The 60,948-nt window shown below is 41.5% G+C and overlaps 2 protein-coding genes across 6 annotated transcripts; one reads left to right on the top strand and one right to left on the bottom strand.

Annotated features, from left to right (window-relative positions):
* Window positions 1-371: 371 nt before the first annotated feature.
* LOC129730110 (DNA-dependent protein kinase catalytic subunit-like) lies at window positions 372-30,502 on the top strand. 5 transcript variants are annotated; one of them, XR_008728791.1, is made up of 8 exons: window positions 372-640; window positions 707-1,360; window positions 1,413-2,644; window positions 2,740-3,563; window positions 3,633-10,615; window positions 10,688-10,872; window positions 22,145-22,256; window positions 22,313-23,048. XR_008728791.1 is itself a non-coding variant. In XM_055689167.1 (8 exons), the coding sequence occupies exons 1-8, from the start codon at window positions 502-504 to the stop codon at window positions 30,439-30,441; spliced, it is 12,054 nt and encodes a 4,017-aa protein (XP_055545142.1). In that variant the 5' UTR covers window positions 372-501; the 3' UTR covers window positions 30,442-30,502. The 5 variants fall into 5 exon arrangements, 3 of the variants coding, with proteins under 3 accessions (XP_055545142.1, XP_055545144.1, XP_055545143.1); XR_008728790.1 differs by having other exon boundaries at window positions 22,139-22,256; XM_055689167.1 differs by lacking the exons at window positions 22,145-22,256; window positions 22,313-23,048 and adding exons at window positions 28,347-29,621; window positions 29,680-30,502.
* Window positions 30,464-31,761, bottom strand: LOC129730118 (tRNA (adenine(58)-N(1))-methyltransferase catalytic subunit TRMT61A). Its single transcript, XM_055689180.1, has 4 exons — window positions 31,457-31,761; window positions 31,095-31,394; window positions 30,708-31,007; window positions 30,464-30,652 (listed from the first exon to the last, which is right to left on the bottom strand). Exons 1-4 carry the CDS (start codon window positions 31,652-31,654, stop codon window positions 30,518-30,520), a joined length of 933 nt encoding a protein of 310 aa, XP_055545155.1. The 5' UTR covers window positions 31,655-31,761; the 3' UTR covers window positions 30,464-30,517.
* Between the last annotated feature and the right edge of the window lie 29,187 nt (window positions 31,762-60,948).

Below are 60,948 nucleotides of genomic sequence, written 5' to 3'. Positions count from 1 at the left end.
CCTTGAGAGCAAGAAATCTATATGAACGGTGGGGCCGAGCAACATTTATGTGTATATTTGCCGTGCGAAAAAAGAATAGGGAAGGATATTCGAGAGTTACTCAGATTTGCTCTTTATTTTTCAGGTTTACTCAGAAAAACTTGGAAAACCTCAAATTTACTCACTGTCCTGTCTTACCCCTCGTAATATACAGAAGGTCGAGTTCTGAATCGGAATGTAGCACCAAGGCTTTGCTTTGCTTTCTAATGGCCAAAAGCAATGTGTGACGCCTACCCGTCACTGACAGCTACTGGCGGACTCTAGCTGTCTCGGTCCGATAAACAAAACTTCAACAACAAGAACAACAAAAACATTTGTTTACATTAATTCAGTTTTATTTTTGTTTAATGCCGGTAGCAGTTTTCCAAACGTTACTCACCTCACCTATTCGTGATTTTTCATGTAATAAAAATAAGTGGTTGACTTCGTTTGTGAATAAAGAATTGTTTCCTCTCATAAGACATGTCGACCGATTTAGAAAAATATCTTTCGCTTCTTAAGGGATGCCTTGATAGCCAGCGCAGTGCTAAGGCAAAAGAGTTTGTCATTAGCATAGCGGATTCAGTTGCTGGTGGTGAAACACAAACCACTGCTGAAGCCGGTAAGAGCATAATCAATTACATTTTGATTGGTAGTCGATCTGTACCGGCTCATTTATTACATACAGAGTATTCGCTGGACACAATTTTCAATTCCACCAATGGTGTAATATTCTTTCTTCAACGTTCCATCAAATCCTCCAGTCGGTTCCAGAAAGCAAATGAAGAAATATTCGATCTCTTTCGTAAGCTGGTACAGAAGCAGAACCGACTGGTTCGTAAATCCGTTCCTGAGATCGTTCGGGAATGTGTTCGCTTCATGCAATCGTCGTCGGTTAGTGCGAGGGAACATGAATTGGCAACTGCTGTTCTGCAAGATTTACTGTTGTACAAATGTTTGGACGAGAGCCATTATGACATGGGTCAACTGTTGGTGGATGTGTTGGCCATTTTTGACCAGCGCAAACTGACAAACCGGTTTCAGCAGAGCTTGCTTGAGCTGATTGGATTGTTAACAAAAGAGCACCCGGAAGCTGTATCGGAAGAGCAACAGCGAAGAATTTTAGATATTATTATGGCAGTGGCCGAGGGACAGTTGTTGGAAGCGAGTTACCCTTCGCTTGTTTCGCTAGCCGGTGCCTTGCATGGATTGAACAACTTTTTGATTAATTTCGCCCCCGAAGAAAATGATGGCGATTCTGGCTGGTACCGACGTATTTATGTGCTAGTTAAAAAATTGTCCGATTGGGATCAGGCCGTGCGAGAGCGGCAAGCATTTAGAAGTAAGTATTCTGTTTAATATTAGTTTGCGAACAAAACTTTCTTTCGTTGCAGATGCGTTGCGCCTGGTCGAAAATCATGGTTCCTTATTTTCGTATTATCTTTACAATGATTATCACTATTGGCAAACGATTCTTACCACAAAGTGGATTCACTCGACGGTGGAGGATCGCAAAGTCGCCATTTATGCCCTTCACTCGTTTCATCGCGAAATTTCACGAGAATTACTGCGTCGAGAAGATCACAACGTCTCCGACGAGAGTGGTTCAACCACTTCCGCTAACGATCGAGAAGCACGTGTTGGTGTGCTGAACTATTTCATGAAATATTTCAAAAGTGTGCTGGTAGCATCGGAATCGAAGCCCTTCGAGGTGCGTATCGCGATTCGAGGATTTGGTTCGATGGCGGAACCATGCGGTAAACTTATGTCGGATGAATATATGAACGAGCTGTTGTTGTTGGTAATGCAGAGAACCGAATCAGTATATATGGTAGATGATAAATCGAGAGATTCGCTCGAGCATTTACCCGATTTCGTGCAGGCACTATCCGACATAATGGGCTACGTCCGTGAGCTGTCCGGCATTCAGTTAGCCTCATTGCAGAACATAGTTATCGGTTTGATAAGAGACTTCCATTATTTGAGCACATCCCACCATGAACTGATTATCAATTCTCTAATGAAAACCTTTGACAATCTGAGTAAACTTGGAGGTATGGTTTTGGAAACTTTGCTTGATAAAGTAGTTCTGCGGGGCGTAATTTGGAGCTGTTCGCACATGCTGGTGGTTGATGCCGATCAGAACAGATCAGCGGAAGATAAGCCCGATTGGAAAGATTCTATCACCTACAAGCACTACGTTCCGCTGTGGAAGGGTTTGCTTACGCAAGGCACTAGCCTGCTTGTGGATAAAGGGCCCCTCATAAAAGTGGTCTATACGCACCTGATGAAGAAGTTATTTTTAATTTTGGACAAACTGGATTTGAGCACAAGAAAGCGAACCGTAAAGGATGATACCGGGGAATTGCAGGAATTGTTCTTCTGTGATCCCAATATTGATCTGGTTCCAGTGAAACCGAAGGATTTTCATATATTCTTTAACCTTGTTGATCTTTATCAAGATCTGTTGCGGTACAATACACAAGTCAACGAGCTCTTCGAAGATTGGATACCGGTTTATTTTGATTACATGGTGAAAAAGTCCATTAAACATCCTTTGGTTAGTGGTTTTGTGAAGTTGATTGATTTGGGTTTGCTGCTAGCTGACGGTCTGCAGTACTTTCAGGTAAGAATATGGGCAAAAAGTTTCAAAAGTTAATTTGATGCAGGCGTGAAAATAGAAATCATGATGGTAGAAAATCTGAATAATTTATTTTGCAGAGCAACTACTCATTCAGCAAAGCTGCCACGACCAATCTTCTGGTGTACTATCTTGAACTACAAATCGCTAAAGCACGACATTCGACTGGCGAGCTGCAGCTAACTTGTCTACGGTTTGTGTTAGCTGCTCCGATTGACATACTAGAATGTTTTCTCGAAGATACCAACGAACTGATCGAGGTTTTACAAATTTCGCTCAAGCTTGGCAAGGGAATGCTCGCCTTGGCTAACGCTGCACTATCCTGCACGAGGCGTATTGTCGCACATGATTCTCCCATTTCGAAGGACGGCCGCGAGAAGGTGATTGAACGAGTTCTTCCCTTGCTGGATAGCTTCCTGCAAACACGCGATGCTTTTCAGCATGCAGAAATCGTCAACAGCCGGCTGGCGAAGTTTCAGAAGAAACGAAGTGTCAACTTAACTAGCAGCAAAATCGAAAAAATCAAACTACAGCACGCACTGAACAGTTCTGAAACTGAATTAGTGAAATTTCAGCGTCGCGTTTTGTTGTTTCTCGGCGAGTTGGAACCTAATATGTGCACAAAAATGATACAGCAAGATTTAGAAGATGAGAGCTGTAGAGAAGAATCCGATAGACCATTGGTACTGTGGGACCTGGATTCGAACTGTAATATTTCTTTGCAATTGCTCAGCAGGGTTGGGATTCGACCAATCATAAAATTGGACACAATCATAGCGCGTGTGTGTACGCTGGCTGTTAGCTCTAGCGATAGGAGAACGAAGATGGCAGCTTGTGAGCTGCTTCATGCATTGATTCTGTACGTGATTGGAATACAGCATCATGATAGAATGATCAAGTTATGGTAAGTTTTATACTAGGGTAGCTTAACAAGAGTCTAGTTCCGCAATGGAATTTTCTCATTGATTCGCAGGACTGAGCTATGCTCACATATGTTGCAGCTAAGTACCGATTCGGACCTAGCCGTCTGCCAAATGTTTGAACCACTGATATTTCAAGTTATACACTACCTAACGCAGCCATCGAAAATCAATCTAAAAGGAACGGAAGTGCTGGCGAATCGTCTAATGGAATCCATTTCGCATCCAACGGATACCAGCGTACGCGATCTGGCAGCTCGCTGTATTCGTGAGTTTCTCCTCTGGACAATCAAACAGACCCCGGCGGGTCAGCAGAGTAGTGTCTCTAAATCGGCCGCCATCAATTTGAAAGTTATACTGGAAAAACTGAGAACGTACAGCTTGGATTCGAACCCAAACCGGCGCCAGGGAGCAGCCCTTGCATTTAACAATATCTACCGTATTCTGCGCGAAGAGGATGGTCATATTGATCGGAGCTGGTTTGAGCTGTTCTATGTATTTTGTGTTAATTTTATGATGACCGAAGATTTTGACAACTCGGCTACTAATTTGGAGCAGGTGTCAGCAAGCATCGATCATTTGGTGCGAGTGCTCATCGTGAGGAAAGATCTTTTCAATAAGTCGAGCACCGAAAGAACGATTCCTGGGGCTTTTCGTGGTGGCTTACTGAAGGACTTGGTGAGCTGGTTGCTGGGGCAGTGTAGCTCGCGTGAGATGAACTACCGACACAAATGTATGGAGATTTTCCTGAAACTAGCGCCTGCTGTTGATGGTTGCCAGTCGGGCGCGGATTTTGTTGGAAAGTTTTTCGGAGATGAAGAGGTTTTAGACATATGTGACCACGTAGGTGTCATGCATGGTATACGAGAAGCACCCAATTTGCAGTTTATTGTTGAGAAACATTTGCCATTGATCAGTAACATCTACTTTTGGCTGGAATATTTGGGATCGACGCTGGATATGTATTACTGGCTGTTGAAGAATTCTTTGCTGCAAAACGCCGAGCTGTTTCTAGCCAAATCTAATCTCTTTGCTACGGTGAAGTTTTTCCTGGCGACTGTAATGAACGCGACGATGTTCGATTTGATGACGATGCTTCGGCCGGAAATTATCGATGAGAGTAATGCGAGCATCGAATTTCGCGTCAGCACCGATAAGATAATCAAGTATAATCTGCAAAAGTGTACTTTAACGGTTAGAATTATCGACTTGCTCATTTTGGCACTTCCCCAGCAGTACTGTCGAAGCATCCCGGCGACATTTTGGGATTCAAATGAGTTGCTGATCTTCATTGTAGACCTAATTTTTGCACCCCAAAAACTCGGGTTTGATTTTAAATCATGCCAAGAGACGATCGTAAAGTTTCCTAGGAAAGTGGAGGAGCTACTGGAGAAGATTGAGCGATTTGAACGGGTGCAGTTTACGGAGAAGTTTCATCAGAATGTTTCGCAAAAGTTAGCTAACACAATCAAGAATATTTCCGACCGTGTAGGTGATTTTATGAAACTGGAAACCGTCGGATTGGAAGACAGTAATTTGGTCAAGGGTGCTTCCATGATCGCAAAGCGATATTGTTGGTATAAACAACATTTTAGCACCCTGACCAATAAGTTTTTAGCTGCTGCAGCGGAAAAAATACTGCTCACTCTGTTCGATGGCTTGAAGGAAGTCCGGTCTGGGGAGCTTTTTCAGGCAACACTCACACCTTCCGTTAAAAGGTTCTGTGCATCTTTATTGCGTGTTGTGTTAAGTTTGGAATCAACGGAGGGAATGAATAACCTGATAGAATTGATGTCCAGCAAAAGCAGGTTGAAATTGTTCAGTCAGAGCGAAAAATCCACAATACTACATGGCGACCATTTTGGACATACTTTTGCAGAGGTGATTTACGATTTCATTGTAAGCCAATTACCCGACAGCTTGGAAAAAATATTGCGCATTTTGGGAGCTGACAACTTTTCGACAATAATTCGAATGTTGTGCAATTTTCTCGAATACCTTTATGAAAAGAAGCGATCAGACATTACTACTATGAAGGTTGTCACCGAGCTGATCTTGGCGGCCTGGCAGACTGTTACTGCAACAGTTTCGAAAGTGGAAAACAAGTTCGCTTCTATTGATTTACAACTAATTGAGTTGATGTCGAACGTGGCAATGAATAGTCCGATTCCCCTCAGCCAAATTGCAGGCAAAGCTGCAGGCTTTCAGCAATGGCTGTTTGCTTTGCTTGAGAACACTCAGAGTCCTTTGGATCTAAAATCGAAAGCATTGTTTCTCATCCCGACCGTCATCGGAGAAATGGATTTTGATTCGCCAACCGTATTAGATGCGCTGCGGAAGTTGCAGGACCAACACTTCCCACTGCGTTCGTCGGAGTTCTTGCCAGGAAGCGTTGAAAGGATAAGTTTTGAATGTTGCATCGCGGCACTGTTGGACGCAATGGTGGTTTCACGATCCCCGGTAATCTTGAAAGTTGTCATCAACGCTACGGCTGCTGACGCGAAGCATATTGCGGAGCATAAAACTCGTACAGCGGTTGAACAATATATGAAGATTCAAAACAGTCATCAGCAGTGCTATAATTTAAAACAGATCTTTACTAAATTTTGTGAGGAGTCATTCGAGCCAAACATTCGTATTACCATATTTAGACGCTTTTTGGTAACGGCACTGAGAGTTTGTAGCACCGAAACCATATTAGTCTTCTATAAGCAGAATATCAAAAAGATCAACGAAATGCTCCGTAGTAATTATGGACAGTTTGGTTCCGGGTGGGAAGCGGAACAAGCACTGGTGAATCGGTTCGGTGGTTTTCTGCTGATCGAACTGTACGTGGCAATACTGCCCCGCGAACTGGTGATGACTGACGATTGTCCAGTTGCGAAATCTTTGTACGGAGAAAGTGGCAAGACGCCAGGAAACAAAATGATAACCGATTTTACGAAGAAAGCGTACGCCTCGCGGTCGGAAGTATTTTTAACGCCTGACTCCCTGACTGCCGAGCTGTTTCGAAAGTACCAATGCGCGGCCTACCGAGCATTGGCCTCCATAATCAGTAACACAAAAGACGATCTGCAACTGTATAACGTTTTGCTGTTCCGTGAAAACCACGAAAAGAACGAGTTTATTTGGAGAAAACTAATCAACTGTTCTGACGATATGCTGTACAACAGTGGTAGCCAAGAGTTGGAGGATTATCCTAAAATTAAAGACAAAATTGTATCAATTCGAAGGCTTACCTCTACCTCCGGGAGATCAGTCAACCGCTTTAAGTACATTCAAACGACAAACGTATTCGAATCTTCGTTAAGTCAAGATATCACCAAGTTGGATTTAAACTTCTCAGTGGTAAGAACGACCCAGGAAGTGGCGGCTCGAGAAGTCGATGAACTGAGTCAGTTACAGTTGCAAAAACAAACAACCGTTGCACTCGAACAGTCGGACATAAATGATCACGAAGTGATGGCCACAATTTGTGCCGTTATACAGCATATGCATGAAAACAAGATCACCCCAACCGAGGGCACACGAATTGCGCCGCCTCCGTGGATTAAATTTCTGGCTAGTTCTCTGCGTGATCAACAGCAACACAAAAATGTACGGATATTTTTGGTAAAAACTATTGACAACTGTCGTCAGTGGTTGAAACCGTACGCGTCAACGCTGATACCATCGCTGATGCAGGTGATCGTAGATGAGTGCATTGCATCGGAACTTAACACCTTTTTGACGGATCTGACAGCACTTATACTAGAGTGGAGCGATGTTTACGAACCAAGCAGCTTGGATGAGATCAGTCTAGCGTCGGGGTTGGTGAAATTCCTAATGAGAAATTGCTTCCACACAAGAAGGGAAGTTTTTCGGCTGAATTTGGAGTTGGTGAAACATTTGATGGAACGCTGGAAATCCGTGGTCAGTGTCCCAGTCCAACTACTTTACGATATGATTGGTCCAACGCAGGATCCGGAATCTATGCAGAACCTGTGCGGTCTACAGTTGAATGCGATTGTTATGGCAAACGGACTTGTTCCTTGGACAGACACATTGAAGTTCGATTTCGTTAGAGCGATTTTTCGCTGTCTAGATTCGGAAAAAACTGCAGTTTACCGGCCGGCTTCGGAGCTGCTTGGTATGTGTTTGAGCATCCTCTATCCTTCTGGGGAACAAACCGAGGATGAAAGGTATCAGAACGAATTCCTAGCAAAACTAACAGCTATGCGAAAAAAAGAAGACAAAAAATTCACAGATGTGATCTACGGAATCCACAAAGCCTTTCCATCGATTGTTGACTCATTTCTGATAGTTATTTCGCATGCTATTCCGAGTGCAACCGGTGCTCCGAAGAAAATTTTTCTGGAAATGTTACTCTCACGTGTTGAAGCATTCCGAGAACAAGTGTATCGTGAGTTGGTTTCTCTAGATTTGAAAGGAATGTTGAAAGACCGCCACTATCAGCTGCTGGCTCTGCATCTAATAAACAAATCTCTACCTTTGATGACAACTCAACACGTAGAGGATATGCTTGATTCAGTTGTGGCCTTGAACAGCAGCGATCATTCCGATGTTCGCGAAATCGTCTACGAGATTCTAATTTTTATCCACGAAAACTGTCGCCAAGGATTGTCAACAAATTGCCTGCATAAGCTCCGGCAAGCTCTTCTAGTGGGCATGAACGATGTAGATAATGTAATTCAAAACCGCATGTTCGAATTTTGGACCGATGAGTCGCGCTTCCCGGTGGAGATTGACGCCCGCTTCCAGCAGATACTTGCCAGTCTTTATGACACATCTCAGGAGGCAAACTATCTAGGCTACGCAACACAAATCCTCATTGATTCAGCTGTGAAAAATCCGGAATCCAAACGGCGCATATTTCAGCACGAATATGAAACCGACGTGAAATTGAAGGAGTACTCCATCGACACACGTTGGCGCCAGCGAAATTCATTTGCGACAGCGCCCCTATTTGTTGAGTCACAACAGCGATACTTCACATCGGCCGATGGCTCCCAGATGGAGCGACTAATCAAAGCAACACAGTTCGGTGCCGAAGGCAATGTGTTCGAACCGACCGTAGATCCTTCACTCATGAGTCAGTCGGCAACCAGTTTCACCATTCCCACTCAAAATTCGCTACTTTTTGAAGTAAGCCCGCAGGTTCTCGATCGCAGATCCCGTCGGGCGGCAGCCCCAGTGACCACCAGCAGCTCCAAATCCTATCATAATCTGCGTAGACGTATTCTCAAAGACAGGGATCGCACTGCGCGCGATCAAGCCTTACAAGCCATCGAGCGTCATAGTTATGAAACTGTCCGCAAAGCGGAAAGTCACAAAATGAAACAAGGCGAAGTTGTTCTTTATCGTCGTTATAGAATCGGAGATTTCCCCGATTTGTTAATTAACAGTCTGGCCTTACTGCTTCCGTTGCAAGCCCTATGTCGACGTGACGCAGTTCTTGCACGACAGGTATTTGTTGCAATCTTTTCCGGTATCCTAGACGAGTGGGAACAGAACGAACTTCCGATCAATGAACCGATTCAGGCTATAAGTGAATCAATACAGAAAATTCTTTCGGAAACTAAGAGCTGTGATCCTAACTTATTCGGGGCACTGATCGAGGTGGCAATGAAACGACCAAAAATGTTTGATCTCGCCGCGGATAGTGTGACTGCCGTTGCCTGCGGAGCGAACATGATGACCATGGGTGTACTTTACTTGGAGAATAAATTGCACGAGTATGATTTTCCGGATCGGCCTTTCGAAAAGCGCTCCCCGTCCATTCCATCAGAGGAGCTGCACTGGATCAAGCTAGCTGAGTTGTGCTATGTGTTGAACGAATATGACGTATTAGCGGATATTTTCTCGGACAAAATGGGCAGCGATACACGGCTGAAGAAATCCATCGAACTGGAAAGTAATGGGAACTTTTATAAAGCGCGCGAATTGTACCTCCAAATGATACGTGATAATGAAAGTCGCATAGCGGAACGAAATTTTTGTTACCAGTCCTACTTCAACTGCTACGCGCAGATGGGTATGTGGGAGGATCTTATTGTCGTTCTGGAACAGCAGATAGAAGGAAATGCAGAAGAACTGTGGACGGACGAATGGAATATGGAGAATATTTTACCAAAGTACTTCCATGCCAATACGCGACTGAATTTAAACGGTGATGAGAAAGGTCGAGACTTCATCTTGCTCTTGGAAACTTGGATGCGCAACTCGGAGCGAGCAGATCATATTAAATTCAATTTTGGCGAGGACATAACCATGCTGCAGCTCGCCAGTGGTAAGCATTCCCGCGCTAAACTATATTCCGATCAAGTACTGCGCCATTATCTACAAGAATGGAGCTATCTGGATGTTCTATCCGACAAACTCAGAAAGCGGAAACTGCTTGACATACACAAATTATCGGAGATCCATGCATTCAGCGATTTACTGGGAAATACACTACAAGATGTGAGTTTGAAAAAATTGGTGGCTAACTGGCAAAACTCTATGCCTTCCGGTTCCGACGATCTAATCGTTTGGGATGCGCTTCTTGCATATCGGAAATTCATACTGGTCCAAATAGAAACCAGGCTGGAAACAACGGCCGACGATAGGTTGCTGAGGACCGATTTCGTAAAACAGCTCACGGGGGCAATTTTCAACACGGAACTTCGTTTGTTGGATGCTTCGTTCGAGCAGAATAACTTCCGTTTTTCCAGAAAGATCATTAAACGACTGGAGATGCTGGCGGATGAGCAGAATGAAACCGGATACCGTTGGAGGATTGCTTTTCATAAAATGAAAAGAATATGTGATTCCGAATTGGGAGATGATTTGAAAGCAACAGCACAAAAACTGGTGAAAAATTGGGAACGCCTCCGAGCTGTTATAGAAGACGGTGGTTTGTCGCAGTACCGCGATGTAAAAATAGAAGGCCTGCGAGAACTGTACTGTATGTCGGAGGCGATGAAGGGTATTTTGCGCGAAGATCCCGGGGTAGAAGATGACCGCATCAGGAGATCAATACCGCTTGCAGGACAAGGTATTATTATTATTTAAGATAAAAATGATTCAATTTAATTAATTATTGATTTTACTTTTTTTTTTGTTTCAGGGCCACTAGAAGAAAAACTAAATAAATATTCGTTGGAATGTCTTCAAAATGCGGTTAGTGTGGCAAATGACGCTGAATTGGACAGCAGCTCTGTTGAGTTTAAGCAAAATGTAGTTTTGGCGGACTGTTATTTCAAACTTGCGCAGTATTGCTATGATGGACTTGAGCATGAACCGCTTGGAGAGGTAAGTGTTTGGGTTCAATGTTGTACACTGAACTAGTGTTAAGCCAGTGTTGTAATCTAGGGTGGTCACAACGCTGACCAACTTCTACTCTAAAAAAATTGTATCTTGGCGAACAAATGAAATGTAGAAGTCGCAAGTACTTACTTTACTTTGTTAGCCGACGGACCGTTAACCAGTCTAACGCCAAACAAACGGCTTCTTCTGTCTTGGGCAGCCGTTCTCCAGTCACCTCGTATACCAGCAGATCGTGCATCTCCTTCCACCGCGCATATTCACTGAGTGCAAGGCCTGCCACGGAAATGACGGCCTCTTCCTAGTTCTCTTCTGAGTATAGAATATAGATTACAACTCGTGATTCATGCGTCTGCGCTACACTCCACCGCTAAGTATCGATCGCAGAGTTTTACGCTAAAAACTCCGAGCACTCGACGATCAACTCCCTTCAGTGTCCATGCTTTATGTCCATAAAGGGCAAACGGAAGGATCAGTATGCTATACAGCGCTAGTTTTGTGCGAATTTGCAAACTACGGGTTGTTAGTTGGTTACGTAGTCCGTAGAAGAACCTGTTAGCAGCGGCAACTCGTTGTTTCACTTCGCGGCTCATATCGTTGTCACATGTCACAAGCGTACCAAGATAAACGAACTTTTCAACCACTTAAAATCGTTGTCCATCAATCTCCCCTTCAGCACCAGTGAGATTTCGTGATGATCTGTTTCTTTGCACGTTTCTCTTCGTATTTAACCTAGGGCAATGTTGAATAGTAAGTTGGAAAGCGCATCCCCTGCCTCAGTCCATCTAACGTTACGAACGCGACTGGTATCTCGCCAGCTATCCGCACGCAGGATTTCGATCCCTCCAGCGTCATACGACTCAGCCTGATTAGTTTCGTTGGGAAACCTTGTTCCAGCGTTATCTGCCACAGCTGGTTTCATTTCACTCGCTCGTATCCCGCCTCATAATCCACAGACAGATGGTAAATCAGCAATTTATACTCCCGGAACTCATCGAGGATTTGTCGCAGGGTGAAAATTTGATCCGTCATGGAACCCCTCTGTCGAAAACCAGCCTGGTATTCTTCGACGAAGGAAGCTGCTCGCTTCCCGCTTTTGGAAGTTCGCGCGGGATACTCCTTCCCAGCGGCTCATAATCCTCATCCTGCTCATGTTTTGCTCATCTTGCTCCTCATCGTTTAATAGAAGCTCCGCACGTCGTTTCTAGCAAAGTTGTCTTCTACACTGGTGAGCACCTGTTCCTCATGCTCGCGCTTCTTCCGACGGTGGACTCTATTCGGCAGCTCTGGCCTACCTGTATCTGTCCTGACGCGTAGCCACAGTGAGCATGCGGTTTCTGGTACAGGTTTTCTCGTCCGTCGTTCTCTGGTACTCAACATCAAACCAGCCGTTACAGTGTCTTTCACGCGTCGTACCTACCGCCTCTCTCGCAGTCGTTTCAATGGCACCGTGAATACTACTCAGCAGCCCATTTATGACTTTCACTCATTTCTCTTGGTGTTCTGCGATCGGTTGATCCAGTTCTGTGCGATATTCGGATTTTCGATGATTTGTTTATCCTTTGATGTTATCATTTTATATTTTGTAGATGCTGACAGGCTGTTATTAGCCCACGTGCATGGGGTAATCTTTTTCTGCCTCCTTCTTTTTGGTTCCATCGACCGCTCCTTATTGCGATCGACGGGCGTGATGATTTGTGGATGCTGGGGACTCCTAGATCCCACCTATTCGTATTGCTGGAAGGGTTGCTACTGGTTCGTATTGCTGATGGGGCTCCTTGTTGCCTCCAACTGTCCTCGCCAACGTTCGAAAGCGGAATGAGTATGAAAGCTCAATCGCTGTCGTATTTATAGCTGGTAGTGTTAGGCCCCTTGCACAGCGACAACATCATAGACGTAAAGACAACATCATCGACGTAAAGATATTGAAAACAAACTGTCATCCTTTTATATTTCCGGTTTCTTGGTTTCTACTAAAACCATGTGCTCTGGTTTCCTTCCGCGATCCTTGCGATAATTTGTCCATTGCGACTATTCCGACAGGTTATGTGTTCCAGTCATTTTTTTTCTCGTAAGGATAAGTTTTGCGAAGTGAAATAAACAGGTTTTTTGCTTCGGGCGTTGTTTTAAGCGGGACGTTTTTCGTAAGTCGTGTGTGAAAAACAGTTGATTTTTTTTCTCTGGACTTTGCGAAAATGGATTGGGCGAGAGTTATGAAGCTGAATAACTCCAACTACCCGGCATGGTCTTTCTCTGTCACAGCATTGCTCCGGCGAGAGCAGCTATGGAAATTCGTTGATCCTGGCGTAGCACCGAACCCGGTAACGGATCCTTGGAGAGAGGGTGATGAAAAGACATTGGCCACAATCCAGCTACTAGTGGATGAAAGCCAATACAGTCTTATTCGCGACAAAACAACGGCAAAAGCGACGTGGGATGCTCTCAAGCAGCATCACAACAAAACGTCTCTCGGGCAGAAGGTGACATTGCTGAAGCAAATTACCAACCAAAATTATAAGGTAGGCGATAATATGGAATCCTATCTGGCCGGCATAGAGAAGTATTATGCCCGGCTCGAGAGTTCAGGTTTAGAAATGAGTGAATGCCTGAAAGTAGCATTGATTCTTCGTGGTCTGCCGGATACGTTCAACCCGTTGACGTCTGCATTAGAAGAGAGGGATGAATCTCAGCTCACACTGGAAATGATTCGAGAAAAATTAACTGATGAGGCAGAGAAGCAGAAAAAGCAGAAGGGTGAAATGGATAAACAAGCATTGAGAGTTTCATCTAGTCAACATCAGCAGCAACAAAAATCTGTAACGTGCTTCTTTTGCGGAAAGCTAGGCCACCGTAAACGCAACTGCAAGGCGTTTTTGGCGGAGCGAAACAGCGATGAGAGGAATAAAAATAAGAAACCAAAGGAAAAAGCCAAAACAGTACGCGAAAATGATCACGAATCATTTACGTTCATGGTGCGGTCGAATGCTTTTAGAACGGGTGCGTGGTTAGTTGATTCCGGTGCGACGTCGCACTTGGCTAACGACGAAAACGTGTTCGTTCGGTTAGATAAAAGCGTGCATCCCGTTATTTCGGCAGCGGACGGTAAGGTGCTCCGTACAGAGGGCATAGGTGACTGTAGAATTCGGTGCAGGAATGAGTGCGATGAAATAATTTCGGTAACGTTGACGGACGTGTTTTTCGCTCGAAACTAATCTCGTGTCAGTGGCGAAATTGTCAAATGAAGGCGTGCGCGTGGAATTCGACGGAAAAATATGCAAATTGGTATACGGTACGAGAGTTGTCGCGGTGGCTGATAAAGTTGGTGAACTATATCGATTGAACTTAGTTGGTGAACATTCGATGCTGGTGGATAGCGGGCGGCACACTAAGGATTGTCAGCATACGTGGCACCGCAGACTTGGCCATCGGAATCCGGATGATTTGAAGGAAATGGAGCGTAAAAAGCTGGTATCTGGCATATTTATCCGTGACTGTGGAATCAGGACAACGTGTGAGTGCTGTATGAAGGCGAAAATGGCGAGACCGTCGTTCCCGCAAGCAGCTGAGAAAACGTCGAAAGAAGTCCTTGATATAGTGCACAGCTATGTGTGCGGTCCTTTGGCTGAGACTCCGGGGGGTCGTAGATATTATATGACCATGACGGATGACCACAGTAGATACACTGTGGTATATTTTTTAAAAGAGAATTAGGAAGTCGACGCCAAAATCCGCGAATTCGTCCGATTTGCTCAAAACCAGCTAGGTAAGAAGCCGAAGGTCATACGCTCGGACAGAGGCGGTGAGTACAGTAGCACAAGTCTTCGTAAGTTTTATGCTGAGGAGGGAATCAAACCTGAATTTACCGCTGGGTATGCACCCCAGCAGAATGGGGTGTCGGAGCGGAAAAACAGAACGCTCAACGAGATGGGGTTGTGCATGTTACTAGATGCAGGTTTGCCACGACGTTATTGGGCGGAGGCAGTGAATACTGCTGCTTACGTACAAAACAGATTACCCTCTAGATCAGTTGACAAAACCCCTTTTGAGCTGTGGTTCGATCGAAAGCCGGATTTAAAGGGTATGAAGATTTTCGGATGCGCTGCTTTTGCATGGATTCCCCCTCAGAAAAGAAAAAAGTTCGATGTTAGAGCCGAAAAACTTATTTTCGTCGGTTATTCAATGGAACATTAAGCGTACCGTCTGTTAGACGTGCGTACGGGAAGGATCGTGATAAGTCGAGATGTGCGATGTATGGAACTGGATGAAAAGGTAACGCAAGATACAGATGCCCCCACCCGTGAAACGGTTGAACAAAATACTAACCAAGAAGTGATTGTTCGTTCAGGGAATCAACCGAAACGATCAGATGAAGATCTTGATTCGGATGATGAATATTTTGGATCCGATGACGGGTCGGAGTTTGCAGGATTTGAAACCGTGTCAGTTCAGAATAACGCGGAAGTTGACCGAATTCATTCGGAGCTTGCAAATGTACCGGTAGAATTGCGTCGATCCACTCGGTCGAACATCGGAGTCCCACCAGGAAGATTCCGTGAGACGATAGGACTTGCTGCGGAAGTGGCATGTGAACCGAGAAGCTATGCAGAAGCCATACAATGTTCTGAGAGCGTCAATTGGAAAGCGGCAATGGAGGAGAAAATAGCATCCTTGCGTGATAATAACACCTGGGATCTAGTCAAACTAACTTCGGGAAAGCGAGCGATTGGGTCAAAATGGGTTTATAAAAGGAAAGAGGATAGCACTGGAAACGTTGTGCGTTTTAAAGCCAGGCTCGTTGCCCAAGGCTATTGTCAGAAGTATGGGAGCGAGTACGAGTAAGGCAAACCACATTTCGAACGGTTTTGACGTTGGCGGCTAGCCGCAATATGATTATAAGGCACGTTGATATTAAGACGGCGTATCTTTACGGTGAATTGCAGGAGGAGATATGGATGAAACAGCCTCCTGGTACGAGATCGAGGACCATACTGTCGTATGCCATCTTAAACGGAGCCTATACGGGCTAAAACAGTCTGCAGAAAGCAGATCTTTGTCTCTATTCAAAGCAAATTAATAACAGTTCCGTGTACGTGCTGTTGTATGTAGACGATTTTATCGTCGCTTGCAATAATGAACAAGAATATCAAGCTCTGCTTGGCGTTTTAAAAAAGGAGTTTAAAATAACTGAACTAGGTAACCTCTCTTATTTCTTAGGGATTCAAGTGCGCAAGATTGAAGGTGGTTACGTACCAGAATGCATATATAACGAAAATTCTAGTACGATTCGGTATGGAGAAAGCTAACTCATCGCGGGTTCCAATGTCGGTTGGCTATTTACAACAACAGCAGGAGGAGAGTGCTGAGCTTTTCGAGAAAGAACAGTATCAAAGCTTGATTGGTGCGTTATTGTAAATCGCCATAAACAGCCGACCGGACATTGCGATTACCACCTCTGTTCTCGGACGACGTGTATCACGGCCAACGCAGGCCGACTGGATTGAAGCCAAGAAGGTACTTCGTTACCTTAAAGGAACAATCAACGATGGGCTGTATCTAGGCGCTGACGAACGAAAGCCGTTAGAATGTTTCGTTGACGCTGATTGGGCAGGTGAAATTTCGGATCGAAAATCTAATACGGGATTCTTGTTCAAGTTTGGTGGTGGCCCTATTGAATGGTGCTGCAGAAAGCAAACGAGCGTGGCGTTGTCGAGTACTGAAACCGAGTATATAGCCCTAGCAGAGTGTCTACAGGAGTTGCAGTGGCTGCGCAAGCTGATGGCTGACCAGGAACTTCGGGCGGCTATCGGAGTAAAGTCGACTGAAGTTGAGGAGGAGTGTTGAGCCCCTTGCACAGCGACAACATCATAGACGTAAAGACAACATCATCGACGTAAAGATATTGAAAACAAACTGTCATCCTTTTATATTTCCGGTTTCTTGAATAAAATCATTCTTGTATATTCTTTCATACTAAAACCATGTGCTCTGGTTTCCTTCCGCGATCCTTGCGATAATTTGTCCATTGCGACTATTCCGACAGGTAGGGCGCCTTATTGCCACTAGTCCGTATTGCTGATGAGGCTCCTTGTTGCCACCAATTGTCCTCGCCAACGTTCGATAGCGGAATAAGTATTAAAGCTCAATCGCTGTCGTATTTATAGCTGGTAGGGCGCCTTGTTGCCACTAGTCCGTATTGCTGATGGGGCTCCTTGTTGCCACCAACTGTCCTCGCTAACGTTCGAAAGCGGAATGAGTATGAAAGCTCAATCGCTGTCGTATTTATAGCTGGCAGGGCGCCTTGTCCGTATTGCTGATGGGATTCCTTGTTACCACCAACTGTCCTCGCTAACGTTCGAAAGCGGAATGAGTATGAAAGCTCAATCGCTGTCGTATTTATAGCTGGTAGGGCGCCTTGTTGCCACTAGTCCGTATTGCTGATGGGGCTCCTTGTTGCCACCAACTGTCCTCGCTAACGTTCGAAAGCGGAATGAGTATGAAAGCTCAATCGCTGTCGTATTTATAGCTGGCAGGGCGCCTTGTCCGTATTGCTGATGGGATTCCTTGTTGCCACCAACTGTCCTCACCAACGTCCGAAAGCAGAATGAGTATGAAATGAAAGCTCAATCGCTGTCGTTTTTACAGCTGGTGGGGCTCCTTGTTGCCACTAGTCCGTATTGCTGATGGGGCTCCTTGTTGCCACTAACTGTCTCGCCAACGTTCGAAACCGGAATGAATTCACAGCTCAATCGATGTCGTATTTATACCAGAGAATTTATATTTGCAACCATTTGCTCTTCCTTTCTGATGTTCGTGTTAGGGAAATAACTCTTCAATACAAAAGAAAGTGTAAAAAGCAAAGCCTTGGTGCTACATTCCGTATCGGAACTCGACCTTCTGTTGATTATACACAGACTTCGCAGCCAACTGTTGAGTGTACAGGACAATTGCGGGGCTAGTGCTACGATCCTACTGACACTAAAAGTCTCTCCCGAGCCGAGACTCGAACCTACGACGACTGGCTTGTTAGACCAGCATCGTACCTCGAGACCAGCTGAAGAGGTTTACAAAAGAAAGTGTTCGAATATCAATTTTATTTGGGGAATCGTCTTTATTACCACACAGGCTTCTTCATTTAAATGCCTCTAGGTGTATTTCGGAATATTCAAACGTGCAAAATAGGAGCTACATTCCTCTGGCCCAAGTACCCAAATTCCAATCGGTTACTGTTTTCGGTTTTCATGTCGTAGCCTAGGTCTTTGCCCGATTGTTCCTTTACGTATTTCTAATCTCGTTGGTCGTGTTTAGGAGAGACTTCGGTACAATTGATATAAATTACTAAAATTCATCTGACAAAGTAAGACACACACACTGAATTACTAAAACAATGTCAATAAATTATCACAGAAAGACTACTTAACTTGACATAGACACCATACAACGGAGCAGAATTCTAAGATAGACCGCATAAGAGAGAAACGCAGCGCTCTGAGACAAAACGGATCATAGAACTCGTTGGCTATTTTAAATATGAATCCGAGTTGTCGATTAGCTTAAGCGATGATCTCATTGTAGTGCAGTTTAAAAGCAAGCGCAGTATTCAAAATAACTACCAGATCTCGACTTTGTGTCACTCTAGATAGAAGTTGACCCGACATAGTATAGTCAAATAAATTGCAGAGTAAAACTAAAAACGATGCTTCTTGTTTGAAGGTTGACAAAGGAATGAAAATTTATTTCAAATCACTTGGGTAACTAATAGTATTCAGGTAACTAATAATCATGGGTTACTATACATCACTCCTTCCTAATCCATGATTCCTATAAAGGAACAAAACTTCTGTTGGTTCTGTGTTGTCATCGGTTTGGTAAACCCATCTGCCGGTTGATTTTAAGTAGATGTGTAACTGAGTTTAACCACTTCATTCTCCAAACTCTCATGAACGAAATGATAACTTATACTAATATGCTTCGTGCGAGGGTTGTAGGATCCATTGTTTGCGATGCTGATTGCTGACTGGTTGTCACAGAATATTGGAACCGGCCCCACGTTGGTGAATTCTGATCGAAGGTTGCTCCACCACATGGCTTCTTGAATGCTTCTTGACAGTGCCATATACTCCGCCTCACAAGATGAAAGAGCCACTGTTGATTGCCTTTTCACGTTCCAGGCTATGGCTGCTCCCTGCATCGTAAAAACATATCCAGTGGTCGATCTTCGATTATCGGGATCTCCTCCCCAATCGGCATCGCTATATCCTGCCAATTGACCTGCTTCGTCTTTCGTGAATTGTAACTTCTTTGTCGCTGTACCCTTGAGATATCGGATTATTCTCTTAACAGCTTCCCAATGCTGTTTGCCAGGAATTGAAGAAAATTGACTTACAGTATTTACAGCAAACATTATATCGGGTCGAGTTGTTTGTGCAACAAACGATAAACATCCCACTGCTTCCTTATATGGTACATTTTTCGTTTCTATCTTTTCTTGTTCAGTTTTAGGTGCCATTGATGTTCCTAGTTTTAAACTTGAATCAGCTGGAGTAGTGACTGGATTTGCATTAACCATTCCAAAACGTCGAACGATTTCTTCGATGTATTGTTGCTGGTCTAATGAAAGCTTGCCACCGTGTCGGTTCCTCTTGATGCGAATACCAAGACAATGCGTGGCCTCACCTAAATCTTTCATGTTGAATTTCTTTATCAGAAATCTTTTCAAATTTCCTTTTAATTTACAATCGTTGGTGAATATAAGCAGATCATCAACATATATTGTCACGAAAATCATCTTCTTTCCATCCAGCATCCAATATAAGCAGGTATCTACTTGCGATCGTTGCAAACCAAATTCTTCCAGTACTTTATTTAGCTTCGCATTCCACACACGGCTTGATTATTTTAATCCATATAAAGCTTTCTTAAGCAAGCAAACCTTTCCATTTGCGACTGTAAATCCCTCAGGTTGTTCCATGAATATTTGTTCATCGCCCAGTTCACCTTGTAGGAATGCAGTAACCACGTCCATCTGGTCCACATCCATGTAGAACTTTGTCGCAAGCGCCATTAAATAACGAATGGTTGAATATCTCACCACAGGTGCATAAACTTCCTCATAGTCAACTCCTGGCTTCTGTGAACAGCCCTTAACAACAAGTCGCGCCTTGTATCGCTGCAAACTTTCATCAGGTTTCCGCTTGATTGCAAAAACCCACTTGTTTCGTATGGCTTTGCGGCCCTCAGGTAGATCAGTTGTTATCCATGTCTGGTTTTCATATAATGATGCCATTTCTTCCTTCATTGCTTTTATCCATTGCTCACTATCAGCTCGCCGTATGGCCTCGTCGTAGCTCTGTGGAACATTACTCTCAAGATTTCCAATCGTTGATGAAGCAGGCATCTGGGAGGAAATTACATCGCCAGGAAAAGAACTATAACTCACAAAATCATCATACTTGCCTGGATACGTGCGGTCCCGACCGCTGCGCCTCAACTCTTGTTGACTTATTTCAACTGGTCTTGTTTGTTGCGGTGGGAACGCGTGGTCGCTACAGGCATCTTCAAAATTTTCAGTAGATGTATTATCACTAGATTCTTCATCATCAGAGTTGATCACGTCATTTGGGTATTCTGTCGGCATTCTGATTTCTTCTGTCAACAGTTCCATGAATTCCACTGGTAGGACATTCTGAACATTTTCTGAATTATACTTTCGCTCATTTTCGTTGATTACCACCAAGTCGCGACTAATTTCGAACTTGTTGCTTTCCGGGTAATATACCCTGTATCCTTTGGTGTCCTCGCAGTAGCCTACGAACACACCTTTTACAGCCTTTGGATCGAACTTTCGACGCTTAACTTTTGGTACATGAACCATTACACTGGAACCGAAAACTTTAAGATGACGTAAATCGGGTCTTTTTCCGCTCCAAATTTCTTCAGGCGTCTTGCCTTTAATGGATCGTGTAGGTGATCGATTTACCAAGTAAGCTGCTGTGGATACCGCCTCAGCCCAGAACGATTTCCGCATGCAAGCATCATTCAACAAGCACCGAGCCTTTTCCACTAGTGTACGGTTCATTCTCTCCGCCGTGCCATTCTGCTGGGGAGTGTACGGGCAAGTTTTCTGATGGCGAATGCCATCTTTTCTAAATTCGTCACAAACATATTCTCTGCCATTGTCTGTCCTCAGAATTTTTAACTTTTTACCTGTCTGCCGTTCTGCCTTTGCTTGGAACAATTTAAACGCGGCCAACACTTCGTTTTTGGCCTTCAGAAAGTAAACTGCCACTCTTTTACTAGCGTCATCTACGAACGTGACAAATTATTTATTGCCACCCAAAGAAGGAATCTCTACTGGTCCGCAGAGATCAGAATGCACCAACTCCAACAGCTCTGATGTTTCGGAGTCGCTCTTCGGAAATGGTTTTCTAGCTTGTTTTCCTTCCAGACATGCTATGCAGTTCATGCCCTTTTCATTTTGGAAATCTATACCATCAGACACGTGCTTAAGCTGCTTTAAACTTGTTTCATTTAGATGACCCATTCTTCTATGCCATAATTGCATTTCACATGCTTGGAAGATCCTTTCTGGCTGATTCACTCGGTATAGACCATTTTCTTCCTTACCAGAAATAACCAGCTCTCCTTGTGCATTCAATACCTCACATTTGTCCGCAGTAAAAATCATTGTATGACCTCTTTTACAAATCGTACTCACTGACAAGAGATTAGTTTCTAAATCAGGAATCTTCAGTACCTTGTATACATTGATCTTGCCGTCTAAAATCTGTAAATCAACCGTTCCTCTGGCTAAAGCCTTCATGCTGCCATTGTTCGCGGTGCCTACCGCGTGCTGCATTGTTGTTTCATCAATGAAGTTTTGGTTCGGTCTAGCCATATGGCACGTCGCTCCCGAATCAAAATACCATGCTTCAGTTTGAACGTTACCGATCGCAAATCTGCTACATAACCCACTCGCTTTTGCTTTAAGTGCACCTTTGCTTGGACATTCAGCAGCAAAATGACCTGGTTTCCCGCAATCGAAGCACACCCCAACTATCTTCACGGATCAGAATCATCCGCATCACAAATGCCCAAGTGGAGTAATTTTCACGCCCTTTCAACTTTTCTATGGCCGGCACAGCAACCGATCCTGTCGTAACTCGAATACTGCCTGATTCATTTCGGATTCCGTTTTCGCCGCCTTGTTGAGCTCCAGAGTTTCTTGCATTGGTGGACATTTTATTCTTTCTTCCAGTTACAGGCTGGGCCCATAACCAATTGCAGAGTAAAACCAAAAACGATGCTTCTTGTTTGAAGGTTGACAAAGGAATGAAAATTTATTTCAAATAACTTGGGTAACTAATAGTATTTAGCTAACTAATAATCATGGGTTACTATACATCAAAATAAGATTGTTTTTTTTTGTCAGATAGGAGGAGATGACACTACATTTTTGGGCACTTACGGAAAGGTTTCTAGAACACCATTATCCACTAGTTGCGGAAGCTCAACACAGTCCGCAGAATTTCTCACAATTTTAAAGCGTTTAACGTCATCGACGTACAATTTACGGTAACCTTCCGGGAGCAGTAAAGAAATGTCATTGATGAATAACATGTAACATGGAGAGTAGCGGTCCTAGGTTGCTACCTTGCGAGACATTCGTGAACTGCGCAGAAACCTTAATTCCCTAGTTCCTATATTCACACAGAGTGTTCGATTCATCAAATAGAAACCGATCCATTGCACGAGAGCAAACTGATGATGGAGATGAAACTTCGAGTTTTCCAAGTTTAGTTAAACGTTTGCTGTGGTCTACTCGATCGAATGCCGCTTCCAATTACTCATGTTTCGCAAACAATTCGACGAGAAGCCGACTAAAACAGTTGTTATCGATCGTTTCGGGTAAAAACCATGTTGATCCGACCCGATGTATCATTTGCAGCTTACGGAAAGGGCGTCATTAAGAACTATTTCCATCACCTTAAAGCATGCGCAGAGAGATGCGAGGCCTCTATAGTTTTGCATATCATGTCTATCGTCTTTCTTGTGCACGGGAGGTAATAAAAAATTTCCAACTGAAGGGAAATACGCATTACCAAAGAGATAAATTGAACAACAGGCATAACGGATGAATAAGCGCGGTTTACAGGCATCATTTACAGGTAGAGAGGATTCCAAGATTTGCCAACCGTTGTGAGAAAAATCCGGATAAAGGGGTTGACAGCATGTGGGTCCCCGGAACTGGCTACACAGGGATGAAAGGTGTATTTAAGCGATCCAATCCAAACGTTTTTTGAGTCGTCTTCAAATTAACAGAAAAATATTCCTTTCGGCCAGGTATCAGAGCGCAGCGCGATGTCGTTGAAGGTTGGATCCATCCATATTGTGTAAAAGATGAGGCTCAATCTGCTAGTATCTACTTCTTTTTTCACCAACGGTACAACTTTTGCAGGGTCAGGACCTTTTATACCATTTTCTAACTGATTTCGGTTTGACACTGGGTCGAACACGTTAGAGGTACAACCGAGAAATCAGCGGGCTCCGAAACGGTCAGAATCTCAGTTAAAACATTATCATCGTTTGCCACTCTGGTCTCCGCACAATGAGAACAAGCAGTCGGCATACTAAAACAATTCGCAGGGATTCTGCAGCGCGATGTATTGAATTCAAAGCTTAGACCCTTTCGAGAGTTATAACGAGAGTCCCGAAATTATGCTAGTGCAACTCGTTTTTACAACACTAAAATATCACAGTAGACAGTAGATAGTGAACTTCTTACTTACTTTACTTTTATGGCGACAGATCGTTGAGATCCTATGCCGAATCCAGGATACGTTTCCACAAAACTCGGTCTTGGGCTGATATTCTTCCCTTACAGCCGCTGATCTGGCAAACATCCAGCGCGTGCGAGGTCTGCCTCGAAGTCGTCGGCCTCTATCCGGTTCCCTGCTAAATATTATCTTTGCCGGTCGCTCATCCGCCATCCGTGCTACGTGGCCAGCCCACTATAACCTGCCGTGTTTCATCAGCTTGACAATATCAGCGTGTTTGTATACTTCGTACAGCTCGTACTTCATGCGCCTGCGCCACACCCCATTCTCTAGTTTGCCTCCGAGTATTGATCGCATGATTCTACGTTCGAAGACCCCAAGCGCTCGTCGATCGGCCTCCTTCCACGTCCACGATTCATGTCCGTAGAGTCCTATAGAGCGCAAATTTCGTATCTGTAGGCTACGGGACCAAAACTGGCTACGCAATCCACACACCTCTTTGTCACATGTAACGAGAGTACCAAGATAAACAAATTCGTAGAACATTTCGAAAGTATCCCTATCCATCTCCACCGCAGCACCAACACCCGCAGAACTACCACGCTCTCTGCCAGCCAGCATGTACTTCGTTTTGGCAGTGTTTATGGTGAGTCCAATTCTCGCAGCTTCCCTTTTGAGAGCCGTAAGGGCCTCCTCAACTGCTCTACGGTTAACACCAATTATATCAATGTCGTCCGCAAAGCCCAGAAGCATGTGAGACTTAGTGATGATGGTGCCGCTCCTCTGCACACCTGCCCTTCGTATTGCACCTTCCAAAGCTATGTTGAACAGCAAGTTCGAGAGCCCGTCACCTTGCTTCAGACCATCTAACGTCACAAACGCGTCCGAAAATTCGCCCGCTGTTTTGACGCATGATGTGAAACCGTCAAGCGTCGCACGTAACAGTTTAACTAGTTTTGTTAGGAAGCCATGTTCTAGCATTATTTGCCAAAGCTCGTTGCGTTTCACTGTGTCGTCAAAACAATATCGCACGCTAGCCTGGGGGGCTAATGCGGTCTCGATCAACTATATTAGTTGAGAGAATTCGTTATCGATATTGTTTTCGGCACATTTTGCATGCTGTAGGATAAGTACAACGATACACCGTGCCCCAGTGCTGAGTCGAGAAAATTTCCAGCTCGAAAAGATCCTCGACCTGATCGGGAATCGAACCCGATATCACAACCGTGTGGGAGAGCTAGCCGACCGACATCGCTAACCACAGAACCACGAGGACCACAAAACTGTGTCGTACGCCGCCTTAAAGTCAACAAACAGATGATGCGTCTGCAAGTTGTGTTCTCGAAACTTGTCGGTATTCTGTCTCAAGGTAAACATCTGGTCCGTAGTAGATCGCCCCAATCGAAAACCGCATTGGTATTCTCCAACAAAGGCTTCCTGCAACGGCCTCAGTCGCTGGAACAGGATACGGGAGAGAATTTTGTAAGCGGAATTGAGGAGAGTTATGCCTCAATAATTACTACAGTCGAGCCTATGTCCCTTCTTGTAGATAGGGCATATGAGTCCTTCCAACCAGTCCGTAGGTAGTTGTTCCTCAGACCATACCCTTAGGATAATCTGGTGAATTGCACTACACAGCCGCTCGCTCCCGACTTTTAAAAGTTCGGCCGGTAAGCCGTTCTTCCCAGCGGCTTTGCGGTTCTTTAGCTCTTTGCAAACATTCTCCACCTCATCCAATGTTGGTGTGTCCACAGCTTGTCCGTCCTCCCCTTTTTATATCCTGTTCCCCTCGACGATTGTCCTACCTTTCTAACCGTTCTAACACCACTTCAAAATGTTGCTTACAACGCCTGGCCACCTGCGATTTATCGGTTATTAGGTTTCCCTCCCTGTCATGGCACATGGTAGGTACTGGCAAGGTCCGGTTCCTGATTCCGTTGATCGTTCTATAAAAACTCCTCGTGTCGTGCCTGGTGAAGCAATTCTCCGCCTCCGCGAGGGCGCGTAGTGCTCACGTTTCTTACGGCGATGAAGCCTCTTTTCGGCAGCTTTTGCCTCCCGGTATTTCTTCCGCATGTGACGCATTACACGATTAGCTGCTACTAACGTGTTGGCGTAGACTCGGTTCATCTCCTCCGTCACCTCTAGACACTCAGCATCGACCCAACCACTATGCGTGGTTCCCGTTGTCATGCCTATCACTTCTCGCACTGTTTCGCTGACCGCATCATGGATGTGCTTTCACTTCTCGTTCAGGTCCACTCCAGCTGGTCCACCGATCCGTCTAACTTTCCGAGCATACTCTGCAGCAACTCCTTCCGCTGATAACCTCTAGATGTCCAGACGTATCTTCCTCGCCGATCTCGATTTAAATACGTTGGACAACCGGGCGCGAATCTTGCCTACCACGAGATAGTGATCCGAGTCGATGTTTGGCCCTCAAAAGGACCGCACATCTATGACGTCTGAAAAGTGCCGACCGTCGATCAGCATGTGGTCGATCTGGGAGCAGGCCTCTCCATTGGGGTGTCTCCAAGTGTGCTTCCGAATGTTAAGACGTGAAAAATGGGTACTACAGATGGCCATTCCCCTGGCCGCGGCGAAGTTCACTAACCTCAAGCCGTTGTCGTTGGTGGTAGAGTGAAGGCTTTCCCTACCAATAACGGGACGAAAGAACTCCTCTCGTCCGTCTTATGTGTTCGTATCTCCGATGACAATCTTTATATCGTGTTATGGGCACTCTCCATACGTTTTCTCAAGGAGCTCATAGAACTCCTCCTTTACGTTATCGGTTTTATCGTTTGTCGGCGCCTACACGTTGATGAGGCTCTAATTTAAGAATCTGCCCTTGATCCTCAATACGCATAGACGGTCATTAATAGGCCTCCACCTAATAACACGCTTCATTTGGTTTCCAAGTAACACGAAACCGACGCCCTGTTCCGCTCTGTCGCCGCCACTGTAATAGATGTGATACTTGAAAGAAGTGCCCGCGGTTGGATCAACCGCCCGGAATTCACGTTCTCCGGTTTTAGGCCAACGCACCTCTTGTACGGCTGCTACCTCCACTTTTGCCTTCTGTAGCTCTCTGGTCAAGATGCCCGCGCGTGCCGGTTCGCGCAGAGTCCTAACATTAGAAGTGCCAAGTTCCAATCGTTGTCCTTTTTCGTTTGCCTAGGTCTTTACTGATTGTTCCGATTCGTATCATTCTCTGGATTGTTCGTAGTATGTTTATTTCAGCATGCTGTCTTACTAGGGCTGCGATGCCTAGTCTCGCGACGGGGCTGCCGTATTGGGTGTAGCTGGCGAGACACCGCATTTCATAGTTCAGCCGTCCGCTCCGGATCAGTCGCTGATTGAGCCGCCCCTAACCTGGGGAACAGACACTCAGGCAAGCTGCTCTCCAAGGAGAACAGCTCCCCCTTCCCTGTAAGCATACGACCAAGTTCCTACCAGTTCACCGATCTTTCCTTGGTTGCTGCTATTCCAGTCGGTACCACGTGGAGGTAGGGATAGGATTTGCTGGGCATTATGCTATGGACCACACTGGGATCTATTTTATGCCAATCAGTACGGGTGTACTGCTGGTACCCATTGCCCAGCCGTTTACCAACCTTAGTAAACTGCACTATCTTTAAATAGCCGGCACTCAGATACTTCACTTGGGCATGAAATGAACAGAAAAATAACAATCGGCGTAATGTTAATTAAAATATATATAGCTGAGACACAGCGATGTAAACAAATTGAAGCTACACGGAGAAATTTTCACATGATGGGGCTGCCATCTTAGGTATAGCTGGTGGGATACAGCATTTCATGATTTAGCCTGCTCCGGGTCAGACGCTGTTGTACGCCGCCCCTAACATGGGGTTACAGCCGTGTACGATCCCTACGATTGGTTCAACCACCTAGCTCGTTGCGCACTTCTACGTTTTGTACTAGCGGAATTCGATATGGACACCAATTTGCGGGGTTGTTCTTACATGTCCCGGTCATTGTACCCGTCTAGCTTTAGCTCGCCGTAAAGTTGCGCTAGTTCGTGTAGTCAAAAGTCTGAACTCCGTCGAGCCTTCCGACAGGGTCCATGTCGTTAGCGAAGCAGATGGACTGGCTGGATTTATTGAAGATCGTTCCACGCATATTAAAGGTCGCACGTTTGATAACACCTTCAACAACAACTAGGATGAACAGGTAGCAGGAAAGGCCGTCGCCTTGTCGAAGTCCCTTGCGTGTTTCAAACGGGTTCGATAACGCACCTGAAATCTTCACAACAGCACTGTACACCATCCATCGTGGCATTTATCAATCTTGCTAGTTTCGCAGGGAAACCAATTTCGTCCATAATTTTCGGGTCGGGTTCGGGTTTGAAAATGTCGTGTTCAAGTCGGGTTTGGGTATGCAAACCCAAAACCCGACTATAAAATCTATGAAATCTCGGGTTCGGGTTTCACAATTTCGGGTTCATGTCGGGTTCGGGTTTCAAAAAATAAAATTTTCGGGTTCGTGTTTGAACGAAAAAAAAAAGTTTCGGGTTCGGGTCGGGCTCGGGTTTCGACCGAAAAAAAATCGGGTTCGGGCGGGTACGGGTTTGAAAAACATCAAACCCGACCATCTCTAATACACAACAAAATGAATTCAGATTTTTTTTAAAGCCAATTATCGATAACCTCTCACCTTTTTTTCCAGACCCTCGATCTGGAGCGCCAGCTAATCACGTCCCTCCTGGCAGCTATGCAGCACGGATCCCGACCAGCCCGGCAGCTGTTTCCATGTTTGCTCCAGCTTCCCAACTTGCAGAACGGTTCACTGCAGCAGTGCTTCGGTGATGCTAGTGCTGCCGTCCCGGAGTGGATGTTTTTGCCATGGATTCCGCAGATACTCTCACATGTCGATTTCGCCGCGGAATCTTTCCTCGGAGATCTTTTGATTCGCATTGCCATCAGCTACCCGGTTGCCTTGTATTATTCAGCTAAACTCGCGTATGGTAATTTTTGTAAACGGGCAACGGGATACGCCGAAAGTCGATTTGCTTCTAAGTTGATGCGGCTGTTGAACATACCGAACATGGACCGCTTTACCGGTGAGCTATGCCATATCCTCATCCCTGGTATGAAGGTGTGGAAGGGTGCATCCGACATGCTTGTTAAATTATCTACAGTGACGGAGATACCTAACACGATGCAATTCCATGCACTCATTACGGAAATGATGCATAATATATTTCCAGAGACCGAAGAGAACCTTGGTCGAGAGCATCAGAAAGTTTTTCCACTTAAAGCGGAGTGGCTGAAATTGTTGGATTATAATTGTGAAACACAGAGAAGCGAGATTTGGAAGCAGCTAGATTATATACGGAAAGAGGCTGAGAAATTGTTTCCTAAACCCAGCTCGCTTCAGTTGAGTAGATTTTCTCCCTGGCTGGCAGAGTATCATTTTAGTGATCGAGAGGAAATGCTGGAGCTACCAGGACAGTATAACGTAGACCGCAAGCCGAATGTTACGAATCACGTGAAAATCGTTAAGATATGTCAGGTGTTAGAAATATACAAGACGCTACGAAAACCGATTCGAATACAGATAATCGGAAGCGATGGGAAAACGTATAGTTTTCTAGTTAAATATGGCGAAGATCTGCGTCAAGATCAGCGCATTCAGCAATTGCTAGGTACCATATCTAAGCAGCTATCTTGGGATCAACATTGCAAGGAGCATCAACTGTCGGTGAGAACATACGAAGTCGTACCGATTAGGGACGATTTTGGGATTATTGGATGGATTCCGAATACTTCTTCGTTAAAGAATGTTGCTGTTCGAGCAATGATACGCTTCAATCCGGAAGGAGATGTATCTAATAACATCAATCAGGAATACGGACGGTTTCTGACGCAGATTGCTGGGGTTCCAATGGACCGCTTATCGGTTGTTTACGGAATGGTTGCCGCTGCTAGCACTCCGGAAAAGGTACATAAATCATCGAATGAATTTTCATAATCAATGACTTACTGTAATTTTCTTACAGCTCATGCTAAAATTCAACGAACTTCGCTACAAAATTAAAGAGGACACCTTGAAACGGGCCCTGTTCGAGATGGCCGTTTCGCCGGAGTCGTTCTACAGCTTGCGGGCTAACTTTGCCAAAAGTCTGACGGCGATGAACATTTCCTGTTGGATACTCGGTATCGGTGACAGACATACCTCGAACTTATTAATCGATCGTAGCAACGGGAAGTTGGCCGGTGTAGATTTCGGCATTGCATTCGGAGCTGGCACCCGGGACCAGCCGGTTCCGGAAATGGTTCCATTCCGGTTAACACCGCAGTTTGTCAATGTGATGGAACCGATGCGAACTTCCGGCTTGATGCACAAATGTCTGGTTTATAGTTTGGCTTGCTTGAGAAACTCAAAAAAACTACTCAAATCGGTACTGGAAGTTTTCGTACGCGAACCAACCCTGGACTGGCTAGAAGCAGCTCGCCGTGGGTTTAACCAAGATGCTACTAAGAACGTGCTCTGTTGGGACCCGCAAACACGCATCAACGTCGCCATAAGGAAACTGAATGGGGCCAACCCGAAGGTGTTGATAGCTGAAGAACTTCGACTTGGTCAGGTCGCTCGTAATCAGGATTATTTGAATGGCTATCTAAAGCTGCTCGAGCTGGAGAAGTTCCCCCTGGCGGAGAGTAATTTATCAGTTGAACAGCAAGTGCACTGTTTAATCCAAACTGCAACAAGTGGGTCGATTTTAGGAATCGCCTACGTTGGGTGGTTTCCATGGTTCTAGGTTTAACGAAAAGTTATGTTTTTGTTTTGAAAATAAATTCTTGTTATTTGTCCATTCAAAAGGTTTTGTTTTAGGGTTACCGAGCAAAAAGTGGCGGTAATTCCGCCACTGTCAAAAACCCGGTATGTCCCGCGACACTGCTCGGAGCGCTTGAAGTGACATACTTTTTCGTCTCCTTCGGTGTTTTTGTTTCTTTGTCCGACTCTGTTTTCTGAAAATAGCAATCATCAAAAAAAAATTGTTTCGCTGTCTAGATGGTTGCTTACCTTATGTTTAACAAACTCCAAATTCATGACAGGAACGTTTTTAACTCTGACGACTTCCTCTAGCTGCAGTACTTCCAAGTTGACAATATCGACAAATCCTTGTTGCTCGAGGGCTTCACAAACACGTCCAGATTGCTCGATGCACGGTGAGAAGGAGCAAAGTCGACCGCCTTGTTCCTTCATCGCCTTCACGGCATGCGGTATCGCCAGCTGAGGGACCGGTAAGTCCAGAAATACTGCGTCTGCTTTTCCATCAAGGTCAGCGCCAAACCCGTTTTCACACACGTCTCGATGTGTGACCTTTGAAATAGAAAAAACTAAGTGCTCAAGTACTAAAGTAGGTAACTTAAATTTGAGACATTCTTTCAGTCACTTCCACGTACTTACCTTCACAAATTCACCTAAACCGTGCGACTCAAACTCTTCCTGAGCCTTTTGAACACGCTCCTCGTGGAAGTCGAAAGTATGCAAGAAACCGTGCGGCCGGATTGCACGTAAAAAATAGTGCGACAGCGAACCAGAGCCGGTTCCCGACTCTATCACAATGCTGCCTGGTCTTATTTCCAGCTGGTACAGTATCATGCTGATATCGGGAGTGTACAGAATTTGTGTTCGATGTGGCAACGTTTGGGTCCATAGTTCGGGGTTTGGCTGCAATACGTATGCCCATCCCTTGGTGAGATCAACCTGCAAGTGTATGTTTTTTAAATTCCGTTAAGCATAGACTGTCCTGTATTAAGGTAACATACCTTGGACCCATACTGTACGCCGATAATGTCCTTTACTTTCAAAGCACCGAAGTTTGTCTGGAACACATTGTCTATCAATTCACCTTTTTTGTTTTTTATCTGTGGAACTGCTTCAATAGCGTACACGTTAGTCACTGTTAGATAAAGTATAACGGTATCTCCCTCGTCAATTGTTGTTTTTGGTTGAGAAAAACTCATGCTGTAGTTGCGAATAGTTCAGAAAGATTCTGAATCCTAGTGCCGTGCCGGTTTGTTTGATGATCCCATGCGTCGATTGTTTACAAACGAAGTACTCGATGGAGGAATAAAAATAAATCTGACAGATTAGAGAATATCGACAAAATCGATATTTTTTATCGATAACTTTTGTAGGGAACATTCTCATATCACATGACGCGCTCAGGGGAGGGGGTATTCAACGAATTTGTGAACAGGGTTGCCACATTTATATCTGTATTTTTCTTTGAAAATATCTGTATATCTGTATCTCGGGCCAAAAAATCTGTATTAAAAATCTGTATTGAGCAAACTCAGAATCTTGGATGGAAAAAATTTACTTGCAGAACATATTTAAACAAATTCATTCTTCTCTACATGATTTTTGTTAAATTTATTTTTTAAAGTTTTCGTAAATTTAATATTAGAATCTCCTTCTTGTTCTGCAACGTAGCTTTCAGCTTTTAAAATTGAGATCATTAGCTTAGGGGCCATGCAATTTCTGGTTTCAATTATATATTAAAAGTATGCGTTCTAAACAAACCGAAGACTGTAGATTTATATAAAAAATTCTCACAAATGATCTGTAATAGAAACTTGAAATTACCATCCCGCCTAATGGTGTTCAACAGCTCAGACCAAGTTAAGTCATTTGTTTCAATGATTCCGGTCAAAAAGTTTTTTTTTCAAGCGTGCGAAATTTGTTAGACAGCCCTTGTCAGTCAGCTATTGTTACGAATTTGGGGAATTATCGCATCATTTAAATTTTCCAATTTCACGAACGATTTAAGATTACTTAAAGCTGCCATTTTTATAACAGGATCGGTGAAATCGCACCTCTTTGCAATTTGTTTTACGAATTTTGAATAGAAATCCTGACAAATATTTCGAAACGTTCGTTTTCGGGCTTCGTTCAAGTCACATTCCATTTCTTCTTTATCGATACCCAATGAGTATAAAAGAGAGGTGAGGAGGAAACTTACTAACACTTGCACGCGTTCCTCTGCTCGCCCCCCTCCGCCCATAGTTGATGCCAAATAGTGACGTAGCTATTTGGCTTTCCCATTGAGTTCGTCTAGTTGTTTACATTTGAAGCATTTACTAATACTAGAAAAATTCACTCTCCTCCTCACCTCTCTTTTATGCTCATTGATCGATACCTACATAATCCTGATGTTGTTTTTTTTACAAAACTTTGAAAATCGAATCGAATTCTACCTTTAAAATTGATTTCAGTTCGTTGGTATATCAAAAAAATCTGTAAAATCTATCGCGTGCGTCGTACGCAGAGGATCGCGATGTTTGGCAAGAAATATACTCATGGTTAGTTTTCGTAATAAGCGCGCAACATTGTTATAAAATTAAAAAAATTAAAATTAAACTTATTAAAAATTGTCAAATTTCCTGTAAACCTCCTTCTAGCAATGGTGTTTATTTATAAAGGTACAAAAGATAGTTTAAAGGTAGGCTGACCAGACATACCGTTATGAACGGGACAGTACCGTTTTTTCGACTGTTTTCAACCGTCCCGTCTTTTGCCATTTTGTACCGTTTTCGGATTCTCCTTGAAAAAATCTATTGAGCTTTGCATTGAAATTTTCCTAAATGGAAAATGAGTTTCCAAGCAGCCAGGATTTTCCAATATTACCAGGGGGGATTTACTGCTGTCAAAATTCATATATGTGTGCGTTATCGCAGATCAACTCTGGTCCATGAAGTTTGTTGGTCCATGACGTTTAAAAGATTTCCTGTGTGGCGAGGAAACTTCATGATTTTTAGCTAATTGCAGGCTGCTGCCACCAAAATTTCACTACGCAACGCAGTATAAATAAAAGTTTTCCGCGAATTCTAGAGTTTTGTTGAAAAGAACGTTACAATTATACTAAATTTTACTTCAATCAAAACGACAAAAACCAAAACAACCGGACGCCTTGTTGCCAAATATGCTGGTCACAGTTACACGATATTTGACAGATAGATTCCTCCTGAATATTACTGAGTACGTTTTGTGCTTTCCTGACAGTACCGCACCACTGCACCACTGTGGTTCGCCCATAGGCCAAAAATACGAGGGAATGCCTTTTCCTATCTCTCGCTGTACATTTGACAGGGTAAAACATTGAAGGTACGAAAACATCAAATCTGATATGAAAACGTCAAACCTGATACAAAAACGTCAATATCGGTCGGATTGTTTTCATTATTTTGCTGTTTCGGTTGGGGCTTAGCCCTTGCGCTTCTTAAGTAGACACCGTGGACCAGGTTATTATCCAAAAAAGTGATAAAACTCTTTATAAAAAACTCTTTATAACTTATATATGAGCTTTCCGTTCGAAAATGAAGGAGCGCCGAGATTTTTGTATCTCTAGCAAACACAAGCAAGAAAACAGAAAAGAGCAAAAACATCAGATTTGACGTTTCTATGTTGTACTCGATGTTATAACCCATAGCGCATTCCCTCGCAAAAATAGAAAAAAAGTTCTTTTGTTTTCTTGCTATTATTGATTAAATGGATCGGTTATAAACCTGAGAATGCAGCAAAACTGTTTACGTTGGCCATTTTATGAACAGTTTACTTTTGAGCACGAGATAAGGGAAGGTGTTTTACACTTGCAAAATCAACTTGAACAGGCGTATTTTTTACATTGTGTACATATCCGCTGTAGAACAAATTCAATTGCTTCATCTGTTTATTTCCATCATGAGCCTTCAGAAAACAGGTTTGTTTTGCTATTGCGGTATTGTTTGGATAGATATGTGCTAAACTGTAATCATAATTAGTTTAAGGGGGGTAGGGTTTTGAGGGTTCAAAAAAAGTGATTTTTTTATTGCATTCTTGACGAAAGTTCTATACTCTATGGTCCCGGCATTGATGATTCTATGTGAGTAAAATAAAAAATAAATAGCTTACTAAGTTTTATCGGGGTCTTTTCGCTATGAAAAACTTTAAACGCGTTTTTCTCAAATCGATGTTTTTTGAGTTGGTGCACTCTGTATCTCAAAATCTATTCAACCGATCGTTCTCAAATTTTTTTACAGTATTTCCTTACATAATTTATGAGGTAACCCTGTTGAGATTTTTTCGTTTTTGATTTTATTTTTTTTTATTATTAACAACAATAGTCATGAATTTAGGCCAAAAATCGGTATTTTCACTTTCAAGTCTTGTAAAAAGTTCAAAAATTAAAAAAAAATGGAAAAACTCGACAGAGATACCTAGAGGGACATAAAAATTGAAGGAAAAACTTTGGATATTTCATTTCAGATGATCCAGTGCTGAGGTATGACGTGCACCGCAAAAAGTATTTTTTCTGAGGCGCCTGCGAAGAATTGCTACCATTCGGTCAATTTTCAATATATTTCAACCAATATTTTACAGAATATAGTTCAATTACTACTCATTAATGTACAATAATCAGAAATAAAATTACTTTCACCGTAAGCCCAAAAAAAAATCTGTAAAAACCTGTTTTTTCTGCCTTCAAAACCCTACCCCACCCAGAGGGAACGTAGAAATAAAGTCAGAAAGCACCACTCATACTTAAATTCATGTAAACTTTTAAATATGTTCCGCGCGAGATACTATCACCAGATTACCACCAAACGAAAGATTTAGGACATAAAAAAGATTTTTTGAAGGTTCCAGCTGCATATATTTGCGGCTACAGAAGGTTACTTTTTCATTTGAACTCCATACTTTTTACATAGTTTCTTAGAAGGGTTGTGGTAAATTCAGCTTAAATTTACAAATTTGTTTTTAAACATTTGTCTGTATTCGACTTTTGATATTTGGTGTTGAAATACGGGAGTTTCCTGAGGAAATATCGAATTTTTTGAAGTTATTTCAGAAGATTAACATAAAAGAAGAAAAATCAAACTTTGATCGCTACCCTACTTAACGAAACCAGATTGTGCTTAAAGCAAAACTTTTTAATGCTGCTGTATTTTGAAATTCAATGGTCAAACTTTTCCCTATATTCCATTGGCGCCCTATTATGCATGCATAATAATGGCAATGCCAGTAAATTTAAACAAGTTGGATGATGGCAGTCCCGGAAAAGTTTGTTATAGTCGAAAAACACCTAATTCTGTCGTTTTAAGTAGTTTTCAAGAGCAATACTGTAAAAAAAAAACGATTTATGACCACCCTTGCCATACAATTCGAACCACTGTGCACTGGATGGACATCCCCTATCGTTAATTGATGAAAAAGTCGCGACTGAAAGTTGATTTGTTAGTCAAAATCTAGATAATCATGTGACGAATTTCAGGAACACATTGGCAAAAAATCACACTCTTTAGTATCGGGCAAGTTTATCAAAGCAATGAATAATTGTTCGTATGCTTTGGTTGGTAAAATTTTTTAAAAATCTATTTTATCATGTATCCCGCCTTTTGCACCCATTTGACCCGTTATTATCCCGAGAAAATCTAGTCAGCCTATTTAAAGGGCAAATTTGTTTGTCAACATCGATGACGTATAAAACTCCAAAAACAATGTGGAAAAAACAGTGTTCAGTAGAATTTTTCAGGATTTTTATGAGTTTTGACAATTTGCGGCTGAAAATGCCGTCATGCGTAGTTGAACGAGTTGAACAAAGCGGCATACTACTTCAAATAGCTTTCGCTCACTGATAAAGATCTTTTTTTGACTATTTTTCGCTACTTATACAGACAAATGTCTTCTTTCTCACTTATACATACTTAATTGTCTTAAATATTTTTTCAAGCTTATGTAAAAATATTAGCTTTAGCGTAGTAAACATTTGAGAACAAAATTTACTAGAAACTATTTAGACAAGGGGAACTGGCTGATTATTGTCCCCAAGATAAGAGGAGGAAGATCGTTCGAGTGATAATATTAATCTCAATACAATCTAAACTCAGGAACTTCAAAGCGTTCAATCTAAACTGAGGAACTTCGAAACAAAATTTCAAAATAATCGTCAAATTGCTATACGATTAGGGACGTTGCGATACCATTAAACATCGATACTTAGAATCGATACCTGTATCGAGAGCAAGTACTGATATTCCGATAGTATCGAGGTCAACGTATCGATACCTAAATGTATCGTTGTGCGATACCAGTTTATTCAAAACATAAGTCAATTCTTTTTTTTATTCATTCCTCAAGATAAAACGTTTAATTCAATTAAACCATTTATATAGACCATTTTACGAGACGTTTCTGAACTCTATCTATGAATGAAATTTTGACAGAAAGCTGGCAGTTCGTAAAATGGTCTATAAATTTATTGAATCTAGAAACACTAGCTTCTTAGTCGAAAGTCGATAACGCTTTTCCTTAATAATTGATCCTGTTTTCGAAAAGAGCCGCTTGCATGGCTCTGTAGATTTTACCTTCGGATCTGCATGACCGTAGAAAAGGATCGTTCCTGTAGGTTAATCTACAGAAATTTCTGTTAAATTGGCATTGCCGATGAGATGGCATGCATGCATACGATGCATCAAAACGGCACAGGAAACAACAAGTTTTCTGCTTCGTTCGTTCTTCTTTACAGGGTTATTTTGAGTCTTTTCGATACTGAGAGGTGTGTATCGATATTGATGAAGTATCGCTGGTAAAACATCGATACTAAATTTCCGAGTATCGGAAGTAGAAGGATCGATTCTGTATTAGTATCGGTGGTATCACAACGTCCCTATATACGATGAAATCATCATTGAGTGGCAATGGAATATAGAAAGGTATGGGAAGGTTTAAGTCTCAGGTTTGAAAGGCTTCTTTTTTGTTAACAGTGATGACGTAGAACTCCAAATGAATATTCATATAAATACTTAGATGCTTCGGGTTGTAGATGATTTTCGGGAGCATAAAGACAAGAAAGAAACCCATCGTTCGTTTGTTTTCGTAGTGAGCGAGCTTCGCGCGCAACATTGTTCGACATGACAACACAAACTTTTTTTGCCGCCTCAGTCGCAGGGATTTAAAAATAAACTCGGTCTAAGTTTGACCATTCAACTGGAGACTGCTCTCCCGTTGCTTTGATATAAGCGTGTCGCATATCGGATGGCTTTCGCGAGCATGACTCCCATAGATTCGCGAGGTTTGAAAAGAAAAATACCGATTACACCTTCTTCCTTACAATCTCCTTCATCACCCTAACCGTAACGACGTGGCTGGCACGGTTATCGATCTATCCAGCTATCCACGTGCGGTAATGGTGGATGGATTTGACATTTAATGTAGGTTGTCAAACTATGGTTCATTGGATGTTTTTATTGAGCTAGTACTAGTTGGGTGGATTTGACAAGTAATAATATTAGTTCAAGGGAAAAATCCATTGAACTAGTAGTATGATAACCTCCATTATACGTCAAATACATCTAACTAGTTTCAGTTCAATGGAAATATTCTATGAACTAGCTGTCAAACTGCTAGCATCCTACATCAAATGTCAAATCCATCCGCCATTACCGCTCGTGGAAAGCTGGATACAAAGCAGAACCCACTGATTTGCTGTACGTTGAAGATGGTAAACTAATCTTAAGTTGCCTTATACACTAAAGTCGCTTTTTACGCGGGGGATACGTGCCGCGTAAAAAAACGCGTAAATTCCGGAATCCGCGTAAAAATAACCGCGTAAATTCCGGAATCCGCGTAAAAAAACCGCGTAAATTCCGGAATCCGCGTAAAAAAACGCGTAAAAAGCGACCTTAGTGTACTTGGTTTTCTGTGCAACTTAACATACTTAGATCTATAACGGAGGAGTAAGCACGAAATGGGCGGTCGTCAAGCTGATGCTCAAGCTCACGGAGGACTCCAGAAATATTGTGGGAAAAAGAATGCTCGGTAAATTTTTTGAAAAGGTTTTCTCACAAGTTTTGGAAGTCTTAAGTTGAAAATGCCTTCCTGGGGGCTTATAACGGTCTCGATCAACTAGATTAGTTGATAGATCTCGTTATCGATACTGTTTTTAGCACATTTGGCATGTTGTAGGATAAATACAACGATACACCGTGCCCCAGTACTGAGCCGAAAAAATTTCCAGCTCGAAAAGATCCTCGACCTGATTGGGAATGGAACCCGATATCACAACCGTGTAGAAAAGCTAACCGATCGACATCGCTAACCACAGAGCTACGGGGACCTAGTATAATCACAGACAAACAGAAGTACACTCCATACAAAATTCAAAAAAATTGAGGTACCGACTAACTTGTGCGACATATTCGGCAAAAGATAAACTTTAAGTCTTTCTACTGTTTGGCAGCACGGCGCACAACAACTGTCAACTGAATTCAACAGAAAAAAGCACACCAGCGCCACCACCGCTGCGGCGGAAATATACCGCATAACTGTAACTCATTTGAATTGACCGTTATTTTGATCCACGAACAAAAATTTCTTGGTACGTCTGTTTGTCTGTGGTATAACTAACAACAGCAACTTTTGAGGTTTTTCGAAAGTTATTTTTTCCAGGAATAGTTTCTACAGGGTGATTGCACAGACTAACAAACGTAACACTGAAACCTAGCTCCATCGCCAGAAAAACGATTATTTCAATCTTTCAATCACGTATCAGTCATCGTGCGACAACACCGTCTCGGGCGCTGTCATGAAACATACATGTTTTGTGGTTCTCGATTTGACACATGCACGTACACTAGCGCTGATGCCGAAATACAAGACGCAGCGCGAACACGCAGCAGATGGTGCTAGTGTTATTATCGTAAAGTACTGGTATCATCCGAACGATGATTTTATTGAAAATTTGTTCGAAGTGTTATGTCTGTAAGTCTGTGGTGATTGGTTCCTTGTGGAGAGTATTCCAGGGGCTGATAGAGAGCTATATTTTATGGAACAAATTCTTCTACGTATATACCCCAACGTTAATCTACTCAGAGTTATTCAACTTCTAAATTTCTTGGATACTCTTCCTATAAACTGGTTCAAACTGCAAATGTATACCACTTAAAGCAATTCTATTGGTTTCATGTGAAAGCTTGGAAAAATTCCTACTTCATGCAGCCATTACATGTTCAAATAAATGTGGAAAATAAAATTTTGGAAGCAAAAATGTTCGAAAATGGTACCATTTTTAATGTATTCTGATATTTTCTTTCGAAAAGACGTAGTTAACATTGTTATTTTTAGCTCAAATTGAGCATTCGTTTTATGCCACCAACTGTTTATCTGATTTAGTTTTCGAGAAATTAGAGATATGTTTACAATAAAAATAATTGCATGCGTATTTTTTCATTAGGTAAAATATTTTTTTTATTTTTCCCGGGCTGCCCAAACTGAATTCGATCTTTCCAAAGACTATAATTCTGTCGAGTAGAGAAAGGTTGTAATATGTATGGTCAGAGATTGGATTTGGTGGTTTGAATGTTACGGTTATAGTCGGAGTTTCATTAGTTCAAAATATTTCTAACAGACGATTCAGTAGTCCTATATCATAAGAAATTAAAGCGAAGTTGATACTTTTTCGAAATATTCAGTAAGGTAGCGTTGTTCTTGTGTACAACAGTGTTGACATTTTTGTTTTGATGGAAACAAACTGAGCATTTATTAAGGTGATAGTGTGTAGAAGCCACCACGTGGTCGACTACGAATTAGGGGGGGGGGAATAGTTAATGCGTTATCTATGAAAACACTATTTTATATTTTTATCACCACAACAAACATGATGATATGTTTTCACAAGTGATGCATTGACTATTACCGAGTGGTAAGCATTTGAAAATTCGAAGTCGATCACGTGGTGGCTTAAAGTCGGCCATCTATGGCTTCGACGCACTTCCACCTTAAATTAAATAAATGAAGCAAATGTTAGAAGTAGTGGCAAAGTACATATTCTCTAAACTAGCGCCATAACATCCCACTGTTCCATTCAAAATATCCCTTGCCTGGTCTTTTCTTTGTAGTATTGATCAGGATGTGATTTTTAGGTAATAATTATATCGATCACCGTCGAAGAATGCGAAAAATATCTAATTTACCCCTGGCGTTTGTTACTCTGTGAGTCATTGGGTTATAAAATATCTATGAACGTTCAAACTAGTGTATCCGTTAATCAACAATCTCTGCGCTCAGACGACGAAGGTTAATTCTTCGATACCAATGATTTGGTACATATATGTGAGTTTTACGTACCCTATCCTAAAGCACTATTTGAAGCTTCTGATCTATGGCGCGACCGCACACGAATTGAGTCATTTTGCACCCCTTTAATTGTATGGAATTATCTCTTCTGCAAACGGTCAGTTTCGACTTGGGTTGATTTATATTAATAGTGCCGTGTAACGTCAGTAGAATCAGTGTTCAAGCTCGCAGTTATTTTCTAAACAACTAGGTTATAAGCAGTTAACGTCCGTTCTATCTAATGTTCAATTTTTAACCGTGATTTATGTAATTACTGTCACTGAGTTCTTTCGCATTCATACGGATTGCAATTACCTTCTCAGAAGGAAGGATAATTCATTATTCAATGACTCAAACTTTACACCTCATATTCATTACAATATTTTACAGCAGACTAACTATCGATGAGTAAATTGCTTTTCTATTTTTCGAGCACCAATAAATAGTAATTGAGCTGCTTGAGAGTCTAAGCCCATTTATAAAACTACTTTTAAGATCCCGCCAAGTTTTACGGCTGAAACGACGCAACAACGGTGCCCAGAAGAGCCCATTCGGCTTGATATGGTGTAAACGTTATTGATAGTAACACATTTTGGAGCATTTTTCCAACCGCGAATCCATTTTGGCTGAAGGGAAGCCGATTGCGCGTTCCGTCCTTGTCCTGTGCGGCGGTGTTCGACTGCATCCAGCTGTGTGTAGCTGCTGTGGAATCGTACACCCCGCGGAACGTGAGAAATTTCCAACGTAATTACACCAGTTCGAACTGATAAGGCCGTAAATTTTCTTTCCGCTTTTGGCCCGCTCCGAGTTGGCTTGGCGGCAAATCGAACACGTTACTCGCTGGGGAAGCCCCGGCCCGGGAGAATATCGGGGGTAATCCTGATGCGGGCGCGCAGCCCGAGAGGCCACTGAGCCGAACAGCTACACGGACCAGATGGAAGGGATGGGGCGAGCGGATTCTTCGTGTAGAAGCCGGACGACGGACGGAAAACAAATATATTTTTCTGGAGCGTTTTCCGTCCTGTTCAGGCTTCACATTATGTTGCACTATCAAAATTTCACGCCAATTCATCATGTTTGTAATAAGAAAATTATAATGATTAACCGCCAGTGCTTGAACCAGATTGGAGTTGCATATTTCATTTCTGTTCCGCCTGTGTACGGTGTTAAACGTGTTTCGGATGATTTACAAAGTATATAAAGCGGAGGTGATTTGGGAAATATAACACCTCGCCGCGCCTCGTCGGGGCTGATGGACATTGCGTCGTCAGCTGGCGGGATTTTTCAACCGATGGAGGGTAAGGGCAGATGTAGAGGATATCTGAAAGTAGAATCTAGCTCCGCAAGTATTGCTCGGCATGGTTTGTTCATAGTTTGCAGGGCTACTTGCCTCGCGTTCGGTTTTTTTTTCATTATCAAACAGCCGTTGTAATACACTGAAGTTGTTTTAGACGCTGAAGTCCGCCGTGTTCAATCCGCTCGACCATATCCGCCGAATTGTATACCTGGTGCACTTAATGGTTCAGGTGTCTGCGCCAAACACCGTTTCCCAGTTTGCCGCCAAGGATTAAATACAAGATCCTGTAATCAAAAACGCCAAAAGCTCACCGGTCAGCCTGTTTTAGTGTTCATGCTTCATGGCCATAGGGAGAATCAGTGTTTTATAGAGTCGGATTTGCAAGCTGCCGAATCTCAAAAAAATTGCTCGAAATCTGAAAAAAAAACTATATGCAGCTCGGAAAAATTGCACTCACTCTGGTTGAAGGTTGCGGGAATAGGCAAAAAATTTGAGAAAGTTTGAGCAGATATAAGAACACTCTAAAAAAAATCTGCTGGAACAAAGAAAAAGTTGCAAATATTTGCAAATCAATTAAAGCCTGCACACGGATTCTGAAAACCTGCTTTTTGTAGACAAATCTGCACATCTGGTATCCCTGGTTCCAACGCTTTGTCACCTCTGATTTAGCCGATTTATCGGCATACCAATTTTATCATAAAGATGTTCCTTTATTTTTCCTCGCGGTGTTGTTTATTTTTTATATTTTATATTGATGATATTTTCAAGTAACTTTTTTCCAGCTGTTGTGTTCTGTAAACTAAGCCTCTCATTAAATACCTGGGCTGTGTCGTTACAATCGCCAGGGAAAGAATGAGGGAAGTTAGTTCATTATCTCTATTTTGAGATAATAAAGTGCAGTAAAGTATTTTTTCACACGATTCTTCGTACTGTGCAAAACAAAACCGTGTAAAAGAACCGCGTTATTTGGAAAAACGTTAACAGGAAAATCGTGTAATAAAACGTGTAAAAATGTAACTGTGTAAAAAACTAACTACAATAGAGTTCAAGGAATTTCTACACTGAAATGTGAGCTTCTTTATGATAGTACACAAATTGCTCCTAGAGCAGCAATTCTTATACAGGAAAATTTAACATTTATACCCTTTGTAGAATTCATCAGTAGAGACGTCGTAGCAATACAAGTGGAGGTTTCAATGACTCGAGGGATAACGGAGATCACCGTTGCTTATGCCTATTTCCCAGGAGATAACGTTGAGATTCCTCCAAAGAAGTTGCTGCGCTTGTTCAACACTGCAAAAAAAAAAAAAAAAAACAAAACAGCTCGTAATAGGATGTGACGCGAAGTCCCACCACACTGTTTGGGGTAGCAGTAAAATCAACATTAGAGGTGAGTGTTTACTTCAATATTCAATTTCTCATAACATAAACATTTGTAATCAAAGTAATGATCCAACATTTGAATACAGAGTCCCTACGCATCATCTCTTCATCGACTTCAAAGCCGCGACACGATTAATCGTGAAGAGCTATGGAGAATACTCGACGAAAACGGCTTCCCCGGGAAGCTTACCAGACTGATAACGGCTACGATGGAGGATGTTGTGTTAGGATTTCGGGTGGTCTCTCCGACCCATTCGGATCCTGCAGGGCACTTCGACAAGGTGATGGTCTTTCCTGCCTGCTGTTTATTATTGCTCTAGAAGGTGTTGTGAGACGAGCGTGATTAAAAACGCGGGGCATGATTTTCGTTAAATCCGGTCAACTAATCTGCTTTGCGGATGACGTGGACACTGTCGGCAGAACATTTGAGGTGGTGGTAGATCCGTACACCAGACTAAAATGTTAAGCAGAGAAGATTAGACTGAAGATAAATACGTCTAAAATCTGCGGAGTCTGCTGAGCGCGACAGGGCACGCCTAGGTAGTGTTATGATAATCGACGGTGATGAGTTTCAGGTAGTCGACGAGTTCGTGTACCTTGACTCAATACAACGATACCAGCCGTGAGATTAGGAGGCGAATCATCACCGGGAGTCGTGCCCACTATGGGCTCCACAAAAAATTACGGTCGAAACGTCATAGTTCCCGCGCAAAATGCACCTTGTACAAAACGCTCTTTAGACGGGCATGAGACGTGGACAATGCTTGAAGAGGACCTGCGAGCACTCGGAGTTTTCGAACGACGGGTACTAAGAACCATCTATGGCGGTGTACAGGAGAACAGAGTGTGAAGGCGGAGGATGAACCATGAGCTCGCGCAACTCTATGGTGAACCCAGCATCCAGAAAGTGGTCAAATCTGGACGGATACGTTGGGCAGGGCACGTGGCGAGAACAACGGACAATTACCCTGCCAAATTGGTTCTCACCTCGAATCCGGTTGGTACGAGACTAAGAGGAGGTGGAGCATGATCTGGCAAGTACGGAATGCCCGCGGGATTGGAGACTGGTAGCCATGGACCGATCAAGTTGGCGGAATTATGTTGTGCAGGCCATGTTTTAGGACGTACGGCTATTTAAGTAAGTAAGTAAGATCCAACATTTCTTACTAGAAGTAGACAAGAGGTTCTTGATCTAGCACTTTATAGCACTACCTTAACTGGTATTATTGAGAACTGGCACGAGTCAGAAGGACAATCATTATCGGATCACAAACAAATTATGTTTAATTGTGTTTCAGGGGAGCTCCACCGAGTAACTCGAAACTGTTTCCTCATTTTTTCTAACCTTTAGAATAGATTTCTTCGAAGAAAGTTACCCGTTGAAACGGAAAACTTCTAGTAAGAACGCAGCTTGGTGGAACAATAAACTTGAAAAGCTAAGAAAATCATATAGAAGGCTTTTCAACAAAGCTAAAACTACCGGCAATTGGACAAAGTATAAAAGGTGTCTAACAGAGATTCTTGAGTCAAAGAGAGGGACAGGAACCTTACATGTGAGCAAGTTGAAAACTTGCCTGTTGTAGCTAGACTCCATAAAGCCCTCTCTAAAGATGACACTAATGGGCTTGGCTGCTTAAAGAATGAAAACGGTCAATTCACAACAGACGCTCAGGAAACAGTTAAGGCTTACCCGGATGCTTCGAAGCCCTAGTAACAATAATGGTTTTATCAAAGTTTTTAGCGCATAATACAGCCAAAACAACGCTATAAAACTTTGATAAAACCTGTTTTGTTACTTGGGAGGGTCCCTACGTCGTTTTTTTTCGGCTAAAAAATAAACCATTAAATATCATTCAAATCGCCAAAGACCGTGCAAAACAGTTTACGGACGTAACCGAAATCAAATTGCAAAGGTGAGACCAAACAAACTGCGAGTTGTCGTGAGTGCCAACGCGATTGCTAGCTACGAGCTTTTTTCGAGCGAGTATCGTGTACATCCTTGCCAAGGATGAAGAGATCGACGATGTGGTTACCGAAGGGAATCTCACAGTCGATGACATTTTGCGTCATGGAGCTAGCTGTTTTAAAATCTCCCTGGATGCAAAATGTCAAGATATTAGATTGCAAATAATTGCATCCGGTATCCATCGAAGAAGGAAAGAAGAAATTCTTACTTTCGGATTTCTTTTGATTGACATTTGCCGAATCTGCATTGCCGAACTACATCCTTTTGGATGGGGTTCGTCTACCTGTAGCCTGTTTGTACCGCGGGTCATGCACTGCCAGAACTGTATGTAGTTAGGACATACAGCCACCTACTGCTGCAACAAGGCACTCTGCAGTAAATGCGGAGGCAACCATACTGAGACTGCTTGCGATGGGGACTCTGAAATGTGTCTTTATTGCGAGAGCACTCGGCTCGGCACGACCTGTCAGCATGTCCCGCGTATAAACAGTCCGAGGAAAAAATAAAGCGTTCCCTAAAGGACCAATCAAAGCGCTCTTTTGCAGAAATGCTGTAGAGAGCTGAGCCACCCTCGACAGGAAACATTTTTTTGCTTTTTACCAGGTGATGAGGGTACCTCTGACGATCCCGGCGAAGGGCGGAAGATAACCCCTAACGTAATGCTAAATAGAACAACACTCCATCAGGAGCTAAAATAAATAAATTTGCAGGTGAGCCAACCCTCGAGCAAACGACATATAATTGACCGTGGATAAAACACGGTGATCTTCAATCTACTCCACATTGTTTAATAGATTGTCCCTGTGACTTTTTTATAGTATGTAATTGAGAATGCAATTTTTACAGGGAATTGAAGCTTCTTGCAATTGAATGATCGATCTAAAGGCATAAGTGGTATCCTCAATATAAAAACAGTTTCACTTTCCCCCTTACCTGTTGAGATTGTTGCTTCAATTATGTTGAGACTCAGTCTTCTTGCATTTATTAGCAGAAAGGGGACTATTTTCACTTTTTCCGCAAGTTTTGAATCACTCCCAATGCAGAAAAACGACCCTCACCATACCAAACATTCGGACACTTATTTTCGGTTTTGGGGAGTCAACTCTTATCTATAAACCTAATAGCAGGGAGTATTTCAAGATTTCCTTTTGGTTTCCGAAGAGGTCGCCATCTTGAATTCAAAAATAGCGGTAGACACCCGTTGCCATTTTCTGGACACAGGAAATTTTTTTTTTCAGAAATATCTACATTATTTAAACATTTTACACAGTTTTACACAGCTTGGCAAAAAGCAGAAATCGCTAAATTGATTTCAAAATAACGTTTCAAAATAGTCCAAGCTTCCTTCTCTATTTTAGCAAGCTTTCCAGAAAGTGTAAGTCGTCATGTGGGTGTAAGTCGTCATGTGTTGGGCACCGGACATGAATATTTTTTATTCTGGACGTCATCTGGATACCGTAAATTTACATAATTGCAGATGTTATATTCATTTTTTGCAAAATTCTGAAACCAGAAGTCGCCATCTCGAATCTAAAAAATGTCGTTGGGCTTTTATTTCTGGTTTCTCAAGGTCATCCTGGTTCCAGAAATACCAATGTTGGAAGGTTTATAAACGTTTTCCACGGTTTTATATAGCTTCCCAAAAACCGAAAGTCGCCATCTTTGTTTTAGAAAAACATCAGACATCATATTCCGGTCCCTAGGCATCAATTTTCTTATCACTTAACACTCCTTCCTCCTTTGGAAGTTCCCCCCCCCTCTCCCCGATATTTCTATGACCACTTCCTTTGTACAGAGAAAACTTATGCCAAGTTTGGTTGAAATTGGTTCAGGCATTCGAGAGTTATGCTGGAACATACATACATACATACATACATACATACATATTAGGGTGTCCCAAAATAACGTTTTGTCAGATATTCTGGGGGCTCAACCGGAAAATGATTGGTTATGGTCACATCTGTTCAACTGAACACCAAAAACGAGACAAAATCTCTTTATTTTAAGTATCGACATCTAGCGATGAAGAGAACGCATTTTACACTCGAAATTTCATTACGCTTATATTCCATTCATTCAACAAAAGGACTGAATGAGCTCTCGCTGCTTTTTCGTCGAGAGAATCCTTTGTCCTCCCTGCTACTGGTATAGCGAGGGTGCCTTTTCATGATAAACGTACAGTACCACCCGCATACGTGCAACGGTTTTTATGTAGATATATTTTTAATGAAATTCATTGTTGCCCAAGTTGAAAACTGAATATCTTGACTAACGACAATAATTTTTTACATTGTACCTAATGTCGTAAGCAGTGCTGGTACAGCACAGGTATAAAAAACGGTACGACAAAAAATATTGTCGTTCATCGAGAAATTCGGTTTACAAGTCCAACGAAAATATTCAAATAAATCAACTAAAAGGTTAAAATAGTTTCAACAGTCGTGAGGTGTACGATCCAAGAAAATTTGTTAGACAATGTTTGAATGTCGAAAAATTTTCAGTTTAATTTGTTCTATTGACGTTGATTGTGAATTGTTACTGAATTTCTGCTTTAAAGATCTCTTGAATGCGGTCCTGTCTTAACTTTATTTTGATAGATTCAACTATTCAAGATCACCTTTTGCCTGGTCATTAAAGCAAAAAAAAAAAAATAGTTTTTTGGTGCATGTTCAAACTATTAGAGCGAACTGTTCGAACGATGCACTGTAAAATCAATGAAGGGTGGAACAGCAAAATATGAATGCGAAAGCTTTGGCACCGATTTGCTGCAGAGTTTTGTTCGAAGTTGCATATCTGTTCTGAGTTATGGTGAAACAAAAAATCTTTTGTATGCCGACAACTCTGGATAATGTTTAGTTGTTGTGCTAATTTGAGTTTTATGAAAAAAAAAAATCAATTTTTCATGTTTTTTATTTTAAATTAATTTTATCACTTAATAATCCTGTAAAACCGAACCCAAATATATATTTTGCGCATCCTCCGGAATCCAAAATAACAGAAAAAAAATTGATTCGGCCTGTTGTGGCTCGAATTACAATGTTACAAATTTTTTAACTATTCTGAACATTTTTAATTTTGGTGTTTTCTGAAATTAAACCTTTGAAAAGCGTACTAAAACATTACGCTAGCAACCATACTATGCCATATAAAGATGGGAAATTTTATGAGGAAAATCTTCCTAGAAGACACGAAAATCCTATCTTGAAACATTGATGAGCTATTCGAGTTTTTCTATGGAAAGAATATCGTAAAATAGGATAATCTTTAGTGAGTCAACTTATCAACGAAAACGTCGTATAACCATCGCCTACTAGGTTCGATTTTTAGTTCAGACAAGATTTTATTGTGGATAAGTTAACCCAGTTCTCAGTATTATTTGTTCGAATTCTCTGTTTTCATTATATGTAGTAACTTTCAGATGCAGTGAATCAACTTTTCAAGGTCACAAATCAATAAAAATATCATCCATCCAATTGTTCGATTATTTCAGCTCTTATTTACCTTATAAATGAATTATTATTAACATTATTTAAATAGTCAACAACAGATGCCTTGACTGAGTTGTTTTGATATTTACGGTTTTTAGCCACGCACTGTGGGGCAGAACCCTGAAAAGTCGCGACAAAACTAAAAAAAAAATGAAATTGAGTTTTCATGCCTCATTTTACTTTCAACTTGAAGTAGACATGTTATCGACTGGAAATCATGATAATTCCCTTTGAAAAATAATTTAGAATATGTGCTATAATATTGTGAAAGTGAGAATTTACAAGGCTTGTAAAACGGAAGAAAAATTGTTCACAGATATTTTCCAATAGGACATGCAAATACTTAGAAATTAATAAGCTAACTCATATGATCCTCTTGAAACAGAGTATAAACTAATAGGTAATGTGATTTTAAGACAGTTTTGTTGAAAATAGGTTCGTAGGAGGCATAGTGTGTAAAACAATTTTTTCTTGTAAGTTTTCCTCATTTTTGGCAATATGAAAAACATAAAGTTCTACGTTGTTCTGCTATGACACTATTATTGTACTAAAATACAAGGTATTGACTAGTACTAAACCAAAAATTAGCTGCTACTAGTTGCGACTTACTGAGTAATTCGAGTTTTCGCAACGATTGTTTTCATGTCAATTCATGTAAAAATCGTCAATCATCAGTGTCCGTATCGATGTTTTTCCTACAATAGGCTTTGCTAAATGCCGGTGTATGCAACACGACCATGATTGTGTTCGTGGGTCTTTCGAAACTGACGTCCAGTAGTATTAAGACCCCCCGGAAATAATTATTAGTACTAGGAAACAGTTTGTTATTGGGTGAACAGTGTTTTAAACAAAAGTAAGCGTTTAGTATTCATGTTAAATGGTATAAAATTAAACAAGAGGAGCTCTTAGAATACAACAATGAATAATGTTCCTATTTGAAACATTTTATCACAAACAATAACATTAAAACTTTATTTTATATTCTTTCTTAAATATGATGACATATCATAGGATGACAAAAAACTATACAAAGGCAACTACAAACCTTCAACAATTCATTTCATGATGACTCGGAAGTTCGAGTATATCTGAAATTAAAACATATGTACTTAAGTCCCAGTTATAATTCATTACTGAAATTTTGGGTTTATGAATAATGAAAATAATTTTATCTCGTTAACGGTCAGTCCTACATTTGTAATATGTGCGACAATTTTATGTCAATTCATGATATAACAACTTTCCCGAAGAAACAAAATGGCTAGCACCATTTATTCAGGAGATAGATGTCAGCGCCATCTGTAGAAAAAAATTTAAGCTGCCTGAATACATTTCTTGAGTTTTTATGGTGAACAACATTGCCGAAGACATAACACTGTGGAAACAACTGTTAAGGAGTTATGAGGTTTTGTCGCGCCAACGGACCAATTTGCCCCACTGTGCCATGGTTAACAAAGTTTGATACTTTTATTTATTGGTAGATGGCCCGAAATCATTTATGTCTCCTGCCAGCCCTAGTGCTCGTTCTGCGGGATCGTTTACGACACACAAATTCTCGCATTTTTCTTTAATTTTTATGTACCGTCATCGGGGTGAGATTGTGCCAAAAAATGATGCTATTTTGTTCTCAAGCTTGTAACGCACACATTTAAGCAAAGAATTCGATCCAAAATACACCAATGCATTCTAGAATGTTTTGTTAACAACTACAACAAATATGGTTAAGTTACAATAAACTATAATTTTGCTAAAATTAAATGAACTTTGGCCTAATCTCACCCCTTCTAAAGGGTGAGATTGTGCCAAAAACAAAAAGTTGAATTTAATACCTGTTAAATGAACAGTAGTGTGTCTACGAACAATCCACATGACTAACATGATAAAACAGTAAGTATAGGGACGACCATAAACAACGTAGACTATTAAGGGGGTTGATCAGAAACTATGTTTCATATGAATTATAGAAAAATGTATGGCTCGATCAAATTGATACATAGAGTAATTAGTTATGAGAACGTGGCTTATAGACAGTCTCTATACACATAGTGGCGTCTACAGGTAGCCTAAAAAGGGAAAACGTTAGGGCATGAAGTTTGAGAAGACTTTTCGTTTCAATTATTATGTGTCATTGACAACTGTATATTCCATTGGAGATCTCAAAACCTCTGGAAACGTACCTACAACCCTCCTTCTTCGCTTTGAAAGTCATCAGTTTATATAGAATTGGTGTACAAAATTTTGTTACATTCCATAAGTAATATCAATCGTTGAAAATTTCCATCTAACAATTGAGAACAGTAAGCTTCTCAAGCTTTTAGTCATTATTTCAAAGAATACCATAGCTAGACAACATACCTTATGCTGTGGGAAAAAAAACACACCCTATGTAAACAATGCAAGTGTTTTGGTGTATACTGATATAATTTTGTCGTTAATGTGAATTCCGCACACTGTGCCGTTCAATATAGCTTGGCACAATCTCACCCCAAAAGGGCTCGAGAAGTGTACAGTTTGGAGAAACATTATTGTCTGAGCCGGCACAGGTTCAATGCATAATATTTCCAACACATTGGAGACGACATCCTAACGTACCAACTGAGCAGTAAGTTGACGTGATTTCTTGATCGGGTTGGTTTTCCTGGGACATTTTTGGATAACGTTATTTGCGCATGTTTTTCACCCTGTACTTTGAAACATTCTTTAAGCGAAACAGATCACTGATATTATCTATATTCCATTTTAAGTTGTGAATAAATATGTCATGTTTCATAAAGTATTGAATTTGAGGTATTAGGTTCTGGAAATCTCAAGTAATTTAACATACAAACATTTCCCGTTTTGGCTCAATCTCACCCCCGTGGCTTAATCTCACCTCGGCAGACGGTACTCAATATTATTGCTCCAATTCTCTAAATAGGGCGTTTGCCTCTACTTTTAAAATTTCGAAAAACTGGAGCGACTGGTCAGCGACAAAATCGTCTAACTGAAATTCCGGTTTGAAGTTTTTCACTCTAAACGTTTTCTTACCATTACTCGGCATAGATAAATTTACGAGCATTTTTCGCTTTATATCGTTACTGACCGCGTTGTCGAAAAATGCCAGGCAAATATTAATCTCCGAAAGATACCATAGGTGGTTTGTGATTTTATTATATGCAACAATATCAGTACTCTCAAAAACAGATTTTATTTTTATCCTCACGAAGCTTAATACCTTTTGTTCAGAAGACTGATGTGTCTTGGACAATTTCTTTTGGGAATCGCCTGTTAAAATGTGTTTTTTAACTTTAAGTTTGGGCGACATCGTTCAGGCTTCATGAAACAGAATAAATACTGGTTAATCTGCAGCGCCGCCTATGTATATTGATACAGATTCAAACAAACTAATGTCGCTAAGCAGTCGTAGTCAAGAATGATTGACTCGATGTTGTATACACTGAAGGTTCTTCTATTTTACGATATTCTTTCCATAGTAAAATTCGACTAGCTCAACAACGATTCAAGATAGGATTTTTGTGTCTTTTAGGAAGTTGTTCCTCATAAAATTTTCCATCTTTCTGTGGTATAGTATGGTTGCTAGCGTAAAGTTTGGTCCGCTTTTTGAAGGTTTAATTTCAGAAAACACCAAAATTAAAAATTTTCAGAATAGTTAAAATAATATTAACATTGAAATTCGAGCCACAACAAGCCGAAACAATTTTTTTTTCTGTTAGTTTGTATTCCAGAGGATGTGTGAAAAATATATTTGGGTTCGGTTTTACAAGATTATTAAGTGATAAAATTAATTTAAAATAGAAAAACATGAAAAATTAATTTTTTTCATAAAACTCAAATTAGCACAACAACTAAACATTATCCAGAGTTGTCGCAATACAAAAGTTTTTTTGTTTCACCATAACCAATCATTTTCCGGTTGAGCCCCCAGACTTTTTGACAAAACGTTATTTTGGGACACCCTAATACATATACATACATAACAAACTTATCTTTTATATAAATAGATTATTGTTTATGTCACTTTAACGTCGCATTTAAAACTGCACTATTAGATAAAACTGCAGGAAATACTAACGGAATATAGAAATAATACCGTCATGCGGTCGTATCCTGGATACCATCCTTCGACATTTTTGCTTTAAGAGTGCGCATTTTGATTTGTTAATAAGAGTTTTAGGCCGCTAAATTTCATATCTAAAAACCTAATTTTGGAAATTGTGAGAAAACTGATTTTTTGATCACTTTCTGTTTTTGAAATATTTTTTTCAGTGCAACCAATTTTCTAAAAGTCACCTCTTAAACATTATAATTCTTGTCATAATTAAGATATTTCGATTTATAAAAAAAATTAACCCCTTTTCAAGTGTAAAGTTAGGTTATTTATGAAAAATGAAGTAAGCAGAGTTGCAAACTTTAGCAAAGCATGCATGCTTTACGTTGACTACTAAATTTACGTATTTTTTGTCAAGGATTTTCAATGTCGTGCAAATTTAAAAATTTGGGAGTTTTTTTACGAGGATTTCGGAATTTATTTGTTTGTTTTTTTTTCATACAGGGGTTATATTTTGTTTTCGCAAGTTTTTGGCCCACAAGAAAGTCGTTTTCGAGCCAGTAAATAAAATTTAATTATATTGTTTGATTATGGTAGATTGCCTTATATATCAGTAATCTCGGTCAAGTTTGATTGTGTGTGATAGTACATAAAAGAAACATTAACAGAAGATTTATTACTCAAAGCAAGTACTCAGGATATACTTAAAGTGCGAGCAGCGATCAATTTATTGAAGTTTTCTCCATTTTACGATGCTGTCCGTATTGCGATACTCATTCAGTGCTGTTCTAGTTCAAGGGCCGTAGAAAGTATCAAAAATAATTGGCTTGTAAGTATCAAAAATGGAATAGCAATATATTTTTTTCAGTGCGCTTAGATGGCTTCACGAAAAAAATATGCTTTCGAATAATTGTCAAACTAACGGTTGAATATCGCCCTAGAGCAAACCTCAACAATACGTCAATTCATTGTGAAGTGATCGCCGCTTGACGCAGCAATACGAACAACCCAGCTTCGGATGTTCAACAGAAATGGGAAAAATATTGAAGATTTTTGATAACAAAACACCTTGCGTTAAGCAATTCCCGGGTTTCGCTACCCGTCCTGTGGTACCACCCTCTCACACCTGAACCGGTCGTAAAAATAAACTGGAAAGTTTCAGCCAAACTTAGCTTCTACAGCAAGACCGCGAGTACATTGGGTGAAAATAATCACAAGCTTTCGAAATAGGGGGAAGATTATAAATTTCCTCCGTAAACGATCTGCACATTGTCCCAACGCTTCGGCGGCCGGTGAATGCTGCCGCTGCGGTTTCCAGTCCGCCCGTGACCAACCTGCCTGGTCAAGGTCTTGTAAACAAGCTCGTCTTGTAACCGACTTGGATTCTCCTTTGCGCTTTTAACAGCTATATCGGTAATCACTATATTTTACCGGGTGTGATTTTTATACAGGCACTCCAATGGATGAACAGAAAAAAAAAATGACTAAAGACATGCTGAGCCCGAGTGGGAGGGGAAAAGTCGAAATATATTTATATTTAATAACGCTTTATTTATTGGTTTATAATCAGATTGTTTAAATATTGTGTGCAGCTCATAAATTTGATTCGGGATCTCAATGCCATAAATGATTTTCGCGCTTTTAGTGGTGAATTACCGCCTGTTTGCGATTTGACACCGAAACTTGCAGCCAACTTGGGCCGCATTCTATCTTGCACCTCTCGCGTGGAAGACTCCGTTGTGCTTTAAAGTAATTGTGTTTCCTGTTCACAGAGCAGGATGAGCAGGATTTTTTGTGACTTATGTGACTTGTGACTTATTGGAATCAGCGTGCTCATAAGGTCAAGAGCTGATCGCATAGCCGTGAGATGTAAAAATGTATTCAAAAGTGATTTATTTGTCAAATGTAATGAAGAATGTTCAAACATCAACTTCATAACGAAACTACAGAAACGATCAAAAGCAGAAAAGAGAAGAACGTACTAATCATTCCAAAGAAAGTAAAAACGAGAAGAAATAAAAAGAATGAGACAGAATTGAAAAAAACAATAAGATAGAGAGAGAATGAATGACAGAAACATAAAGGAGAGTTAAACATAGGAGAGTTAAAATGAGAGAGAGAAATAATGAAAAACAGAAGAAAAATAAGAATGAAAAAATCAGAGATGTAAAAATTCTACATTATTTGGTTCTTATCTTTTAAGATGTTCAGTAAGGATTTTTTCAAATTTGAGCGAATTCGACTAAAGCAGATTGTTTAAAAAACAGAAAATATTCTCTGAAGTACCTATTTGGACTTCAAATATCAAATTAGAAACCCTGAAGTCAAACACAGGCACCATTATGTTTGATTTCCAAATAAATCTTTTCTAGATGATAACAAGCTGTTGGACTTATTTAGATGAAAAATTTAATTAGTTATGTATTGCAAACTATAACCATAACTTGTGCATTTATCCTGCTTTAGGATAAACTATAACGCGTCTCCATTCCGCATCCTCTCGTGTTGAAGTCGAATTACGACATTGTTTCAAAACATTATTTGAACACTTAAAATACTACAAAAAATATTTAAATTGTGGTGACTTGTTTTTACTTTTTCACTTAGAAATCACAAGATTGATGATTCATTTTAAGAAAAAAAAAAATCAAAATACAATACTGGAAATAACAAACGACAACAATGTTTTCAAGCGACGAACCTAAGAAATTTGTTTATTCGGAATCTGAAAGTGAAGTCCAATTGAATGTCTCTCACCACCATACTACTAGTTCATAGCTGTACTTAAAATTAAATGAGGTTCAATTATTTTTTTAAACTTTGAATACTATTTCAGAACATTTATTCGCAATACTAACACACAACTATAAGGATTTGCTTGTCTTGAATTTTTAATTACACTTTCACTCTTTTCTTTTCAAATTGATTTTGCAATTCTCAACTTTTTTTTTCAAAAATTCTCTAAGTGGGTGTAAAATTGCACATTACTTTGTTTAAACAAAAAATATTTCTCTTTCCAGCAGCTGGACAAACTGGCGTCCAGCTAATTGCGTCGGGTGCTAGTGGTGTGGCCTGGCCTGAAATCTATGGCTGGAAACGAACAAAATTACGCGCAACACTGGAAGCTAGATCGTTACTGATAATGACCGATAATGAAACGTTGAACGTCGAAATCGGCTACGGCAGGCCGTAGATACGTATATAGATACCCTCTGGATCGAAAATATATCTGATGAACGGCTGATATCTGGATGCGAGCACAAGGGGGGCTCTACATAGGTATTACGATAAACGTGATCCTAACAAACTTTATGGCTTCTATATAGTTTCAATGGTGTCCGATGATAGCGATCGATGAGAACAACGGTGAGAGCTGGAGAAAGCTTAAGTGGGGGTGGATAGTAAATTGTGTAACATTGTATGCGGGAGAATAAGTAGCTGTAATCAATCAATACCGGTGAGGTTTATCCTCTTGCCTAGGGTGCAAACAATCATATACGGTAAAGCCCTTCGGATTCCCACTTACTCGGTCACAAATAATCCATGTGGGAAACCTTTATGGGACTGAATTTTTAAAGGCCGTGAGAAAACAATCCGAATGTCTGCGTACGGTTAATTTCGGTCGCCAAAACATGAAGTAACTGGAGCACGGCATTAAATCGTATCGCTATTGCAGAGCCTCGTCATAATTTGTATCAGTTTTCAACTCACCAGTCACCACAGAGGGGGGAAAAAGAACTCTACTACGAAGCGAGCGCCAAGCAGAGCTGACAGGCGTGAAAATGACGCTGATTAATTGAAGAACCATTTTTCGGCTGGACTCTGGTAAAATCTTTCCGGATGGCTTTAGCTCCACTTAAGAAACTAAAACCATTGGCATTGTGAGGAAACTGCAAGTGGGAATTAGTGCTGATTTATGAATTACCGCACGAGGATGCACACGCAAATGGGTTGCTAATTACAGTCTGACTCCGGTTACAAATGAGGGCTCATCTCACTCGGACCACGGTACATGTGATTATGTCCGTTCGCTCCGCTTTAGCTTTCGCCCGGCGGGCTCTGCAAATATACTTACGCGAATGACTAATTGAATTCGTCTCGTGCTTATCATCACCCCTAGGCTGCACCATCTGTATGTGTGATTTATTCTGCCTTCGGAAACCAGAACAGTTTTGAAGTAAACAAATCGGATAGTAGGTTGCTTGGTAAATGTTCGTTTGTTGAAATGGTACATAATGTTATCTGTTCATGAATAGTTGTAACCGATGATGTTAAAGGAATAAAAGCTAATTATATCTATGATTTATTTACAATATTTTTTTTTTAAACTTGGCAATACTATTTTGTCGTTTTGACTGTTTGGCCTATAAATATAAAAAGTTAATTTCATAGTTAATTTCATAGGTATAGTTTTATCTTTTTTAATGTATTCTATTATTGTAAAACCTCTATATTTTGAAGCAAAAATCAAACTTAAAGTTATAGAAAATAAAAATAGCTAGCTCCAAAATATAACTGACCATAAAATGAGCCAATCGTTGTAATTGAGGATTGCAACGATTTTTGTCGGAACTTATTGATAATTTGGTTCGACATATTTTCTAATGTTTCCACATTAGTAAGCCTATGTATGTAGTTTATTCCTGCTAAGCCAGCGAGGACGCTTCAATGACATTTAAAAAAGTTTATTCTGAATCCTTTGAAGCATCTTCTTCCTGGTTGTATTTGTTTGTAGAATAAAAGTTTATTCTTGAGGCAAAGTCTACAATTTCTGTTGACAAGAGGATATGAACATTTCATATATTTGTTGCACTTTGTTTAGATATTATGTGCTCCTTGAAAGTAAGATTTTTATCATAAATGAGCCCTAAGTATTTAACTTGATCAGACCAATTTAAGATTGGTTCATTTTAACAACATGATTTTCGGTGGCTTCGAGAAACGAAACTTTTGGTTTATGAGGAAATATAATTCATTGTGTGATTCTTTGTGACACAGAGAATTTTTCCTTTTACGGAAATGCTTGTATCGTCACAAAACAGAGATTATTCACGTCCTGGTCGTAAATCAAGAATATCAAAAGTAAAAATATTTTATAAAATTGGGCCCAATATACTTCCTTGAGGTACAGCAGCTCTAACAGGCAATCTATCAGATTTTCCATTTAAATATTCAATCTGAAGAGTCATGCGGTCAGTCAAGTAGAACTATGCAATAGAAACCGATCTCGATCAGGCAAAGCGGACCAACCAAAGACTAGCGAAAAAGGATTGGCTCTAATTTAATATTAAAGAGAAAGATTCATTTTACTTCTTTATTCGGAGTGCAACTCTACATGAGGCGGTACCGTTCACGACGCGTTGGGGCCCATCGACGACATGCAGGAGAGGAGGGAGAGAGGTACGTACCTTGACCGTTCAACGGTCAACCAATGCGAAGGGGGACAATTCCACATTCCGCCGATGTCTCGCCGTTTTCCTTCAGGCGACGTCTCGAAGATCGCTGTCCCGCTGAGCTGGCTCGTTTAAACGTTTCCCTGGTCGGGATCACTTGGTGAAGAGGAGATGTTGACGGCAGCTTCCGTCTGGTAATAGGCACGGAACAGTCCCAAGTCCTCCACGTGTTGTCGTCTTCCACGATGCAATCCGGTCCACTTGGATATAGCAGGCGCTATCGTCTTGTTCTGCTCCACAAAAAACTCCTTCTATACTGGCTTTTCACGTTTAAATATTAGCGTGCGTCTTCTCTGACGGTTCGAGTTCTAATGATCTCCTCCAACGTCTGTCACCTCGTGTAGGCCTTCTCTCAATCCTCGATCCCCCTCTCTCCGTTTCTCTCTCTCTCGCTCTACCCGGATACTGCTATCTTGATGGTAACATTTTCTTGCTTCAGCATACACCTGGGTGGCGTTATGTCAGGGTTGTTTTGGTTAACGGTGTTTTAACGGTTTAAAAAATTTTAGTGCGGACTATTTTGTCGTCTTCTGCCGTTGCGGTTTTTCCGGTACATACACCTGTAAACACCTGCAAGTTGTGGCCGCTCTCTGGGATATCTGATGGCCTCTTGGGAACCACGTCTAAAGCCCCAACGTCTGATCTGCACGTTCCGGGGTGGGCTCCAAAGGCCTCTTCTAGCGGCTACACAGCTCCCACAGCTAGCCTTAAACTGCATCTCGTCGACAAATGTCTTTCGTGTCTTCTTAATGTTTCGCTCGATGATAGTCCAGTGTTTTTTATAGGGTTCTAGACTGTTGAGAGGGTTCATGTCCTGTGGCACATTGTTCGCGGCATACCACTCCATGGCCTTTTTGTCGAAATGGCAAGACGCCAAATCCGGCCAAGACAAAACGAACAACTGTGTTGTTTGAGAAAAAGCAGAAGATATTTTTTTGCGATGAACATGTTGCCTGACACACGACATATTTCTTTGCAAACTTCGACAGCTTAATGTGTATGAAAATTTCTTTAATCTTTCCTCTTCCAGTTACCGTATAATATTCCTGTCCAGGAAGCTGTTTAAAGTCTGCCTTGACGTAAGATTTATCATCCTGTACAACGCACTTCGTAAGCATATTCACATACAGCTTCCGCGATCGTTTTTTGGCCGACTTGTTTTTCTCATCGTGACGATTTGGAGTCACCACCTTTTTAAGTCGACAGTCCGGCTCTTTTTCTAGCACGATTCACAGTTGCAGACGACAGAAAAAAAAAGTATAAAAATCCGTTACTACCATGGTTGACAAACTGTGTCCTTTTGGTACAAAGAACATATACTTATAGCCCAAGATTCGTGATGGAATCCTGTAAACATGTGATCGTGAGTAGAACGAGGTTGCCGTTACAACCGCCCCCACTTTAAAATAGTGTGAGTCTTCTTGAAGGCCTTTCGGTATGAAATATTTTCTTATAGCTCTATGCAAATTTAATTTTTTGTAAATTAGGCTAATGTTTGCATTAAAAAATGAACTAAAAATACCGACTTTTCATGGGTTAACCTTCACACGACTGACAAAACTATCCATCATAGTAACCCATAAATCAGCAGAAAAACATTGACAGCTCTACCAGTCGAACTATAACCGTGATGACGAAAATAGTAAGGCCATCCCGTTCAGAAGTGTGACCGTTCAAAGAACGGTACCCCGTCGCTTCGAAAACGGACATCGTGCGGCACTTTGTGGACAGCTTGGTACTATTGGACAACATTCATAGCATCGAAAGACAGCCCGGTTTGGGACGGCCCCGAGCGACAAGAAACTCCGAAGGGTCCTGAAAAGGAAGACCGAGGAAAAAGTGGCTACATCGCTGCGTGCGCTTAGCCGAGAGGTCGATGCAACCGACCAAACAGTGAAAAAGTACCTGGTGAACATGGACCTACATATCAGGAAGTAACAGTCAGGTCTCGGAGCTTCATGCAATGACGCAGCGGCAGCGGCTGAACAAGATGATCAATTCGATTTTCCCGGCGAACTGCGACGTGCCGGTGATGATGGACGACGAGACCTATCTCACCCTGGTTGGCAACGACTGGCAGGACACTTCGTATTTTCCTTCCCTCACGAAGGAAGTGATCTCCGAGGTGATGTTCATTGCACACAATAAGTTCCCCAAGAAAGTGCTGCTGTTACTGACAATAAGCGAGACGGGAATGTCAAAGTCGCTCTTCTCTCGCTCCGAACTGGCCTTGAACGGGGAAGTGCCTACCAAAAGGTGCGTCGTTCACCAAGAAATACCGTAAGGACCAAAACGCGTTGCTCTGGCCGGATCTGGCATTGGACTACTATCTAAGGCGACCGTTGTAGGAGATAAAGCGGCTAAATATCGATGTGGTACCCAAAATGGCGAACCCGCCCAACGTCCTCCAGCGTCCCATCGAAAATTTTGGGCAAAACTGAGGCGTAAGATGTACTCCAATAATTTTGTCGCGAAGACTGAGCAGCAATCTTCTATTAAATAAAAATAAGTTGGTGTCTGTAAAACGGC

This window comes from Wyeomyia smithii, chromosome 3 (genome assembly GCF_029784165.1).
Source record: "Wyeomyia smithii strain HCP4-BCI-WySm-NY-G18 chromosome 3, ASM2978416v1, whole genome shotgun sequence".
NCBI lineage: Eukaryota > Metazoa > Arthropoda > Insecta > Diptera > Culicidae > Wyeomyia > Wyeomyia smithii.
Note: the sequence above shows the minus strand (reverse complement) of the source record. Positions and strands in the feature narration are given on the sequence as shown.

What these genes read in the sequence shown, in the direction of transcription:
- LOC129730110 (XM_055689167.1), top strand. Translation starts at nt 502, where the DNA reads ATGTCGACCGATTTAGAAAAATATCTTTCGCTTCTTAAGGGATGCCTT. An exon ending in ACAAACCACTGCTGAAGCCG is followed by an intron (nt 641 to 706) that starts GTAAGAGCATAA and finishes TATTACATACAG; the next exon opens with AGTATTCGCTGGACACAATT. An exon ending in AGAGCGGCAAGCATTTAGAA is followed by an intron (nt 1,361 to 1,412) that starts GTAAGTATTCTG and finishes CTTTCGTTGCAG; the next exon opens with ATGCGTTGCGCCTGGTCGAA.
- LOC129730118 (XM_055689180.1), bottom strand. Translation starts at nt 31,654, where the DNA reads ATGAGTTTTTCTCAACCAAAAACAACAATTGACGAGGGAGATACCGTT. An exon ending in GCGTACAGTATGGGTCCAAG is followed by an intron (nt 31,395 to 31,456) that starts GTATGTTACCTT and finishes ATACACTTGCAG; the next exon opens with GTTGATCTCACCAAGGGATG. An exon ending in GTTTAGGTGAATTTGTGAAG is followed by an intron (nt 31,008 to 31,094) that starts GTAAGTACGTGG and finishes TCTATTTCAAAG; the next exon opens with GTCACACATCGAGACGTGTG.